Source organism: Bidens hawaiensis, unplaced genomic scaffold (genome assembly GCF_021521415.1).
Source record: "Bidens hawaiensis isolate Kalapana, Puna unplaced genomic scaffold, B.hawaiensis_p1.1 tig00022145_1, whole genome shotgun sequence".
NCBI lineage: Eukaryota > Viridiplantae > Streptophyta > Magnoliopsida > Asterales > Asteraceae > Bidens > Bidens hawaiensis.
Window position 1 is genome coordinate 302,323 of NW_027493427.1, and position 72,089 is coordinate 374,411.

General features: G+C 36.4%; 3 protein-coding genes and 3 pseudogenes across 4 annotated transcripts; 1 reads left to right on the forward strand and 5 right to left on the reverse strand.

Moving 5' to 3' along the window:
• Nucleotides 1-12,208: 12,208 nt before the first annotated feature.
• On the forward strand, nt 12,209-13,661 carry LOC143564667 (F-box/FBD/LRR-repeat protein At1g13570-like). Its single transcript, XM_077051873.1, has 4 exons — nt 12,209-12,843; nt 12,910-13,013; nt 13,095-13,227; nt 13,309-13,661. Exons 1-4 carry the CDS (start codon nt 12,225-12,227, stop codon nt 13,659-13,661), a joined length of 1,209 nt encoding a protein of 402 aa, XP_076907988.1. The 5' UTR covers nt 12,209-12,224.
• Nucleotides 13,662-18,645: 4,984 nt separating this feature from the next.
• LOC143564657 (protein DMR6-LIKE OXYGENASE 2-like) lies at nt 18,646-20,040 on the reverse strand (annotated as a pseudogene).
• Nucleotides 20,041-24,879: 4,839 nt separating this feature from the next.
• On the reverse strand, nt 24,880-26,309 carry LOC143564668 (F-box/FBD/LRR-repeat protein At1g13570-like; annotated as a pseudogene). The gene is made up of 4 exons (XR_013140915.1): nt 25,670-26,309; nt 25,490-25,606; nt 25,268-25,419; nt 24,880-25,187 (listed from the first exon to the last, which is right to left on the reverse strand). The product of XR_013140915.1 is annotated as an F-box/FBD/LRR-repeat protein At1g13570-like (transcript).
• A 16,207-nt stretch (nt 26,310-42,516) lies between these two features.
• On the reverse strand, nt 42,517-43,563 carry LOC143564669 (uncharacterized). Its single transcript, XM_077051874.1, has one exon. The coding sequence runs from the start codon at nt 43,561-43,563 to the stop codon at nt 42,517-42,519; it is 1,047 nt and encodes a 348-aa protein (XP_076907989.1).
• Nucleotides 43,564-45,138: 1,575 nt separating this feature from the next.
• Nucleotides 45,139-46,603, reverse strand: LOC143564670 (F-box/FBD/LRR-repeat protein At1g13570-like). Its single transcript, XM_077051875.1, has 4 exons — nt 46,016-46,603; nt 45,831-45,944; nt 45,611-45,766; nt 45,139-45,476 (listed from the first exon to the last, which is right to left on the reverse strand). Exons 1-4 carry the CDS (start codon nt 46,601-46,603, stop codon nt 45,153-45,155), a joined length of 1,182 nt encoding a protein of 393 aa, XP_076907990.1. The 3' UTR covers nt 45,139-45,152.
• A 5,008-nt stretch (nt 46,604-51,611) lies between these two features.
• On the reverse strand, nt 51,612-59,067 carry LOC143564671 (F-box/FBD/LRR-repeat protein At1g13570-like; annotated as a pseudogene).
• Between the last annotated feature and the right edge of the window lie 13,022 nt (nt 59,068-72,089).

Genomic DNA, 72,089 nt, shown 5'->3' on the forward strand with positions numbered 1-72,089 from the left:
GGCCGAGCATGAGCAACATCTTCGGTTGGTGTTGCAAAAGCTTAGAGCTGAGCAACTCTATGCTAAGCTTTCCAAGTGTGAATTTTGGTCTGATGAAGTATAGTTTCTTGGCCATGTTGTGAACAAGATGGGTATTCATGTCGACCCATCCAAGATTGAAGCAATCAAGAACTGGATCACGCCATCTACTCCTACCGAAATCCGTTCCTTTTTGGGCTTAGCTGGTTACTACCGGCGATTTATTTCGAACTTCTCAAAGATCGCTTTGCCTTTAACAGCTCTAACGCACAAAGGTAAACCGTATATTTGGGGCTCGAAGCAAGAAGAAGCCTTTCTAACGCTCAAGCGTTTGTTGTGTGAAGCTCCTGTCCTTGCGCTACCTGAGGGTAATGATGATTTTGTCGTGTACTGCGATGCCTCCAACCAAGGTCTCGGTTGTGTTCTTATGCAACGAGGCAAGGTTATCGCTTACGCATCGAGGCAACTCAAGGTTCATGAAAAGAATTATACAACTCACGACCTCGAACTAGGCGCAGTTGTTTTTGCCTTGAAGATCTGGAGACACTACCTTTATGGTACTAAGTGTATCCTTTACACTGACCATAAAAGCCTTCAGCATATCTTTGATCAGAAGGAACTTAACATGAGGCAACGCCGATGGAACGAACTCATCAGCGATTACGATTGTGAGATCCGGTATCATCCTGGTAAGGCTAATGTGGTAGCCGATGCGCTCAGCCGAAAACCCTGCCATCTTAACTGTATCTTGCCGCGCACACAGCTTCACTTCGCGCCGATTCAAAGCAACCTTGAATCGCGTATTCGTGACGCGCAGCGCGCATCCATCAGTAATGGTAACCTTCGCGCCGAGTTAGCGTGTGGCGCGGAAGCGCATTTTGTCCCTAATCTGAGTGGAATTCTCTGCTATCTTAATCGCATCTGGATTCCCTTTGATGAGAATCTTCGCGCTGATATCCTGAGTGAAGCGCACAAATCTCGGTATTCTATTCATCCCGGCGCTGATAAGATGTACAAAGATTTGCGCATTACTTATTGGTGGCCCGGTATGAAAAAGGATATTGCTGTGTTCGTAGCTAAATGCCTGACTTGTTCTAAGGTAAAAGCTGAACATCAACGCCCATCTGGTTTGCTCGAACAATCAGAAATTCCTACCTGGAAATGGGAATGTGTAGCGATGGACTTTCTTACCAAGTTACCTTTGACAGCAAGCAAACATGATAGCATTTGGGTAATAGTGGATTGTTTGACTAAGTCTGCTCACTTTCTGCCCATTCGTGAAAACTACCGAGTTGAGCAACTCGCGCACCTTTATGTCAAGGAAATTGTCTGCCGCCATGGTACTCCTTTGAGCATCATAACCGATCGCGATGGCCGTTTTATATCTCGCTTTTGGAAATCTCTCCAATCTGCGCTAGGAACTCGCTTGGACATGAGTACGGCATATCATCCTCAGACTGACGGTCAGTCTGAGCGAACTATTCAAACTCTTGAGGATATGCTCCGATCTTGTGTTCTTGATTTTGGAGGTAATTGGGATTCGCACCTGCCTTTGATCGAGTTCTCTTATAATAACAGCTATCATTCCAGTATCGGTATGGCCCCATTTGAAGCACTTTACGGTCGTAAGTGCCGCTCCCCGATCTGTTGGAGCGAAGTGGGTGAAACTCAAATCACAGGACCCGAACTTGTTCAAGAGACAACCGATAAAATCGCCAAGATCCGTGATCATCTGCTGACTGCCAGAAGCCGACAGAAGAGTTACGCAGATCGTAGACGGAAGCCTCTCGAATTCCAAGTTGGTGATCTTGTTCTCCTCAAAGTGTCGCCCTGGAAGGGTGTTGTCCGCTTTGGGAAGAAGGGTAAGCTTGCTCCTCGATATGTTGGACCATTTAAGATTCTCGCGCGTGTAGGAAAAGTTGCCTACAGACTTGACCTGCCGCCCGCGCTCAGTAATGTACATCCAACGTTCCATGTATCCAATCTCAAGAAGTGTTTAGCTAACGAGAACCTTCACATTCCACTTGATGAAGTTCAAGTTGATGAATCTATGCATTTCGTTGAGAAGCCTGTTGAGATTATGGATCGCGAGGTTAAGCAAACCAAGCGCAGTCGCATCCCTATCGTGAAAGTTCGCTGGGAGTCCAAGCGCGGAGCCGAGTTTACATGGGAAAGGGAAGATCAAATGAAGATCAAGTACCCGCACCTGTTCTCTGCGCAACCTACTTCGAGATAAATTTCGGGACGAAATTTCTTAAAGTAGGGGAGACTGTGACATCTGCCCCGAATCCGACCCGACCCAGGTACCCGTTTCTCTGATCCGATCTCTTTCTGTTATGATTTAATATTTATTTATACTTATATTTTACTTTTAATAATAATAATATGTTTTCCTTCCCGCCTCCTTCTCTTTCTTTCTTTCCGCCGTCCTGTCCCTCTTCCTTCTCTCTTTCCGCCTTCTTTTCCCTCTTGTCGCCGTCCCGCCCTTAAGCCTTGTTTCCCTCTTTGCTGTCCTTTGTTCCTTCCCGCCTAAGGTTGTCTGCGCAGCTCCACGCGCCAGACTCCTTACAAGGAAGCCTGCGTGAAGACCACCTGTTACTGCGATATGCGAGACGAACTGTCCCCGCAGCGCGCTCAGGATTTTAGTTCTTCCCGCGGCGCGCTATGGATACCGTTCTTCCCGCGACGCGCTAAGGATTATAGTTCTTCACGCGACGCGCTTAGAATTAAAGTTCTTCCCGCGGCGCGCTTAGAAATGTAGTTCTTTCCGCGGCGCGCAAAGGTTGGTTCTGTCTGCCTTCGCGCTCGCGCTCTCTTGACCTTCTGTGTCTGCCTTCGCGCTCGAAACTTTCTCGCGCTGTGTTGTGTCCTTTCTTCTGTTTTAACTTGCTTGTTGCTTGTGATATCTTATCTTCTGTGCTGTTGACCTAACCTGTCTTATGTCTGAAAAGCCACTTTTGGCGCAGCATGCGCACCAACCCCATTGGTTGACAGAAAAAGTGACTGACATTATCTTTTGAGATCTGCTTTTTCTATGCTTGACCAGTACCTTTATCTGATCCTCCCATGCTTTTTACTGTTCCCTGTCAGCTTTATCTTGCCCCCTGCAGCTGCCATATCTTTTGATATCTTTTGCTTTTGGAATCTTTTACTTTTTGGAGATCTTTTCCCCTTTTCTAGGGATTGTGTTCCCTAGGGTTTCCCTATAAATAATAATGTTAATTTCCTAACACTACACACACAAAGCACTTAAACTCTCCTGTTCTCTCTTGCTCCTTGCCGTTGTTCTTCCTCTGCCGTCTCCTCTCTCTTTGCCTTCGTCTTCTATCCTGTTCTGCCCTGCTTTTCCGGTAATATATATTATATATAATAATTTACTTATTAATTATGCTAACTTATAATCAAGACTTAAAACAAATCATTAAAACAATAATCTTATTTATAGGTTAACTTGTGCTTGTTTAAAGTTGGTTCTTGCTTTATCTTACACCGCATCGTTTATCAAGTGAGTAATCTCGTACCTAATCCCTTTTTATTTTAATGTTTTGGGATGTTCATGTGTTCGTACAAACTTAGAGTCTTAATCTGTTTATGAACTTTAGTCGCGCAGTATCCCATGTGTTGAGGACGTAGACTTGGCTGTTTATTTGTATGTGTGGATCATTAACCGTCTTGTCGGTCTATTCCGCAGTTCTCATGGTACCATTAGATGAACACGGGAGAACTATCGTTTATGATTTTCTCTTTTGTTTACACTTGCACAGTCTTTCTTGTTTGTGAGCTCAATTGTGAGCACTGGCAGTCTATGAATCTTAGAGTTGGTCCCGATCAGATTACACCCTTGTTGAAAACCAGACATACACATGTTGCGCGCAGATTTATTGTTATCTATGTATTGTATTAAACTTGATTTCTCACCAACACGCAAGTGTTTGACGTTTATTTTAACACATGTTCAGGGTTGCAGTAGCTGTTTTGGAGCTTGTGGACACGTAGGAAGTTCTTTATTTTGGACCTAGATTAAAATGTATCAAGACAAGTTATTGCAGTTCGAATATTATGATTTATAATATATTGATTTATGATGATTTATGTTATCTTATGTCTACTTTGCGCGTGCGCGAATGAATGTATTTATTAAATATTGACACCCAATAGTGTCACGAGTAATGAAACAATATGTGGCGCCCCGATGTATAATCCGCCTTTGGTCGGGGTGTTACACCCTAGGCCTAGCAACCAGTAGGCTAGACACACCTTATACTATAGAACTAGCCAATGGTAGGCAGTTATGCGCGAACGAAAGAACTGAACAATGTGTAATAGTCATGGGAGGTCACGGGTTCAATATTAACTTGTTGCCAATAGACTTGGGAAGTTTTGACATTGTGGTAGGTATGGATTGGTTAGTCGAGAACCACGCGGAGGTTATTTTCCATGAGAAGCAGGTTCGGATCCCACTGTTGAACGGAGAAATCTTGGTGATTCAAGGGGAAAGAAGGGGAGTTGCGACGAAACTGATTTCGTGCCTAAAGGCGCGCAAGTGCCTAAGGAAAGGGTGCTACGCCTTCCTGGCGCATGTAGTAGAGAAGAAAGGAGATGAGCGAAGAATTGAAGACTTACCAGTAGTGCGCGAATTTCCAGAAGTTTTTCCTGAAGATTTGCCCGGATTACCGCCGCCGCGACAAGTCGAATTTCGTATTGATTTAGTCCCAGGAGCTGCGCCAGTAGCTCGAGCGCCTTATCGACTAGCTCCATCTGAGATGCAAGAGCTATCCAATCAGTTACAGGAACTATTGGATAAGGGTTTCATACGCCCAAGCTTTTCACCTTGGGGAGCTCCAGTACTGTTTGTTAAGAAGAAGGATGGTTCGTTCAGAATGTGTATTGACTACAGGGAGCTGAACAAGCTGACAGTCAAGAATCGGTACCCCTTACCGAGGATTGATGACTTATTTGACCAGTTGCAGGGATCCAGTTATTATTCGAAGATAGATCTACGGTCAGGATACCACCAACTTAGGGTCCATGAGGAAGATGTGCCGAAAACAGCCTTCCGAACTAGATACGGCCATTATGAGTTCTTAGTGATGCCTTTCGGGCTAACTAATGCGCCGGCTGTATTCATGGATCTGATGAACCACGTGTGCAAACCATACTTGGACAAGTTTGTGATTGTGTTTATAGATGATATTCTGATTTACTCTCGGACCAAGGTCGAGCATGAGCAACATCTGAGATTGATTTTGGAATTGTTGAGGAAAGAAAAGTTGTATGCGAAGTTTTCCAAGTGTGAGTTTTGGCTTAGAAAAGTTCACTTTCTCGGTCACGTTGTAAACGAGAAAGGAATACACGTTGATCCTTCCAAAGTCAAGGCCATCGAAAACTGGGAAGCGCCAAAAACCCCAACTGAGGTGAGGCAATTCCTAGGACTAGCTGGCTACTATCGACGCTTCATTGAGAACTTCTCCAAGATAGCTCTACCTCTGACCGCGCTAACTCAGAAAGACAAGAAGTTTGTTTGGGGCGAAAATCAGGAAGCGGCGTTTCAAATGTTGAAACAGAAGTTATGTAGTGCGCCAATTTTGTCTCTGCCCGAGGGGACGGATGACATCATCGTTTACTGCGACGCTTCACATCAGGGGCTCGGATGTGTCCTTATGCAGCGAGATAAAGTCTTAGCGTATGCCTCACGCCAACTCAAGACCAATGAAAAGAACTACACAACGCATGATCTGGAACTTGGAGCGGTTGTCTTCGCGCTAAAAATTTGGCGCCATTACCTCTATGGTACAAAGTGTATAATCTTTACAGATCACAAGAGCCTTCAGCATATATTTGATCAAAAGGATTTAAACATGAGGCAACGAAGATGGGTTGAGTTATTGAATGATTATGATTGTGAAATAAAGTATCACCCTGGAAAGGCGAATGTGGTAGCAGACGCGCTAAGTAGGAAGGAGCGAATAAAAACGCTACGAGTCAAGGCTCTAAGGTTGACCATTCACGCAGATCTCTCTACCCGCATCCGAGACGCTCAGCAAGAAGCCTTGAAACCAGAGCTTGTTAAAAACAAATCCCTTGGGGGTATGATTAAGAGTTTGGAACTTAAAGAGAACGGCAATCTATATTTCGCTAACCGCATATGGGTCCCTCTCACGGGAGGGTTGCGCGAGCAAGTATTAAACGAAGCTCACAAGACGCGGTATTCCGTACATCCTGGCGCAGACAAGATGTACCAAGATGTTAAAGCGCTGTATTGGTGGCCCAATCTTAAAGGCGCCATCGCGACGTATGTCAGTAAGTGCCTGACGTGTTCGAAGGTGAAGGCTGAATACCAGAAGCCGTCGGGGTTACTTCAGCAGCCAGAAATTCCCATGTGGAAGTGGGAACAAATCTCTATGGACTTCATCACCAAACTGCCAAGGACACCTGGGGGTTACGACACGATCTGGGTTATTGTAGATCGGCTAACTAAGTCAGCGCACTTCCTGCCGATCAAGGAAACCGATAAGATGGAAAAGTTAGCCCGATTGTATATTCGAGAAGTAGTTTCAAAACATGGAGTCCCAGTATCCATCATTTCTGATAGAGATAGTCGGTTCACCTCAAGGTTTTGGATATCGTTACAAGGGGCTTTAGGTACTCGTCTTGACATGAGTACGGCATATCATCCCCAAACGGATGGACAAAGCGAGCGAACAATCCAGACATTGGAAGATATGCTGCGCGCGTGCGCAATCGATTTCGGAGGTAGCTGGGATACTCATCTCCCATTGGTTGAATTTTCTTACAACAACAGTTATCACACAAGCCTCAAGGCTGCGCCGTTTGAAGCTTTGTATGGGCGCAAGTGTAGATCCCCACTGTGCTGGGCTGAAGTGGGTGACAAGCAAATGACTGGTCCAGAATTGATCCAAGAAACAACAGACAAGATTTTTCAGATACGGGATCGCCTTAAGACAGCGCGCGACAGACAGAAGAGCTACGCAGATGTGCGAAGGAAACCGTTGGAGTTTCAAGTAGGGGATAGAGTACTTTTGAAAGTCTCTCCATGGAAAGGAGTCCCCCGTTTCGGCAAGCGAGGAAAGTTGAATCAGCGCTACATTGGACCATTTGAGATCCTGGAAAGGATCGGTCCGGTTGCTTATAAACTCCGTTTACCCGCCGAACTCAGTGGAGTTCATGATACGTTCCATGTATCCAACCTCAAAAAGTGCTTATCTGATGAAACGTTGATTTTGCCGTTGGACGAGATTCACATCGACAAACAACTGCACTTCGTAGAAGAACCTATAGCAGTAACCGATTGGAAAGAACAAAAGTTACGCAGAAGCAGAATCAAATTAGTAAAGGTTCAATGGAACTCAAGGCGTGGGCCTGAATTCACTTGGGAAAGAGAAGATCAAATACGCAAGAAATACCCACACCTCTTTCAGAACATGGCTTCTGCCAGCGACGTCTCCTAAATTTCGGGACGAAATTCTCTTAACAGGGGGAAAATGTGACACCCGGTAATTTCCCAATCCTATAACTAAGTAATCAACCTAATATTTAGGTGATTGTGAATATTATGCGCGCTATATTAGAATCAGCGCGGGCATGTGTTATGTGCGCCCTGCGCGAGCGCGCTATATTAGAATCAGCGCGGGCATGTGTTATGTGCGCCCTGCGTGAGCGCGCTATGTTATAGTCAGCACGGAGACGTTATGTGCGCCCTGCGCGAACGCGCGATGTAAGAACCAGCGTGGGCATATGTTATATGCGCCATGCGCGAATGTTTTGGCTTTATGTTTTCATGTAACTTAACTTTATGTTGTCTAATGGGTTGACCGTCCCGCATGATGCTAAGGCGGGTGCATCCTAAATCGTTTATGCGCGTGCGGAAGGAAAACTAACCTCCCCGCATGGCGGGAACATTGAGAGTTAGTTTGTCTGAAGCTCCAAGATGGAATTGACTTCAACATAACTGATCACTATGTTGAAATACCAAGACCACCTGGAGAATCTACAAATGAAACTCAATGTCCCTAACTGCGAGAAGGTTACGTACCTACCCGCAGCAAAGAAATGTCCTTCACGCAGAAAGCTATGCGCACAAAGCTATACGCGCAGAACACTTAGCCTAATCTCCAGATATAAGGGGATTATTCCCGCCCAAAAAGGAAACAGTAGCGTGTTTCAGAGATTTCCACTTTTTACTGTACACTGACAAAAGCACCTGAAAAAGCATACTGTAACATGAAAAGTCAACTGTCAGCCACCCTACTCTCACCAACCACAGACCTGCATGTCCTGTCCAAATCAAATCAGAATCTTTTATCCACTCCCTAGGACCAATCACCTCCACTTTTAAATAAATAATAATAATTTCCATACTTTATCATCATTACACCTAGATATGAAAAGATTACAATCCCCTAAAGCAAGGAATTGTGTTCCCTAAATCTTGCCTATAAATATGTAACCCAAATTATCACCCTAACACACTTCAAACTTCTCTCTTAAGAACTGCAAACTTGCACTAATCATCTCCCAAGCATCCGTTGTTTTCATTTCCGATCCTGTTACTAGACCTTCAATTCCGAGGCCAACACCAAGAAAACCCGAATCTCGATTAATCCCTTAACAAGAACCACAGGTGAGTCTCACAGCCCCTATTTTCACTATTTTCACTGTTTTTAAACTGTTTTCGGGGCGAGGGACACGTACTTAAATAACGATTTATCATGGTATACTTACAAGTTATGCAAACGAGTGTGTTTAAATTATGTTTCATAATGAGCAATGCAAACGGTTATCTATGGTTTACGATGTATGTGCGCCAGAATTCGAGTAAGTGATCACTTTACCAGTGGAACTCTAAGGGTAGGGACTGCTGGTTTGATCCACCCACTCGTAGGGGTCGCACCTCTTTGCATGGACGAGTGCCTAGGATGGGGCAGTACTATGGGATTGAGCCCGCTCGTAGGGGTCGCACCTCTTTGCATGGACGAGCGCCTTGTTTTCCGGCACAACGTCCGCGCGTAACCCGCGGGACGGAATTATTGATTAGCTCGTAGGGGCAGCGCCTCTTTGCATAGACGAGCACGGTTTTTCAGAAATGTCCACGCGTAACCCGCGGGACGTTATTACATTATTTTAGCTCGTAGTGGCAGCGCCACTTTGCATGGACGAGCACGTTTTTCAGAGACGTTCGCGCGTAACCCGCGGAACGGTTCTATCAGAAATATGTTGTCAGATCTATGTTTTCATACGGTTTATCAAGCATATGTTTAGACATGAAATCAGAAATGTGTTTCAATATGATTTTTATCAAGACTATGATGCAATACGATTTATCAAGTTACTAAAACTTGTGAACTCACTCAGTTTATACTGATTCAAATGTTTTACGTGTCTTTCAGGAGATAACTAGGTAGCGCATGGAGTCACACTTAGAGCACCTCACGCTGAACATCTAAAATTAGCTTTTTGGAAGATTTTAGTTCTATCCCTTCGATGCGCGCGGTTGTTCCCGCCGCGCAAGGGGATATGGCGTGGAAATCTTCAACAGTTTTTATACTTGGATGTTTTTATGTAATTTTTAAACAATGTAATGTATTTGTATTAAACATTTCATGCGCAATGAAAATTTTACTTTGAATGTTTGCAATGGCCCGTGCTTAATTATCAATCCCCACTCGCGCGCCCGGCTGTTTCCGCCGTTCAGGGCCGGGTGTGACAGAAACCGACCGAATTCGTGTCGACTTACCGTCTCAACACTTAAGACTGACACCGTTTGGGTTTGACTACCGTCCGAATTTTACCGACCTGCCCTGACACAACACGTCGGGTAAAATACTAGTTATTTATAATATTCATTTTGGGTTTGATTGTAGTAAAACCTCTTAACAAAGATAAAAAAAATATCTAGTCCATGCTAAGAACTTTGGTTTACCTGTTAATTAAACCAATAGCAAGTTAACCGAAACCGAACGATTATTGTTCAGTTATAGTTTCAGTTATTGCCATTAATCGAACCGCACACCCCCAAACAGTAAGGTTAAAATGGGTATAAATATTTAAATTCAATATTTAAAGCATTTCACGTCTGTTGTGTGCTCAAACCGAAAGCAAAATAGACGCTTCAGTCACTTGACATGACACCCTAAATCGGATTTATGAAGATGAGTCCAATTTGTCAAATTCTCTGCTGATTCATTTTAACTCTTGCATAAACTAGAGGTAATTAATTTATATTCAGTTTTTTTTATTTATTTATTTTTTTTACACAGCATAATCCACAGGTAATTAACTTAGTCAAAGTATTTGATTAATATATATATATATATATATAGGGAAGGTTCATGTGCATTTTAATGTTAACATGAGAACGTAGGAAATAATACCAATTTATAAAAAAACGAGAACGTAAGAAACAATATTAACTAAAATATCAATCTACATAAACAATTATTTATAATAACAAAGAAAAAACCTAAAAATTACATCAAAAGAATCAAAATCAAGAACAAAATAATAACAGCAAATACCAACAAATACTTATATCAGCAAAAAGAAGAAATCTAATAATAACAACAAAATATAAATAATCAAATATTTATAACGTCTCATAATCGAAAATTAGCAACTACGAACAAAAAATAACAGCAAACACTTATAAAAATAAACCTAATAATAACAGCAAATTGGTTCTCACTGTTTTCATGTTATGAATAAAATGTATTTGATCATGTTTTTCTCTCTCTCTCTCTCTCTTTATATATATATATATATAGGGGTGGGTTCTAGTGAAAACTCCTCTTAAAGAGAAAACTTAAAAACTCATAAAAACTTCTAAAAAACTATTTTTAACTTTTAAAGAAAATTTTTTTTTGAAGTTTCTTTTTTTTCCATTATTCTTATATGTTGTTATTGGTTCAAAAAAAAAAAAAAAACTTGTCGGTAACCTCATCGGTAAAGTGCGCATGTGTAATAGTGTGCATTACATATATGCAAAAGTGTTTGTATTGCATAGAATACAAAACTATTGCACACATTTGATACACACTATTGTATATATGCAATATAAGACTAATACACACATCGAATACACATTAGTACGTATGTGTAATACAACATTAACGCACATGTGCACCACATCGACTTTTATTTTATTATTATTTTTTTCCATATAATACAACACTACTACACATATACAATACACAAATATTGAATATATGCAATAAAACACTATTAAACTCAAAAATAGATAGTAATACACATGTGTAATACAACGGTATCACACAGTAATACGTATGTGCATTACAGCGGTTTTTTTTTGTTTTTTTTTATTTTTCGAGTGAAATATAAGAAAATATAAGAATAAAGGCGAAAACAGAATTTTGAAAATATTTTTTTATTTTTAATTAAAAATAATTCTTTTGAAGTTTTTAGGAGTTTTTTAGTTTCCTCTCTAAAGCTGAGTTTTCTCTTGATCCTCTCCCTATATATATATATATTTATTTGATTTGATTTGAGTAAATATTTGGTTTTATTTAAATCCCCAAATTTTCCATTTTTGCCCTAAATCTGATTTTTTAGAGGGTGTTTGGGATTGCTTAGGCCTGTAAACGACCCGAATGAACACGAATACTTAAATGAACAAATATTTGTGTTCATGTCCGTTTATTTAAAAAATGAACATGTTCGTGTTCATTTGTTTAAAATCGAAACGAACAGTTCACGAAAATAGATGAACATAACTAAACAAAGATAAACGAACATAAATGAAGACACTTATATACTTAAATGAACAAATATTAAACCTCTACATAGATAACTCATCCAGATAATATTTAATTATTTTCTATTAATAAATAAGCGAACTTAAGCGAACATAAACGAATGTTCACGAACATAAATGACCGAATGAAACACGTGTTCTGGTCGTTCGCTTAGTTAAACGAACACAAATATTTTGTTCATGTTCGTTAGTTTATTAAATAAATGAACTTCCTGCCGAACGGTTCCCCGAGCGTTCGGCTCGTTTACAGGCCAAGATTGCTTATTTTACCCTACTTATAATTTTTCCAAAAAGTTAAAAGGTGTTTCGAAAAGCTAGAATTTATGAGGGGATAAGTTATAAGGAGATCGAAATAAGGAATCCCAAACACCCCCCAAGTATAAAATTTTGGATACTTTGCAGCGGTATCGGTTTCGTTATGGAGTATGAAAACCCAACAAGCCGACAATGCCTAAGCCCGGATATCATCAGCAACATTCCTCAAAACATAATTGAGAGTATTCTAAGTCGTATGCCACTCCGAGATGCGGTGAGAACGAGCGTTTTGTCAAAGAAATGGCGGTATAGCTGGCGGGGCATGCCCAGACTTACATTTACACACAAGATGGCCAGATTACTATCAACTTCTGGTTGTTCGGAGTTGAAGTGCGAGCTTGCGAAAGCCATCTATCATGTTTTGTTATTGCACAAGGGTCCACAGATACTAGAGTTCAAATGTTTGGTTAGTTTTCTTCATATGGAATCCGAGTTTGCGCAGATAATAAGTTATCTTGCTATGAGAAACTGTGTGAAAGAACTGAGTTTCACTAATGATAATAGTTCCTACAAGCTTCCGAGTTCGTTCTTTTCGTTGCAAGGACTAGAACGTATGCTTCTCCAAAACTGTACTTTTGAACCACCATTGATAGTTAACGGATTTAGTCAGCTGAAAAGAATGGTATTTTGTAATGTTGAGGTTACTGCTCAGGGGCTTCAGCGGTTCCTCTCCAAATGCCCACTGCTTAAGGATTTCATATTGGTAACCAACGATTTACGAAGTTACTTCAACTATTATATGACGTTGTTTATAAAGGTATTTTAATGCATGCAGATGGGAACTCAAGAAAATGACTTTGCAGCAGAAGGAAGAAACAAGTTTACTTTTGTTGATCTCTTCTCCTATGTGCCTTTGATTAAGACTTTGGCTATCTCAAACTATTATATGAAGGTAACATTTTGGTTTTGGATTGATCACATCTAATATAAGAATATTGTGTTAGCTAATTTTGACTTTCGTATGCGGTTAAAGTACTTGTGTGCAGGTGCCTCACCACACAGTCTTCCAACTTCACTAGTCCATCTCAAATGTGTGTATTTGGATGTGTGCTTGACGGAACAAAACATGATATCTTTCACCCTTTTTATGCTCAGGATCTCCCTATGTTGAAGAAAATCGCTTTTCAGGTAGATAGTTTTTTTTTAATTATTATTGTTGTTGTTGTTGTTGTTGTTATTTATGGTAGTGTTTCTTTACACTTTTATTGACATTTTTAACAAGATTTCTAATTGGATGTCTGATAATGAGAAGTTGCCTGTTCAACAAACTCGCACCAACTTTCTTGATCCGGAGAATCACCCAGACTTGAAGTTGGATCATCTTGAGACATTGGATATAAGACTGTTTAGTGGCTTACCCATTGAGATGGAATTTGTGAAGCTCGTCATGACCAAGTCACATGCGCTTAAGAATGTACGAATTGAGCTTGATGCCGATGTTTCTGTTGATGAGCAGAAGATACTTATGGACATGCTGCTACTACTCCCATTTCCACAGGCATCACCTTCTGCAAAGTTAACCGTTGTACGCCCATATTAAGGATTGCCATAGTGTAATGCTTTTATCGAATATTTTGTATGTGTTTCAGGATTCCCTTTTGTGTTGAAATGTTAGTTTGTCTTGTAACATGTCTAAAACTCGCATTTGATGTATACTAACTATCTTGGTCTTGAACCCAAATGAGTTATTTAGCTTTATTTACATATTAGTTTATGAACTTTTTTTTCATGATCGGGCCTTTTTTTTTTCAGTTCAATCTTAATTTACATGATTTGGGTATATTTAATCTAATAAACAGCTATAGAGAGTAATGTGCCTTGACAACCTTAGAGTTTTTTTTATTTTTTATTTTTTTTTTATTTTGCTCATAGACAAAGTCATCTTGAGTCAACTCTCATGTGTGATGTGGGTTGTTAATAGTCAAGTGAACACTTTATTTTTGACTGGCATAGAGGTCAACTCCAGTAATTATTTGCTAGTACTGCTGGCTTTTGAAGGATGTTATGTTCAAGTAATCATGAACATCTGATCTTAGCTTTGACTTGTGTTCTTAATTATGTGGTGCTAATGGTCCTTTAAGTCAACACAAGTCAATGTATGGACTATGGATAGTTTTACCAATTCGTGTAACTTTTGCTCTGGATTTTGGAGTTGCATTTCAAAGAGGTAGATGATGGAAATGATAACACTGTGATTAACACTTTATGTTTGAAGGAAGGCTGCTCATCATATCCAAAGGTGTACAAACCGGTTCCAAAGTAAACAACCAGTTCAGGTTGAGAACAAACTGGTATTTCGACTGGTTTTTATCAGTTCGATATAGTTTCATCGGTTTGAGAGCAATTTCAATCAATGTTTTAAGAACTAGTTTATACCGACGATAATACTAGTTAAACTGGATGTTGGGCATGTGGACGGTACGTTTTAGCCCATAAATTGGGCGAATAATTTGTAATTTGAACCGTTGATACTACCGATTTATACCATGATACCAGTTTAAGCCCAATGAAAAATTTATTGTTTCGACTTTAAACCAAAGTCTTTTATCGGCTCATATTTATCTCTGATTAAAAGTTTAACCTAACAGCCTTTTCTATATGCCATCAGATCAATATTAACCTAGCTGTCTTTCCTATACCATTCAATCATTTACTTTTGGATTACTTTTTTGAGTTGAAGTTGTATTTTTCATGGAATTATAGGGTTAACTAGTCAACCATGTTGAACCATCCGGTACAACTGGTTGTACCATTTCTAAGCACAACCTAGTAAGGTTCAAAACTAGTTTTTAAAACACTGGTTACAAACCTGTCCGATGTAAATACTACGTTTTTAAAAAGCAGGGGATTGTAATTTAAAAGGGGCTAGCGGTTGTTGCCCTTTTTCTTATGTCTTGATTTTTAAGTATAATCAAGTTTTGATTTTTAAAATTATAATTGAAAAATATATATTAATAATCTATAGACAGTACAAATAATCTCTGAACAGTGAACACCCACCCCACCCCACCCCACCCCACCCCACCCCACCCCAAACCCTAGTCCTTCATCAGGTCGCAACTCCGTTCGTCTACCACCAAGACTGAAACTAAACCCCGCCACCATCAAATATTGATGGTGTGGTGGCCGGTCGGTAACGATTTGAAGATCTGCTTGATCTGTTATATGATTATAGTCAAGGTTATTTTACGGAGGGAAACAAAAATGAGAATGATGAGAAAAATTTGTGGCAAAAAAAATCTTTAAAAGATAAATTAAATAAAAAACCTTTTAAAAAAAAACCTTTAAGGAAAAAAGATAGAGTCAATGACGAAAATTAAATAAAAAATCACAATGATACATAGAAAGACACAATTATCTTTTTTCCTCGACATTGTTTTTTTAGAACGATAAATACGGTGAAAATATTTTTTTTTGTTTTTACTTTTTTTGTTTTTTATTGAATTTTAAGTTATAATTTTTTTATTATTATCTACTACAAATTATTCTTATCCTCTTATTTTTGTCATCCTTTCTAGATTAACATGACCCTTACTTATTAAATACATGCATATCTTCTTTTTATTTAAAAGAAACGTATGTAATGAAATTTAGCAAATCACTAATTAGCATTTATTACAAATATTCAGGAGTTCTTTGTATCTTGATATGTGGGAAAATTCCCAAAATAAGCATTTGTGAAAATAAGTTTCTAGTTTTAGGTATTATTTGCAAAAAATTTCAGAAATAGGTATTATAAAATAGTTGTGATGAGTAGTTGGTAGAACCAATTAAAACTTGTCGCGTGCCTTTAAACTAACCTTAACGAGCACGCTTACTAATCATTTACTCATTACGACTAAATAAGTTTCTTACCTCGTAATCAACGCCCATGAATAATTCATAAGTCTTTTAGTCGCGATGACTAGTTTACCCGATTTACATTCTCTACATGAGTAGTTTATTGGTAGTTAACTCGTCGCGACTATATTATAAGGTTAAACTAGTCGCGACGAGTTAACTACTGATAAACTACTCGTGTAGGGAATGTAAACCGGGTAAACTAGTCGACGCGACTAAAAGACTTATGAATTACTCATAGGCGTTGATCACGAGTCATGAAACTTATTTAGTCGTGACGAGTAAATGATTAGTGAACGAGCTTGTTACGGTTAGTTTTGGACATGTGGCAAGTTTTAATTGTTTCTACAAACTATTTGTCACAACTAGTTTATGATACCTATTTCTAAAATTTTTTTTCAAATAATACCTAAAACTATAAATTTATTTTCATAAATACTTATTTTATGAATTCTCCCTAAACTTTATTATCTGGTCCTGACAAAATATATTTTAAACAATTTGTCATTATTGAAGATATCTACCGAATTAAATGCAAATTAATGCCTAATATATCAAAAGATATCACTAGCATGTATCATGTGTGATATTTTCTTTTGGGCTCATGAAACGTATGCAATCCATCTATTCTAACAAATGACTAAAATTTTTTGCCATTTGTTAATTTCATAACCCTTCTCGTTCTTTCTCAACATATTTCACTATATGGTTCTTATATTTTAAGTAATTTTAATATATCAATTCAAGTTTATTTTTATAAATGTGAATTCTAACCGATTCATTCATTAACATTAATGGTGAAATAAAAAAAATATAAAATTTGAAGTTGCAGGCTTGTGACTTGTTGGAATAAAGTTTTAAAGTCACAGGTAATTGCAAATTAAAGAAAATAAATGTGCATCATTGTCGAATAATTTAGATTTTTATGGTAAACTGCAAATTGTTTTTAAACTGAGGTTCAAGAAGCAATGCATAAATTTTTATATAAGATTTGCTTTAAATTTGGATTTAAAATTTTCTCATATGTATTTGAACTCATGAAAATATGTATTTCTTAATTTTCTCCAAACATTTTGTCTAAATCATGAAAACATGAAGAATATCTATTATATACATCTTGGTGTTTAGCATTAAATTATTGAAGTTGAATATATTAATTAAAGTTAAATTTATCTAGAGTTGTTATGTACTTGAAGAACCTTATTTGTCACACGGACATCCATACGTGGCTATATCAAGAGTTATAGGAGACCTATATGTTACCTTGTCAAGAGTTACAAGCAGACGTAGACTAAAGATTTTAATTTTTCATAAACAATGTATACCAACCAATACAATCACAAATGCAATGTGCAAAGGAAGTTTTACTTATTTATAATACATTTATGTGATCATAGTTATGTAATTTCTGTAATTTTAATATAAATTGTAATTGTATTAACAATATATAATTATTTTGTTAACTATATTTTACTTCATGTTCAAAGTGTTTATCAATTACCCGTGTAACTCAAACTAGTTTACTAATATATATTTAAAACCGTTTATTAAATGTGTGCATTTAAATTGTAATTTTCTTTAGCATTTTTTTGGGTTGCTTTTTTCCTTTTTTTTTTTAGTTTTACTTTCTTTTAATACTTTAACTGTTTGTTTGTTTTTTTTTTCAATTAAGGCACCACTTTTCATAGTTTAAATTTTACGGTTTTCTTTTCTCTTTTGTTGTACCATATCCGAGTATAACATTGGTACCGTAACGATCAAGTTGATAAAGAACGAATTCTTGGCGTAGAGTGAGGATTTTTTTTTAATTTTTTCGAACGGCCAATGAATCCTCTATATGGACTACCGGCTAAATTCACTAAATCGAGATACACTCGTTTTTCAATCAAGAGAAAACTCTCACATAAAGGCAACACCCATAAACACTCGCCCAAAATCATGACAACACCCGGATACAACCAAAGGCAGCGCGTGGATTAATACCACTAGTTTGTTATAAATAAATATATACAATTTGAACAATGATGACTATTAAACTATAATACTATTTTATTCATTTTTATAAATTTAAAATATTTATAATATTAAAAATAATTTTAAGATCATATTATTTTTTGAACTATAACAATATTTTATTCAATATTGTTTTGGAAAATTGGATTTTATTAATTTCACTCTTTTTAAGGTTGTGCGATAATAAACTCACTTCTAAAAATTGCTTTCACTAGTCTCATCTATATTTGTTTTCACTATACCATCGTTAAAATAAACTTAACTCCATTAACTTTTTTCTAAATTCTATACTGATTGGAAAAATAATACGAGTCAATTGATATAAAACTTATCTCGATATATATCTTTACGGTTTTACTTTTCATGCTTTTGGTATGATTATTTTCAAAAGCTTCATGTGCTAATGTGTAAAGTGTGACAAGACTCACGGTTATACGTATATAATTATTATTCAGTTCCGTTTTCCTTAATATTTTTCCTTTTTAGATCGCTTGTTATGATAAAAAGCATTTCAAATATATCACATTCACTTCATTCTTGGTAAACTAAATCCTTGATCAATCATCTCATTTTTAAGTAAGTTTATTCATAAAAGATAATAAAGATAACATCATAAGATCATTAACAAATTCATCTAAGGGTAGGTTTTATGATGTTCATCAGTAATTAAACTAAGCAGCCTTGAACACATCCAAGCAATTCCCAAGCCCTCTCTCCCAAAACTTATCATAGTAATCTGCATAAGCAAACTTCTTGTACACAGCAGGCTCATCATCGGCTACGAGTTCTGGAGCAGGAACCATCACTGCATCAAGTGATGGGCAGTAGAAAGTAGGTATAGATATTCGCTCTTTGTCACAGTTCACCACAGCTCAGTGCATGGCACTCTTGTACTTGTCGTTGCTCATCACCTACATATTGTAATTTAACAAACATTAACTAAGTAATAAAACAAAAACGAAAAAAAGTTGAATGAATGATGAACAAACTAGTGTACCTGAATTTGATCACCAATGTTGATGATGAAAGTGTTTGGAACCGGATCGACTGGAACCCAATGTCCATTTTTCAGAACCTGAAGATACAGTTGCACATTAAACCCAAAAAACCGATCCAAGACCGAAATAACCAAACCCAAACTAAAACTGATAGTTTATTTTATAAGAATTTAATTTAATAAATAGTATTACCAAAGTATCTTAACCCAAACGTGTAATAATCAATTAATTCATTATTTTGAAACATTATTTTTTTTTCAAAAGTTTCAAGCCCAAATAGTAAAACAGAAAAACCAAAATCGAAAAAATCAAAACCAAATAGTTTCAAATCTCAAAAATCAACCCATGCACACCATACCTGAAGACCACTGACATGATCATCTTGAAGAAGGATGGTGATGACATTAGGATCGCTGTGCCCCGGCAGCCCGTAAGTCAAATCTGGTTGTGGGCATGGCGGATAATAATTCAAGGCCATATGTTAACCATGCTTCCCCAATTGCTTGTTAATGTAGTCTTTGTCAAGTCCTAAACTCTCTGAAATAGCCTCAAGTAGTTGGAGTGCTAACCCTCTTGTACTCATGCAATACTCCGCCACGTGATCACGAAACGACGCCAGATTGGTGGGCCATTCGTGGACATAATCCTGGAGCGGGTAGCAATGGAGTCTCAAGTAATCTCTCCAGTTAGCAACCTTTTCGCTATGTATGTTGAAGCTGGTGGACAATCTTGTGGTTTTGGTGGGGTCATCAGAGTAACATTTGAGCCTTTCTTCTTCTGGTAGATTGAAGAATTCTCTAGCGAGTTGCAACATGTTGGATATGATGGATTCGGGTACCCTATGGTTTTTCACCTGAAAAAAGCCATACTGGCTACAAGCTCGACCAATCTGGTCGATCACATGAGAGCGACCGGGACCATAGAGATCGTGAAGGTCAATGAGAGGGATGGAATCATTAACACATTTTGGAGATTGGGACGGATGTAGTTTGATAGGACTTGTTTGATTTTGTCAGATGTAACAAGGTCGCTAACTAGTAATCTTTTTGAGATGGTACCCATTGTTGAAGATATGTATGTGTTACAAATGAGAATGGAACACAGCCATGGAACCTCATAAAAGCCAGATTATGTGCAGTTTTATTTTAGTGTTTTTTTTTTTTTTATAAAATATGTAGTTAATGATCACAAATTAGTGATGTTTTATTACTTTATAAATCCTTTTTGATTTAATAAACAACTTTAGAGAAAATTCTCAAAATAGCCATTTTTAGAGAGATAAGTCTCAAAATAACCTTTTTTCCCTCAAAATCTTTTATAATTTGGACTGTCAAGACGCATTGGGATTAGATAAAAATAAAGACGAAATTTCGAAAGAAAGTTAGGTAAAAGACGAGATTTGGGGAAATAATGTCGTTTCAGGCTTCCATTGGAGGGTTGTTGGGCGAAGTGACTCAATCTTACGCGCTTTTAAACCACATAGACTCAAGTGTATCATTTTAACTGTTAGGGGCTCATTGTGCACCTGCGTTATAGCCATAGGGACGGAAACAAGAAATTTTCTCTTTTCTAAGTGTTTCCGTACCTTGAAAAGCTCGATTACATTATCATTGGTAAATGCTAATGTTACAATTGAAACTATAAGGACCTAAAGTGACAAGTTACCATTCTATAGTTTTGCTACTTTTTTTTTGGTTGTAATAAATGTAAATGTGAGGACTAGTTATCCGAAGTTAGATAGTTAACTCATAACTAGTTAGTCGTTATTCCCTTTGTATATATTAATAACGGGTTCGTCTAATGAATTGAGTAGGTATGAGTTTGTTGAATCTTCCCTCTGTTCTTTCTTTCTGTCTGATTTCGAGTAGCTAAAAGCTAACATTGACAAATTCATTTTTTTTTCTATTGCACAAATTACACAAACGCTCAATAAATTATTACCAAACAAGATATTAACATAAACAAAATACATAATACAAACAAACAATAAATAATTCAATACAAACAAAGAATTTAAAGGTACTACTAAAAAATTAGGTTTATTGGATTTTAATAATCTCAACTTAGTTTATTCCCTCTAGTGTAGAGGTGGACAACAAAACCGGTTCCTGGAACCGGTTCGGTGGAACCGAACCGGTTCCTACCCGTTTTTCGTAGGAACCGGTTCGGTTCCGTTTCAACCCGACGATCCGGGACCGGTTTGACATTTTTGGAGGTGGACCGGGTAGGAACCGGAACCGAACCGGAACCGGTTCTGGAACCGGTTCGACCGGAACCGGTTCTAGCCGTTGGAGTAGTTCTAGCCGTTGGGAAACGGTTTTATGGCCGTTTTTTGACCGTTGTGGTCAAAAATGGCCGTTTTTTTGGCTCCCCAAACACCCCACTACTAGTATAAATAGGTATTTGGTGTAATGGGTTCATCACAACACTCAAAACGCAAACCCGAACGCAAAAAAATACAAAAAAACGCTATTACAACGTTCTGAGTTCTCTAATCTCTTGTTTTCTCTTCTTCTATATTCATATTTGTTGTTATGCCCTCACAATCATCGGTTGGTCAAGGTTCCACCGCCGGACCAAGTTTCGTTCGTATTGTACCTCATAATCGTAATCAAGAGATTTGGTGCAATTGGGATTTGGTTGAATTGAGTGACCATTCATTGAAGGCTCGGTGCAAGTTTTGTGGGATTTATTTAAACCCACTTTCGAATTCAAATTTGAAGAAACACATCGAAAGACCGTATTGCAGGGCGTTGAAACAGAATGTCGAGTCGCAACAAACGCAAATGGATAGTGAAGGCGGAATATTTACATACCAAATTGATCGAGTTCAAGATCGTATGGCGAAGTTTGTGATTCAAGAAGCTTTGCCGTTTAGCCACTTCGACAACCCTCGCTTAACCGCCATGATTCGAGATACGCTTCAACCACAATACACTCACGTAAGTCGTCATACTCTTAAACGTTATTGTTTAAAATTGTGGAAGAAGGCCAAAGAGGTACTAATTGCATATTTTGAAAATATAAATACGAGAATAAACTTAACTAGTGATGTTTGGTCGGCTCCACATGGTCTACCCGAATCTTATCTTTGTGTCACCGCTCATTGGGTAGACCCGTCATCGTGGGAAATGATGAAACGCACCATTGCTTTCGAACTCTTTGAGTATCCACATACGGGAGATAATTTGTTTGAAATTTTAGATTATGTTATAAAAACTTATAAACTAGAAAATAAAATATTTTCAATTGCATTTGATAACGCGTCGAATAATACATCGGCGGTTGATAAATTAAAATTAAAATATACGCCGATTTGCAATGGTGTATTTTTTCACTCAAGGTGTGTTGCACATATCATTAATTTAATCGTGCAAGACGGACTTGCTTCGGATGAGGTTACATCGGTTATAAACGATTTTAGAGTAATGCTACATGAAGTTTTTAAGAAAAGTAAAAAAAGACAAATGGATTATAGAAAATTTTGTAAAGATACGGGAAGAAAAGCTTTGGGAGCTAATTGGGATGTACCTCATCGATGGAATTCCACTTGCATAATGTTTCAAAGTGCTTTGAAACAAAGAGAAACTTTACAAATGTTTCATTCTAGTCTTGCCGAGAATGATTTGGCAATCCCCTTTTCAAATGAGAAATGGGAAATTATCAATGACTTATCGACTTTTTCTTGAAGTTTTTAAAACATCAACTACGAAACTATCGGGAACGTATTATCCGACAAGTCCCTTGGTTCTTTCGGAGTTATTTTTAATCGTTAACAATCTTAAAGAATTTGAAAATAAAAGTCCAATGTTTTCAAACATCATATTACCAATGAAGTTTAAATTAAAAAAATACTTTCTTGAATTGCCACCGATTTTTACTTGCGCCGCCGCTTTAAACCCAATGTTAAATGTTACGGGGTTGAATGTGTGATAGACGAAATTTTTTCAGCCTTAGATATGCATGAAGTTGACCCAAACTTTTCAACAGAGGCACAAAATGATTTTAACTTGAATTTTAAATTTATGTATGACTTTTATATAAATAAATATGGGTCAAACATACACATGCCTACGCCGGGGGGGTCTTCATCAAGTTCAAGTGCTACTAGAGTACGAGACCCCATGATTAGCCTTATGAACACCGTTCGCAACGTAACGGCTAAAAAACAAAGGGGTAACACCCCTTCAAGCGAACTAGGAAGGTATAGTGCATATGATTTCTCTACCGGTTTATCCGAAGAGGAATATGGCACTTTTGATGTTTTGGCTTGGTGGAAGGTAAAGGAAACCGAGTTTCCGATTCTTGCCACCATGGTCCGTGATTTACTAACCGCCCAAGCTTCTACGGTAGCTTCGGAATCTGCTTTTTCTCTTAGTGGCAGGGTAATATCGGTGAGAAGAACAAGACTGAATTCGGAGTCGGTGGAGATGTGCATTTGCTTGAAGGATCACTTGGACTCAATCGATCGTGTTCAACACGTAACCACTCTGGAAGACGAAACACCACTTGATGTTCGAGTGCACGACGAACAAAAAGGCGTTTCTACAAGTAATTCTGATGAATAAGTCGCCACTCAATAATTACGACGAACAAGAAGGCTTTTCTAGAAATAATATGTCACAACTTTATATTTATAAGTTTAATGTTTTGTTAGTTTGTTTTTGAATATTTTAAAACATGTAACCTTTTTTTTTGAACTTCTTAAAGTAAATAAAATGAATTTTATGTTAATTGTTTTTTTTATTTAACATGTTATACAAATACGAATCGTATAACACCGCTCTTGATTATAATTCAGCATTTGACTTGCGTAAGCCAAAAGACTATAATACATAGCAAACTCAACAAATGTAACACGATACAGATTTAAGTTCACCATTACACGATACACGATACAGACTAATCAATTCAAACACGCTGACACTCATAGCATTAAGTTCAATATGTTGTTTACCATTGCTCTGTGGGTGAACAACAAAAGTAGCATGAGCCTCTTCAGAAATCAGAAGAACACAAATCATCACCTACACAAGCAGCGGAAACGAAAAACGAAAAAAAAAATAATATTTTACACTGTAACCGGTTGGAACCGGTTACAGTGTAAGAACCGGTTTAGGAACCGGTCAGAACCGGTTCCACCGGTTCCGGGTCCGAGGGTTGGGGAACCGGTTCGGTTCCCTAACCGGTTCGACCATGGAACCGGTTTAAACAGTGATGTTGACTAATGGAACCGGTTCCGGTTCCTTTGACCAACCCGATTTGATCACCTATACTCTAGTGGTCTCAAATTAAAAAAAATTGGTTCTCATTGGTCCCACGTTAATGACTTTATATTCATTTTTTTTTCTCTATTTCAAACTACTGTTTAGAGCTTTTGATCAGAAGAATGATACGAGCTGATTGATGTAAAACTTAGTTCGAAACGGTACTCCTATAACACCTAGAGAATACGAACCGGTCAGACCAATTATATTACAATAGGGTCGATTCGTGCGTCCGGACCAGGTATCGTGTGTAAGAGTTGTTTGCTCATATAACACCTAGAGGTGCAACTTTAAACTAGTTTAGAAACTGAGCTCGAAGAGCTACATCATGCCAGTATCTTAATAAACAGCGAGCTTTCTCGTAATTTAACTATGAAGGTAATACCATAAGTGTCTATTTAAAGGATTTGGTATATAATTTCACTGTAGATTTTGTAACCAAGTAATGGACTCAATTAGGTTCAAAATCAAGATGATTTACCTTGAAACGAAAGCTCCATACTTGTGAACTTTCATAAATAACATAAAACGAAATCATCAAAATGCATACAAAATAGTCCATTAAAAGCATTTTGCGAAGAAAATCCTTAATCCTAACCAAGAAAATTAACCAGCTTCATCAAAATAACAGACGTTATAATCAAGACTTTAGGCGTTTGACGATTAAGTTAGCTGAAGCTGATACCCGCGGAAATGGTAGTAGCATGTCTCTAAGCATCTTCACTTCTTCATCAGCATATACCCCCCCAAGCCCAACTTGTAGTTTCTTTAGCACATGTGACTTGGCCATGATGAGTTTCACAAATTCCATCACACGAGCTATAAGTTACTACTAATAAGTCGTATGTCCATGATCTCGAGATGATCCAACTTAAATTCCGAGTAGTCTTTGGGATCAAGAAAGGGGGTGGAATTTTGTTTAACAGGCAACTCCTCGAGATCATGCATCTAATTAGAGAACATGTTATAAATGCCAATAAAAGTATAAAGAACCGCAAACATACATAATAATAATAAAAATAATTTACCTGAAAATCACATCTCTCCAACACTGGGGAGCTCCAAATAATACAAAGGACAGAAGAAATTTGTTTGATCATGCACACATCTAAATACAAATATATTTGAGATGAGCTAGTGATGTTGGAAGCTTATGTGGGATGTCACCTGCACACAAGTACTTTAAACGAATGCGAAAGTCAAAATTAGCAAACACTGTATTTTCCATAATGCTTTAACCTAAATATTACCTTCATGTAATACTCTGTGATATACATTGACTGAATCAAAGGCACACAGTGTAAAAGATCAACAAATGTAAACTTGTCTCCTTCGGCTACAAAGTCAACGCTTTCTTGATATCCACTCTGCATTAAAATACCTTTATAATAGCATCACTAGTCAAAGAAACTCGATAAATGGTTGCTTACCAAACAAATATGCTCAAGCAGCGGACAGTTGGAAAGGAATCGTTGAAGCATTTGAGCAGAAACCTCAACGTTCCCAAAAGTCACGCTTTTCAGTCGACAAAACCTATTAAATGTCAATGGTGGTTCAAAAGTACAATGGCTAAGAGTTATAAGTTCTAGTCCATGCAATGAAAAGAAAGAAACTGGAAGCTTGTAGAAGCAATCATCATCATCGTCATCATTAGCGAATTGCAAGATAACTTATTATCTGGGCAAACACGGAATCCATATCAAGATGAGCAACCGACCAATTGAACACTAGAACTTCGGGACCATCGTGTAATAACAAAACATGGAAGACGGCAGTGACAAGCTTAAACTTCTTCAACCGTGCGCCACCAGAATGTAGATTAACCGTAGTGTCTGTAAATTCTAGTTTGGGCATGCTCCGCCAACAGTATCGCCATTTCTTTGACAAAACGCTCGTTCTTAGTGCATCTCGAATTGGCATAAGACTTAGAATGTTTTCGATTATGTTTACAGGAAGGGTGCTGATAATATCCGAATTTAGGCATTGGGTTCTTTTACCACCACCTTTTGGGTTTTCATACTCCATAATGATACTGCTGCAAGGTACAACGCAAATCCAAAATCAAACAGTATAAATCCCAACTTCTTGATAAAACCATTCGCTATGGGCGTTCAAGGGGAGGTTGAAGGGGCGGTTTTGGTTCTGAACACCGCAGAGGGGCGCTAGGAGGGGGGGGGGGGTTCACTTTCTCATACATACATACATACATACATACATACATACATACATACATACATATATATATAATGGGGAGGTAAAGGGACTTTAAACAACAGCGCGGCGTTATGGAGAAGGGCTTCAAAGCTCCGTTTCCTACGTGGCGATGACGTGGAGGGGCTCATAGTGAACAGCCTAATAACACTTTTGATTACCAATCAAGTCTTATAAATAACCCTCACTACCCTCAACCCCCCCCCCCCTCACAAACACCTCCCACACACACACACAAAAGCATTTAGGGATGAGCATTTGGTACCAATACCGTACCGATAGATTCGGTATGGTATACAGTACCAACTTTTCCAGGAATCGGTACCGGTATCATAAAGTATCGAATTTTTGTAATATCATCATTAGTTAACCTAAAAATTTGTAAACACCTACTATTCCACAAAAATATTTTTACCTTCTCTCAAATCAGATTTAGGCAAACAGAAAACTGGGGGCTACAGATATTTACTCAAATCAAATTATTGCTTAGTCAAATATCAAATTTTAAACTGGATTGATTCTTATAACAAACACAGTCACACATTTGAAAGAAAAACTGAATATGAAATACGTACCTCTGGTCTAGGGTTTGACAAAATTGTACTTTCTAGAATAAAGTCAATATTTGAAGCGGCAGACCAACTCTTTTTTTTTGTGGGTCATATATTTATTATCTATTATCCATATCAGTGTCTATAAACTGGTGCTGGAAAAGTCAGCCGGTATTTGGGGAGGTAGTCAACGATTTGATGGAACTCCTTAATAAACTATTCTATTTCAAATACGAAAGAGGGGGGGGGGGGGGAGAAAGATGGATATGGAGTGGAGACGATTCGGGAGTTTTTTCGGTGACTTCAATGAAAAAGCAACTATACATGTTTGGACATTTACCTCGTGAAAACATCTTGGATTGGAATAAATGGGTCCCCATGAAAGTGAATGTTTTAGTATGGTGAGTTCTTCTTAACCGTCTCCCAACTTGTGATAATTTGATAAAGAGAAAGGTGTTAGTTGGACCGAACATTTGTAATTGTTGTTTGATGGCTGGAGAGACGACAGATCATTTATTTTCTAACTGCTATATTGCGACGGTGATTTGGAGGAACATTAGCAGATGGTGTGGCCTAGCCCCTTTCGAAGATAATTCGATAAAAGGTATTTTGAACTCTCTTAATCAGGTTCCGGAGAAAGAACACAAGAGGCAACTGGTGAAGTCAATAATGATGGTGGCGATATGGAGCTTGTGGAGAGCTCGGAACAAACTTATATTCGAGAACGAGCCAATGAAGATTGAAACCATCCTCGGCGAGATAAACGTCCTAAGTTTTTTGTGGATAAAAAATAGAGCAAAGTGTTTGGATATAGATTGGTCTCGTTGGAATAGTTTGATTTTGTAATCTTGAGTTCTGGTTGTTTCCCGGTCCTTTCTAGCTTCTCGGTAGGAGGGGCTCGGGGGTGTTTTTGGTTTTGTTAATGAAAGTTGCTGTTCAAAAAAAAAAATCTATATCAAGTAAAGATGACAGTCGGTGCCACAAAAGTGAAATTGATTCCAAAGATTTTTCATATATATTAAATAGATATTTATGCACAAAACCAAAATTTTGGTTCTGGCTGAATGACTAAGGTGGTTCTGTTAGATGTTTGTTTATCTTTAATTTGCCTGGGCTCAATTCCTTTCCAAGACAATTTTTTCTTCCAACATTGCATCATTGTGGTGGGCCATGAAACCGTTTAAAAACATGATTTAATTAACCAAATATTTAGAATATTGGTGTGGATGATTTTTTTTTCTTGAAAAAATATATAAAACATGTTTATGTAAATCCAATTGTTAAAACGTCCGAGCTTTACCGACCGAATAAACGTCGTTTTTTTAGGATGACGACTTTTTTTTTTGTGATTACGGCACCACCCTATTCAATCTGCCAGACTATGCTATCTTAACCGGGTACATGCTGGCTTCAGAAACCGAGTTCGTGTCGACTTACCGTCGTAACGCTCGGGTTTACCGACCGAATAAATATGTTAATTTTGTTTAGAATACGCTATATGAGTTCCGTTACTTTTTTTTTTATTTCTTATTTTAAATATGTTAATTTGACGAATTAATATTTAGGTTTAGTTCTGGTACCATAACATTCGTAGACAATCCCAACCAAAATTGTCTTAATTCGCCACTGCAATACCTGGGTTTTACATACCGGTTTCCCGCGTAACACGCGGGTAAATCACTAGTTTGTATGAAAACTGAAAAGGATAAAGACATGCTTGAAATTGGGATACTTTAATTTTGAAACGATCATATGTTTTAAATAACTTGTAAATGTGGAATATGGATTTTAAATAATATTTAAGGAGTCGGTTCGATGCACATAACATTCAAAGCAAGGGATGAGGTCTTGTTGAAATGTGGTTTGAATTTGCTTTCGCGAAAGGAAAAAAAAACACATAAGCGGGGAGCAACCTTCGAAAGCAAGTTTTGGGCTTTTGTTGTCCAATAATTAATTTTGCGAAAGCTGACGCCCGCAAAAGGAGAGTATTACGAGATAGATACTATGGGATTTGAACATACACCATGTACCATATGCATGCCAAGGTCAATCCATATGCCTCTTAGCAGTTACACCAGGCGCAAAAATATTAGGGAGACTTTCACACCGTCACAAATGGTGACACAATTAATGTCAAAGTGACGTGCCTATAGTACCCAATAGATAGGATGACACGTCATGTATGTGTATTAATTTATTACAGGCAGTGCATTGTATACAACAAATATTGTTTGTCTCGTTATGGATCTAACAACTAATCCTGGATCAATCCGTAGACTTGGTGAGCGGAAATCACTAAGAATATTCGGATGTCGGATCAAGAAATGCACACAACACACACAATATGAGAGAAAGAAAGAATAGAAGAAGAGAATGATTATTTCCAAAAACTTGCCTAGTGTATGGAGTATAACATAATATTTATACTTCATACCTAGGTTACATAAAATATGGGCCTCTTGGGTCGGCCCAACTTAGGCAATTACATAGTCTTCGGCCGGAGTTGAAAAGAATTAGCAACCAATTTGACAAATTGAATTCGCTAGAATAAAGTGGTCAAGCGGTGGTCAAATTTACTAAATTCAGAACAGAGCGGACCGACTTTTTTTTTGGGTCATATTCTTATGAATTTGGGATACGTTTGAATAGAGATGGGCCAATAAACCGGTTAACCAAACCGGCTCGAAAACCGAACCGAAATTGAACTGGTTTGAAATCGATTATGCAGACCGTAGGTTAGGGACCGGTTTGTAAATTTTCCCACCAAAACCGGTTGCAAACCGGTTAACCGAACCAAAACCGGCCAAAACCGGGTCAAAACCTGAACCGAAACCGATCATAACCCGCACCGAAACCTATCATAACATGGTAAGAAACTGGTTTCAACCCGAACCGAGATTATAAACTGGTTTTGACTTTTGTTGACCAAACTGAACCGGTTTGAAACCCAAACCGGTTTTGAGTTTTAAACCGGTTTGTGCACATCTTTGAAACGATCATATGTTTTAACTAACTTGTAAATATGACATACTTCCCTGTATTACGGGGTTGTTATATATTATTTGTTTATAATATTTAAATATTTTTTAGGATTTACATTTTATTTATTATAAAAAAGTTAATAATATACTTAGGATTTGATGATGAAAGGGTTTTACAAAGAAATGAGATGTTATAACCCTGTTAAAAGTTATCTGGGTGTGGTGAGCCCCATGACCCGCTTATTTTTTATTATAAAATTTTTTATTAATTATGAATAATATATTTTTTAAAAAATGAATATTAATTTTTAGGATATCCTCATTTTATAGGATTTTCATATCAAATTTTTGGTGAGATTAATTTTTAATTTAATAAGATGTTATAACCCGTTTAAGGGCTATTTGGGTTTGGTAAGACTGCATACCCGTAAATTCGGTTAAAATGCATGAGAAACCTATATCTACCTATTCTAATAAAGTAAAACAAATGGAGACACTTGTCATGTTTTGGTTAATTCTTACAATTTTTTCCCTCCAAAACTAATATACCATAATATATGTAATAAATCAATAATTATTCACTTTTCTTTTACACTATATTTATATAATATCTATATATTTTTATAAATATAAATATTAACATATTATTTTACTATATATTTCAAAATACTTGGTGAATTCCAAAAATCAATAACAAATCATGTTTCTCAAATGAAAATTGTGTCATGTTTTTTGTGAAAGTTAATTTTGATTTTATGGGCCAAAAGTTGGCAATTAGATTGTTTGGTACAAGTTAACTATATTTAGGTCAAAATTTGTTACGGGTCAAAAATGAAAATTTTGAGTATTTTTAAAAGTTTGAGAATGCAAAATAGATTCATCGTCAAATTTGTTATGGGTTCAACGTGTTGACTTTAAAATGTCAAAAGTATGAAAGTTAGAATTTTAAACATGATTCGGATTTTAAGTTTATTTTTAAGGGCATTTTTTGAACTAAACAAAAGGTTCGGGATTTAGCAAATTAATTATTTTTCCCACAACTTTTAAAGTTTAAGAAAATATTGCGAACACTTTCGACATGACACCCACATGCCTATCAATGCTTCTAACTTTTATCAAATTTGAAATATTTATTTCAACATTAATTTTTCCTTCAATGGTGATCAGAACATTATATGGGAAGCATGTCATGCAAAACAATGCTCAAATGAAACAAAATATTCACAAAATTGAATTGGTTAACATGTTATTTTTTATGTAATCATTATGACAAAGTCGAGAAGCCATCTGAAACTTATCAAAATCTTTTTTATGGTGTAGCTCAAAAAAACATAGTTTTTGAAGAATATCCATTGCTAAAATTTAATATTATACTTTCCTTTGATGGGTGGTAAATTGATAAATATATCAATAAAGGTAACGCCTCTTTTGTATTTAGGCTAAGTGGTTAGAACTAATATCGTATGAGAAGTCTTGTTTTCGAAATTTGTTCATAACCAAAATTCTTTCAATTATACATATATGACACCGAGAATAAATTTTTCAATAGAAAGAAGCATTCTCGAGTACGATTTTGCACGGCCATTTTTTTATTAAGTTCATTTAAGAAAATCATTTTGTGATATAAATAAAATTAATTTACGTACACATTGTATAGATACAAACATAGATGTAATACATTTTTTTTCTTATACGATATGTAATTATTTGTTTTACTTACAATTTTATAATTTGAATTATCTCGTGTGTAACACGGGCTCTAAAACTAGTTTACAAATAAAGTAATCTAGTGCTTTGAGAGAATGTAGAAAACAACCAAAATTTTTTTAAAAGTTTCGATTATATTTTTTTAAGATGCTATTTTAAATAACTTATAAGTGGTTGGTACGTACTATGCAAATATGCTGAAAACAATTCAAATTACATGTGATCCTAAAATCTAACCACGAAAATTAGCCAACATCGTCAAAATAACAACCTTCGCAAGCAAGTTTTGGCCTTCTGTCCGATAATTAATTTTGCGAAAGTTGGCATAGAAAGGAGAGTATTATTATAAGATAGATACTACGGGATGTGAACATACACACTACCTATTAAAAGAAGATGTCTACAATAATAATATTAAATATTTGAATATGATTTGAATATATATATATTGAGAAATGTTAAAATACAAAGGGAGACAAAAATGAAAATATGAAAAAGATCTGTGGCCACACAAAAAAACCTCTAAAAAAAGTTCAAAAAATTAATAAAAAATATCATAAATCAAAATATAAATAGAAAACGAAAAAATAAAAAAAACATTTCCCTTGTAAATTCTCGTTCCAGAAAAAAAAACGTCGAAAAGACAATGCATAGACAAAATACACAGTGACGAAAATGAACAAAAAACACAATTATAACTAAAAAAAGACACAATAAATCGCAAAATATAACACAATGCCGAACAAAATATAACACAATGTTGAGTAATATAACACAATATCAAGAAAAAATGACACAATGTCAAGGAAAAAAGACAATCAATGACGAAAATAAACACAAAACACAATGATAAACAAAAAGACACAATGATCATTTTTCTCTTAACATTGTGTTTTTTTTTGGTTTTTATTAAGAACAAGGAAGACGATGGAAACATTTTTGTGTTATTTACTTTTTTTGTTTTTTTATTGAATTTAGAGTTATGATTTTTTATTTACTTTTAAAAAAAAAAATTTTAAAGGTTTTTTTTATATGACTATAAATCCTTCTCATTTATGTCTCCATTTATAGAATGTCTCCATTTATAGAATAACTTGACCGTATATATCTTTATTTGTTTAGATTTATCTCATTCCTTATTTAGTGTTTATGAAATCTATGGATTATAAATAGGGATATTGTAATTCCTCTTGAGTTATAATACCGTTAGCACTTTCATGGTATCAAGAGCTTCGGTTCTGTTTAATCCAAAAACTTTTCACCCATCCTATGATTTTCTACCGTGTTTTTAATTTACTTGTTTGTTTTATAACAAGTCCCACCCAAACCAATCTCAACTTAAGTCACCCTCTGTTTATATCTTCCAAAATCATACAACCATCTTCGTCAACATCCATGGCCGGTGACAAAACTGCCAACATACCTTATTTCCTATAACGAATGCACCACCTGAGTTAATTGTGCCGCTTTTCCTGAGTTTGCCAAACAAACCGAAGGTGTACCCAAGAGACGACCCAAGCACCCTTATATATAGTAAAATGTGTATAGCACAATATATTTTATTGCTTATACTATATATATAAAGTCAAAATTCCTCTTTGAGCTAAATTTTGTAATTTGGCAAATACTTGTTTTCAGAGGTAAAATGTCTGCGGTTTGTGGACCATATCTAAAGACATCTGTAGAAAAAGATATGGACCAAACATCTGTAGTCTGCAAGAAAAAGACTGTTTGTTTTTTAATATTTGCATGCTACTAAAATAAACTGGTGGTGGTGTATGAATGGGGGTAGTGGGTGGTGGTGGTGGACGGTGGTGGTGGCGGATGATAATGATAGACGATGGTGGTAGGTGGTGGCGGATGGTGGTGGTAGGTTATGATGGCGGAAGATGGTGGTGGCGGCGAACGGTGGATGGTGGTGGTGGTAGACGGCGATGATGGGTGGTGGTAGACGGTGATGGAGGAAGGTGGGTTGTGCACGGTGGTGGGTAGTGGACGGTGGTTGGTGGCGGACATTGGCGGTGGTGGACGCCGGTGATGGCGTATGGTGGGTGGTGGTGGTGACAGACGGTGGGTGGTGGTGGCGAACGGTGGGGGTGGTGGTGGTGGTGGACAGTGGGTGCTGTTACATGGTGGTGTTTAACCCTCTACTGACCTAGAAGATCTTAAAAGCGGATGAGCCAAGTCTGCACCTAGAAGAGTTCGCGTAGGCGTTTTTTATTTGAACTCTTAAAAAAATAAGCAATCTACCGACGACGATGTATGCGCGTCGCAAATAAAAGAGTTTGCATAGAATTTTTACAGAAAAACAAACAACTACTAAAAGACAAAGGAGAGCCCAAATCAACCCCTTCAGAAGTAAATGGGACACAATCAACAATTCATTGATACTTATGAAACAATCTTCACAGAGCAAACAATGTTACAGACAATGGTGAAGCTTGGGCTTCGCTTCGTCCCTCGGGTGATCGAAGTCACGGACCCAAAAATTTTCGAGTCAATAATTCGGTTCGTGTTGGTGATTCGGTTCGGGTCGGACCAAACAATATGGCATCTATATATCTATTTTTTTCATTCATTCAAACGATTGTTCTTACAAAAAAAAAAAGAAAAAGAAAAAAACTAGATAATATTTTAGCCAACAAAGACCTAAAATATTCATAATAATGCAGGGGGAAGCGTGAGTACCTAGAACAAGAATTACAAAGTAGCTCGACGCCTTTAAGACCTTTGAATTCCTCAATTATGGATTCCGAATCAAATGTTTCAGAAATTTTCATTTATATGTAAACCACCAAGCTATTCGCGAGATACTCTTCTGGCATCTTACCTAATTAAGAAGATTCAATAGGTTGAGTTAAACTAAAATTTCACCATGCGATGACATAATTACAAACCCTAATTTTATAACCTTGAACATTAATCAATATAAATGCAATACAATATTTAATAACAACACAAAGATTAATTATATCTTGCTGCTGAGCGACAGGCGGTAGGTGGCGAACGACAATGGGGTGGTCTCCGGTGGGAACAGGGGCGCATGTGAGGTGAGGTGAGGTAACAGGTTTATTAGTTTCCAAAATCCAAACCCTAATCAATCCTCGTTCTTTTTTTTTTTATGTTTTTGTTTAAACAAGTTTTTATTTTTTACAAATAGCCTCCCTCTAATATTGAGTTTTATAAAAACAAAGTATTTTACTATTCGACTACTGTTTTGTAACTTTTGTTTATAAAAACTGCAAGGTTTAATAAAAAATATCAAACGATGGGATATTTTATATATATAATGTATGCTATCATGCTCGGGTCGAAATTAACACCGACCAGGTACAGGTGTTAAGGGGCCAGTTAGGTGGTGTTCAGTTGTGGATTATTTTGGTTGGGATTGTTTGAGTTGTCCACGCTATAGTTTCCTTTTTAGTCTGAGGTTCTCGGGGGGGGGGGGTCCTTATGTGTTTTCTCTGACCTTGACTTGGCCCGACATGAGATCGTGGTTCGGCTTGTGTTTCCAGCATTTTCTCGTCTTCCTCGGGTTGAGAACCACTCATCATGCTCGGATTTTGGAAATCGCCCATCATGCTCAGATTTTGGAAACTGCCCATCATACTCGGATTTTGAAAACTGCCCATCATGCTCGGGTTTGGAGATTCGGAACCAAGAATTTGCATGTATGCTATCATGCTCGGGTCGAAATTAGCACCGACCAGGGTGTTGAGATGCCAGTTAGGTGGTGTTCGGTTGTGGATTCTTTTGGTCGGGATTGTTTGAGTTGGGTTGTTGGGAGTATTGATCAAAACCGAGCACATGATTCTTGAATCGATTCATATTTGTTTAAGTAATTTGAAAAAAATGAAAGAGGATGAGTAGGTTTTTTAATTGGTTAAAAAGATGGTGAAGATGATTAAAAAAATGAAATAGGGTCAGAATATATAATAAATAATTTTTTTTATTTTGTAACCGTTGGACCAACGGTCCATTTTCTCAAAATTAGAGTCGGATGAACGCTATGGTTAAAACGCATCCCCAAAATTGTTGAAAGAAACATCCCCAAAATTGTTGAAAGAAACGCCGAGAGGCGGTGTTCCCTGGCGTTTTGGGCCAAAACGCTAGGGGAAACCGCCCCATTACTCTTGGTCTAAGAACGTAGGTAAATAGTTTGTGTTGGCATAGCTTAGAGCATTCCCGGTAACTTATCTATCTCTATTTCTATAATTACACAAGAAAGCATTACTTTCTCTCTTATATACAATTAAATAATACTTTTTTATATTTTTATCATTATATTTTATCACCCCCCCATTCTCACTCACAACAACTTTCAAATATATTAAAAAAATAAATAGAGGATGAACAGTGTTCCTACAAATTTACGCAAATTTTACTCATCTTTTTAAAATTTTCTCTCTTCTCCATTTACAACCACTTATAATCATCTAAAAAATGTAGAGATACCGTTCACAGATTAAAGTAAAACAATAAACTTTAAATTTCTATTAATATTGCTTACAATACAAGAGTGAAGGAAACCAAAACAACTTTACATAATATTACATAATTGAATATAGAAAACAGTAGTACAAAAATGAAAGCAACATAAAAAGGGTGTTGGCTGAGGATTTCTGTTTAACAGAGGTCTCTTAAAACAGATTTCGGGCCACCCAGGTGAACCCGTCTGTCTCTCAGGGTACAACAGCCGAAGCAGTGTGTACTGCCGGAATTAACCTAGCACCCGAACTATACCTGGAGCTAGAGTGTGAAGTTGGAAACGAACGAACCGAACTATTTCATGGTGCGAATCCGGGTGATGATTGTGTGTTGTGAGTTGTGTCGGTGTGTTAGTGTTTTTAAAACTACTCACCCGACCTTTCTATATATAGTGAGTTAGGTGATGAGTCAATATGACACGTGTCAGCTCATGGAACACACTTCACCAGGAGGTGACACCTAGCCACTGACTAATCATAGGTTCACGACACATGGCAACACACTAGCTTAGATCATGACACTTGGCAGCCCGTTTCATACACACATGACACATGTCTCATGACGCGGTCCGACCATCCAAAAATACTAAAGCGGCTCTCAAGTGTTCTACCAATGTGGGACAAACCCATTTCCCTTTTTTACTAATATTCAAGTTCTCAACTACACACTTTAAAGTATCGATGTCGCACTCATCTTTACTCTTTGGACGCGTTACTAATTTCTTTATTAGTAACAAATACTAATAAATATTATATACCGTCCAAATTTTCCAACAATCCCCCACATGAATGGAGATTGATTCGTACACTCTAGTGTCAAGTATAATTACAGCGGTTGAGCGTTGCAGGAGAAGTAGGTGTTTCCTTTGAACTTTCCCTTGTGAAACATACTTAGTCTCTTATCGGTTAGTAGACACAATGTCCTTGAACTAACCCTTTTTTACGTAGACGTTATTACATTTCATAAAACACTCTTCGTAGTCTGGTTAACCCCTCATTGTCGTGTCTGTAACATCCGCTTTTCTGAGAATTATAAATAACAGAAGTTCTATAATTAACTGTGTGTCGTTAACTTAACTAGATGTGTTAATGTTTGGATAATAAATGGAATTAGAAGTGTGAGTGTGTTGTGGGGCCCATAGTCCCCTATATAAACCCAACCCCTCCTTCCTTTCACCACTTTCTTCCCTTTCACCACACACAAACATTCAAGAACACACACATTTTCTCTCAAGACCTGAATCCGAATCCGGGCTAAAGCAAGGAAGATCTTGGTGTTCGAGCATCTCAAACATCAAGAAAACGTCCAGATCTTCGGGGTTGTCCAGATCTGAACAGAACTCGGAGCAAAAAGGTAAGCTTCGGCCAAAGGGTTAAGTTTTATGGTTAGAATCGACATGCAAACCGATGTAATGATAGATCGGGTTGTGAAATGTAAGAAAAACATTAACTTGGTGAGTTTTAGCCTCACGGGTGTATTATAGAACAAAAAAAAAAGGGTGACGTCTGGACTATGAGAAATCGGTCCTAAGGAGGAAACAAGGAGAAAAATGGCATTAAAATGGTAAAAACGACGAAAGGCAGGAATTTCGCATCGCACAGCCATGCGAAGCGAAATCAATATTTTCGCATCGCACAGTCATGCGAAGCAAAATCAATATTTTCGCATCGCAAAGTCATGCGAAGCGAAAAACTCATGCGAAGCGAAATTCCATGCGAAGCGAAAAGTCATGCGAAGCGAAATTCCATGCGAAGCGAAAAAGTCATGCGAAGCGAAATTCTTCTATGCGAAATTTCATGAAATTCATTTTCTGATGCATTTTTGTTAAAGGACTGTTAGTGAAAATAAAATTTTTCCAAGCTGATCTGGCAGCTCGACCCCAGCCAGGGGCTCTGCCCCTTGGACCCTGCTAGGGGCTACCGCCCCTAGACCTCGCTACCATGGGCGCTGCCCCCGACCCCCGTTAGTTGAGAGTTTCATTAACTTAGATGTAGGAAGTAGTAGTAATGGATAATTGACACGCGTAATGTATTGTTCAGTTAGCCGTGCACAACTAAGGAAGGGCATTACCATTAACGGCGAGAGAAACCGACTCCAGGTGAGTTCTAGCCCCTTTAACTGTTATGTTTTCGGGGCTGTGTGCATACTCCTATGTGGTAGATAATACACTTACTTGATTTGTAAGTGTATGATACGTGTATGATTGTGTATTGAATGTATTGTTACATAATGATTGTAGGAACGAGTATGTATAAATATTTATAAATAAAAGATATGTAAAGTATGCACGTATGATAAAGGTATGGTTATTCGAGACAGAAGGGACCACACCCTTATAATATCTATGATGTTAGGGACCAGACCCTTATAATATCTGTGATGTTAGGGACCAGACCCTTATAATATCTGTGATGTTTAAGGTAGAATAGCTTATTGTATACCATAGGGTTTTATGAAAGAAAGTATGTAGGTACGTATGTATGTATGTAAAGTATGTATGAAGGAAGCAAGAGTAAGTAAGATATAAATACGTATCTTCGGATGTGTATGGGTGAGAATATGAATGTAATGTATGTTAATTGATTAACTAGAACTCACTCAGCGTAGCTGACTTTTAGTATGCACGCAGGCAAATAGGTTGAGGCAGCTGGCTTGAGGAGGGACACATGGCACGAGCTAAAGAGACTGGCATCTATGAAGAAGTGTCATGACTATTTTATGTTAATGTTTATGAAAAGACAACTTATATGTTAAGACATGGTTTGATGTTTGGTAATGTAATGCATGAAGTTTTAATTATTCTGTGAAAGTTTTTATTAACTCTGATTTTAGAACTGTGTTTATGAGTAAATCCAACGCCAAAGTAGGGTTACCGGGAACGGGGCCTTACAGTGTCCGTTCTGGTCTTGGAACACTAGCCTGGTTCTGCGAGAGCTCTAGGATTTGCGCACCCCACAAATTCATTTGAAGCGACCTCACTTCTCTCTCACATAGGTGATCTGGTCCTCAAATCATTATGGTTACCATGATTCACATATCCTTAACCATCATTTGGGTGATTTGACCCTCAAATCATTAAAAGCATTATGGTTACTATGATCTCCATATCATTAACCATATGTTATGCTTAGCCTCACCTTTGTCACTGGCTTTCTTAGGAATGGACTAGGATGTTTATATAAACACCCTTTATAATTTAGGGGGATATAGATATTACCTTATGTGCCAAGTTATATGTAGCTATGTCCCCACAATGACCACCCTTAGTTCATGCAGTTAGGTTGTCCCATTGAACCTAGATCTTGGGATCTCCAATATCATAGGTTAGGTTTTCCTTTGCACTAACTTTCTCCATGGGCTTTAGTCCCATTCCTCTTGACGACTTATATACGACCTCTCTGCTTAAGCCTTTTGTAAGCAGATCCGCAATGTTATCCTTTGACTTCACGTAGTCAACAGTGATGACCCTCGTTGAGAGAAGTTGTCGTATAGTATTGTGTATACGACGTATATGTCTAGATTTGCCATTATACATTGCACTTTGAACTCTTCCAATAGCCGATTGGCAATCACAATGTATGCAAATAGCCGTAACATGTTTTGACCATCTTGGAATATATTCCAAAAACTGGCGTAACCATTCCGCCTCTTCACCAGCTTTGTCTAATGCAATAAACTCAGATTCCATCGTGGATCTTGCTATAAGTGTTTGTTTGGAGGATTTCCAAGATATAGCAGCTCCTCCCAGGGTAAACACATAACCACTCGTGGACTTGGAATCTTTTATGTCGGATATCCAATTAGCATCACTGTATCCTTCTACAGCAGCTGGATCTTGGCCATAACGCAGTCCATAATTCCTCGTGTATCTCAAATACCTTAGTAATCTTGTCATGCTTTTCCAATGCTCAGAGCTAGGATTACTTGTATATCTACTTAGCCTTCTAACAGCATATGCTAAGTCCGGCCGGGTACATGACATAAGATACATAAGACTGCCAATTATCCTTGAATACTCCAACTGAGCAATTCCCTCACCTCTATTCTTTGATAGATGTTGGGTGGTATCAATCGGAGTTCGAGCTATACTCGTGTCTCCCGCATTGAATTTTTCAAGGATTTTATCAATATAATGAGATTGATTTAACAAAAGACCGTTTTGGGTTCTAATGATCTTTATTCCAAGAATGATGTCGGCTAAGCCCATGTCTTTCATGTCAAATCTCCCCTTCAACATATCTTTAATAGACCCGATCATCTCGTTGTCACTCCTAATGATAAGCATATCATCTACATAAAGACACAAAATCACATAACCTCTAGACGTGTCTTTCACATATACACACTTATCGCACTCATTTATTTTGAACCCACAGTTTAGCATGACTTGGTCAAACTTTTGGTGCCATTGCTTTAGAGCTTGCTTCAAACCATATAGGGACTTGACGAGTTTGCAAACTTTACCCTCCTGGCCAGGAGCAGAAAAACCCTCTGGTTGTTCCATGTATATTTCTTCATCCAATTCCCCATTTAGAAATGCATTTTTTACATCCATTTGATGTATTTCCAAATTTCTCAAAGCTGCAATCGTAAGCACCAACCTTATCGAGGTTATTCAAGTAACAGGTGAATACGTATCAAAATAGTCTAGAGCTTTCTTTTGTCTAAACCCTTTGATTACTAACCTTGCCTTATACTTGTCAATGGAGCCATCAGGTTTTATCTTTCTTTTGAATATCCAACAATATCCAAGTGGTTTACAACCCGGAGGAAGATCCACTAATTCCCAAGTATGATTCTGCAGAATAGAATCAATTTCATTTTTGATGGCTTCTTTCCATTGTGGTCCTTCTAAAGAGTTGATCGCCTCTCGATAGGTTTGAGGTTCTCCCTCCATCATGTAAGTAATAAAATCAGGCCCAAAGGACTTCTCAGTCCTTTGCCTTTTGCTTCTTCTTGGCTCAACTTCTTCAGGCTCGGATTGTTCCTGAGTTTCATCTAAAACCATCTCATCAACCTGTGAACTGGCATGTGTTGATGAACCAACATGTGTGTTTCCCAAGCATGGAAACACATTTTCAAAGAATGATGCATTCCTTGATTCCATTATAGTATTTTTGTGTATTTCGGTATTCTTAGATTCATAAACAAGAAACTGGTATGCACTACTATGATGGGCATAACCTATGAACACGCAATCCACAGTTTTCGGTCCTATCTTTTGAACCTTTGGTGGTGGCACCAACACCTTTGCCAGACACCCCCACACTTTCAGGTATTTATATGATGGTTTTCTTCCTGTCCATAACTCATATGGAGTCACATCTTTTTTCTTGAGGGGTATTTTAAAAGATAGTTAGCTGACAAAACGGCTTCCCCCCACATATCCGGGCTCAATCCGGAACTCAACAACAAGACATTCAACATTTCTTTTGGCTTACGATTCTTCTGTTCTTAAATTCCATTTGATTGTGGGGAGTATGGTGGGGGTACATTCATGTATAATCCCACTTTGTGTGCATGGATCCGAAAATGGCGCAACATACTCACCACCTCTATCACTTCTTACCGTTTTTGTTTTCCGGTTCAGTTGGTTTTCAACCTCATTTTTATACAAGACAAACTTGTCTATGGCTTCATCTTTACTTTTAGTAGGTATACATAACAATACCTTGTACAATCGTCAATAAAAGTGATGAAGTACTTATTTCCTCATCTTGTGGGAATTGATTTAAAATCACATACATAAGTTTGAATCATGTCAAGGGGTTCGGTTATTCGTTCAACCGATTTAAATGACGATCTTGTTTGTTTGGGTTCAACACATGTTTTACATTTAGTTTTTGAGTCAAAAGTGATAGACGGTATGTAATTTAACTTAACTAATCGATGCATTGAATCAAAATTAATATGACCAAGACGACCATGCCACATATTTTGAGACTCAATCATATAAGCAGAAGTCGTAGCATTTTTATTCATATCTTTGGTCACAGCCATTACAGTTAGTTTAAACATACCATTAAGGGCATAACCCTTTCCAACTAACAAACCACGCTTGGTTAACACAAACTTATCACTTTCAAAAACTAAACGAAACCCATTCTTGTTAAGCAACCATCCTGACACAAGGCTCTTGCGCAACTCGGGAACATACAGTACATTGCTTAGTGTCACCTTCTTTCCTGAAGTCCACTTTAGGATCACTTCACCTCCTCCCTTGACATCAGCTGTAGTCGAATTTCCCATGTACAACTTTTCATCTCCCACAACCTCTTTAAACTTATTAAAGAGGGTCTTGTCTGGACACACGTGACGAGTAGCTCCAGTGTCCACCCACTATCCTTTTGAGTGGTCAGATATCACATTGACCACATTCATCATAGCCGTAAGGTCAGAGATCATTGCCACAAGGTTCTCATCTTCATCAATCATGTTTGCCCTCTCCTTTTTGGGCTTGCTGCATTCTCCAGCACGGTGACCAGATTCACCACAGTTGTAGCATTTGCCTTTAAAAACGGCAACCTTTTTCTTCACACCACCCTTTCTAGGTCCAAGATTGAACTTAGCCTTACCATTGCCTTTCAGTTTGCCTTTGTATCTCTTTGAAGATTGACCATGTTCAATCATGTTGGCCTTTGCATATATATCAACTTGAGATCCATTTAGCTTTGCCCGATTGTCTTCCTCAATTTGAAGACGGACCACTAAGTCCTCCATGTTCATTGCCTTTTGTTTGAGCTTAAGGCAGTTCTTAAACACTACCCAACTTGGAGGCAACTTTTCAATCATAGCTATTACTTGGAAAGCCTCACCAAGAGCTATTCCTTCAAAGAGTATATCTGCAATCAAGATTTGCAATTCTTCAACTTGACTCATCACAGTTTTAGAGTCAACCATTTTGAAGTCCAAGAATTGGGCCACAAAAAACTTCTTTGTTCCCGCATCTTCTGTCTTGTACTTGCATTCTAACGACTCCCAAAGTTCTGTGGCCGTCGTCATTTTGCAGTACACATTGTACAGTTCATTAGCAAGGCCACTTAACACATAGTTACGACACATGTACTCACAATGCTTCCAAGCATCAAGAGCAGCCAATGCTTGAGTGTCGGCATCCTCACCAAGTTGAGGGGGAGACTCTTTTAGAAACCTCGCAAGATTCAAAGTGGTAAGGTAGAACATCATCTTTTGTTGCCATGCTTTAAAGTGTAAACCAGAAAACTTTTCCGGTTTTTCAGCATGGTTTGCAATTGTTTGGTTTGCTTGGGTACCAACTAATGGTCCCATAGCGGTGGAAACCGTAGATCCCATAGTGGTGGAAATCGTAGATCCCATAGTCGTGGATCCCATACTAACTGTGGTGAAGGCTGCAGTGGTGTCGACCATTTCTGGAACGAGATCAAAATAGAAAATAAGTATTGGTTTACTAAAAACCAGAAAGTTTAAAAGTTTGGTTTACATAAAACCAAAAAACAACTTTATAAAAAATTGCATATAAAAGTAATCAATAAAATTTTTAAAAACAAAACATGAACGGATGGTTGTTTTTAAAATCTGTTTTAAGATTGTAGAGATACCGTTCACAGATTAAAGTAAAACAATAAACTTTAAATTTCTATTAATATTGCTTACAATACAAGAGTGAAGGAAACCAAAACAACTTTACATAATATTACATAATTGAATATAGAAAACAGTAGTACAAAAATGAAAGCAACATAAAAAGGGTGTTGGCTGAGGATTTCTGTTTAACAGAGGTCTCTTAAAACAGATTTCGGGCCACCCAGGTGAACCCGTCTGTCTCTCAGGGTACAACAGCCGAAGCAGTGTGTACTGCCGGAATTAACCTAGCACCCGAACTATACCTAGAGCTAGAGTGTGAAGTTGGAAACGAACGAACCGAACTATTTCATGGTGCGAATCCGGGTGATGATTGTGTGTTGTGAGTTGTGTCGGTGTGTTAGTGTTTTTAAAACTACTCACCCGACCTTTCTATATATAGTGAGTTAGGTGATGAGTCAATATGACACGTGTCAGCCATGGAACACACTTCACCAGGAGGTGACACCTAGCCGCTGACTAATCACAGGTTCACGACACATGGCAGCACACTAGCTTAGATCATGACACTTGGCAGCCCGTTTCATACACACATGACACATGTCTCATGACGCGGTCCGACCATCCAAAAATACTAAGGCGGCTCTCAAGTGTTCTACCAATGTGGGACAAACCCATTTCCCTTTTTTACTAATGTTTAAGTTCTCAACTACACACTTTAGAGTATCGATGTCGCATTCATGTTTACTCTTTGGACACGTTACTAATTTCTTCATTAGTAACAAATACTAATAAATATTATATATTGTCCAAATTTTTCAACAAAAAATTTGGAGAACTCCCTCACATAATTACATAAATTATAGAGGAACTGTCGGAAAATCCCCTTATAGTAGTAAACAAAGAAGTCTGTTGCCTTTAAGGCCTTCATAATTCAAATTCAAAATGAATTAGTGATAAACCTTAAATGAAAGCTTCAGGCTTGTTAACAAAGCATAAACTCATGTTCAAAAAAAACTTAACAAAATCATCAAAACGCATACATAACAGCCCTTGAAAGAACTATGCGATGACAATCTTTAATCCTAACCAAATAATTAACCAATATAATCAAAATTATATTTAGCAGATAGGGATGCCCACAGAAATGGAAGCAGTAGCATGTCTTATAGAAGTATAAAGCTTGTAGGTAAATAGCTGTTGGTGTTGGCATAATTTATAGAAGTAAACAAGGAAGTTATGTCTGCTCCCCTTTAGGTCTTCATGATTCAAAACCAAGATGATTTAGTGATTTACCTTTAAATGAAAGCTTAGACTTGTAACAAAGCATGAACACATTTTTCAAAAACATGAAACAAAATCATCAAAACACGCACACACAAGAACCTTTGTAAAGCACTATACAATGACAGTCCCTAATCATCAGAATCAGAAGGTTCCGGGCGTTCAACGGTTAACTTTGCAGAAAGTGAAGTCCGCGGGAATGGGAGTAGTCGCAACATGTCTCTTAGTATCTTCAGTTCTTCATCAACAGAAACAGTACAACGAAGGTAAATTTGTACTTTCTTTAGCACGGGTGACTTAGCCATGATGAGTTTCACAAATTCCATCTCAAGAGGTAAGTTGCTAAATACATCTATCACCAATGTCTCAAGATGATCCAACTTCAAATCTGGGTGGTTTTCTAGATCAAGAAAGTTGGTGGGAGTTTGTCGAACATGCGACTTCTTATCACACATCTACTTAATAAACATGCTAAAAAAAGTCAATAAAAGTACAAAGAACCACTAACAACAACAACAACAACAACATAATAATAATAATAATAATAATAATAATAATAATAATAATAATAATAATAAAAACAATCTACCATAAAATAAATTTTCACCAACACAGGGGAGCTCCTGATGACACAAAGGGCAGAAGAAATCTCATTTTGTTCCATCAAGCACACTTCCAAATACAGTTCGCTGAGATGGACTAGTGAAGTTGGAAGCATACGCGGCATGCCATCTACACACAAGTACTTAAACCGAAAACGAAAGTTAAAATTAGCAAACCCAATAATTTTTAACATAAATAATACCAACCTTCATATAATAGTTTGAAATATCAAGAGACTCAATCAAAGGCACACAGTGTAAAAGATCAACAAATGTCAACTTGTTTCCTCCTGCTGCAAAGTCAGATTCTGGCCGTCCGGTCTGCATTATAATATCTTTATATATAATAACATGAATCATTAACTGAGGGAAATTCATAGACGGTTGCTTACCAACTCGACATAGACAAGCAGCGGGCACTTGGACAAGAACCGTTTAAGCATTTGAGCAGAAACTTCAACATTCCAAAAACTCACGCTATCCAGCCGACGAAATCCATTAAATGTCAAAGGTAGTTCAAAAGTACAGTTTTGGAGATCTATAAGTTCCAATCCTTCCAAAGAAAAGATAGAAACGGGAAGCTTGTATAAGATATTATAATCATTAATAAAGATAAGGTCTTTCACCTTATTTTCCCTTGCAAGATAACTTATTATCTGGGCAAACTCAAAATCCATATGAAGATAACCAATCGAACAGTTGAACTCTATTATAATAGGACCCTTGTGTAAAAATAAAACATGGATAATGGCACTGACAAGCGTATCTTTCTTTAACCGTTTGGAATCAGAATCTGATGGTAACTTGACCATATCGTCTGTAAATACAAGTTTGGGCATGTTCCGCCAACAATGTTGCCACGTCTTTGACAAGATGCTCGTTCTCAATGCATCTTGGATTGGCATACAACTCAGAATAGTTTCAATTATGTGGTGAGGAAGTGTGCTGATTATATCTACACTTGGGCATTGAGTATTCATCTTTTTACAGACTCCACAAGGCTGTAAAGTAGAATACAGCATACCAAAAATAAAACAATTATTGCTTGTGTAACATACTTTGCCGAAAGTAACCATGCATACATATATATAAAGATATATGGACTCTTGCTTTGAATATTTATAGATCAATACATATCCAACAATTATTTTAGTGAAGATACAAAATTGTATCCTGTTACAACTTTGTCTTTATATACCAAAGTGCAAAAGTAACTTACCAAAGCAACACCTAAAGGAAAATGTTGAACGTTTACACTATGCTCAAGATTAATTTAAATTACTCAGTCTTAGTTCCTACATTAGATTAGAAAATGCTGCATTATTTTAGTCCAAAACTACCATTAGAATGCTTATCTATACAGTCCAAATGCCATATCTAGCATGAACCCATCACACCAAGTAAAGGCCAAAAACATAGCCCCGTAAATGGAATCAAACATTTTAAAACAAGTATTTCCATCGACACGTTAAATGTATTACATGTTCGAAAGCTACTGCCTAGGGCTGACAATTCGTGTCTTAACAGGTATGAAGCGACGCGCTGAACACAAGTATCAAACATGAATACAACTTGTTTAACTACTTTATATGTCATGACTATAAGGGAATATGATGGGTCTAGCCTACTAATTTCAATTATTTAAAGAAATTAAAAAATCAAATACAGCACTTTTTTGCTTAACATGTCTTATCGTGTTTTTAACAGTTACCCAACTGTCCGTTGCAACGGGAACTCGGTTGGTATCGTTCAATTCATCACAAGTAGAGAATCTAGAAGTTTCAAAAAGATTAGTGGCAAAAGTTGAAAGTCTAAAAGTATAACATTTATGTTGCCAAAATTGAAAGGCTAAACATTTTATGGGAAAAGTTTATATAACTAAAGTTGAGTGGCTGGCCAACAGGTAAATGCGTAAAAAGTTTGGTGAGAATAGTTCAAAGAATACCAGAATTAGAGAGGCTAACATGTAAAGTTATGAAACTTTGGTGATCAAAGTCCAAAGAACACAACTTTACGAGTTTGATTCTAAAGACTGAAACAAAAAACATACTTTGATATTACTTTTCAGAAAAAGAAAACCAAACATGATAACAGTGAATCTGGAGTATTAAAAGATTGAAACCAAAATCATACCTCCTGGCTATGTAAGAATCGGCAGGAAAATTGAAGGTTACCAGGGCTTGAGGTCGTGATAGCTGCTAACCGACTCTTAGAATTAGTTAAAGATAACATAAGTGTATTATTTATTTAAGTTGGAGTTTAGATTTTCAACCCTATGATTTTCCCTGGCCCACAAACAAGACTGACTGAGCCCAATGTTTAGCAAAAATATAAAATGATAAAAAACTCAATTGGTTATGTCAATTTTAAAGTTTAATTATAAATCTTTACAAACGTTAAAACTCAGAAATTTTAGATAATTTTTAGAAATTTTATAAATTGAGATATTGTTTATATCGGAATTAATCCTTAAACGAGACTTCAAGAAAGTTAATGAGTCGGTTTCGAACGAAAGTGAAAGATGAGAGGGTAATTCAAAGAGTTTAATTAATTAGGATTTAATCTAGTATGAATATTAAGATTTATCTGGTTAGTGGTAGGAGGCTTGGGTTCTCCAGTGAATACTCAAATTCGAATCCCACTTGTGTCATATTTGGGTGGATATTGGCAATGATGGATTTGAGTTAGGCTTTGTGCAAAGGTTGTCAGTTCGAATCCTGAGCCCACCCGGGTTTTCGTCCCACTGTGTGTTATGCCAGAGAGCTCTACCCTTGTGGTGGCACAACGCCTGTTAAGTGGTAGTCGGCGTTATGGTTTCCCGGGGAACGTCCAAGCCAAACTCTGTAGCCAGCGTGAGCCCGGTTAAGACTACATAGTCTGGCCAGAGTTGGGCATCGGGGCTCTTCAAATTTGGAGGGTATGGTAGCCTAAATACAAGAAAGTCGTCGTTCTAAAAAAAGTTTATTTTAATGTTTTGCAAGTTTATATAGTCTGGATTTAGGAGTTTGAGTTTGAGTATGCTAAGTTTGAGAAAGATTAGTATGGTTTATTTTGATATAAATAGATGGTTAGGAGTATGCAATTGGTGTGTCAAAAAATTTAATAAATAGTAATAGTCGATCTTAGTTGAGATCAGATTTCTTTTTCATGTTATTATGATTTCCAACAATTTACGTAGACTTAAATAAATAAAATGCTGGGTTATTTGTATGACAAGATACTATTTTTTTTTTCTTTTTGGTAAACTTAAAGATAAACCTGATGAAGGATGCTTTTTTTGGGAGGGGAATAACGTCCCGGTAAAGAATTTATAAATTTAAACAATTAATCAGTCTACTAACAAAAAGTTGAAACCTAATGGCATACATTTTATTACGATAATAACACAATTTTGGAGATCTCCAAATAACCCGGGGTGATGGCACTGACAAGCGTATCCTTCTTTAACCGTTTGGAACCAGACTCTAATGGTAACTTGACCATATCGTCCGTAAATACAAGTTCGGGCATGTTCCGCCAACAATGTTGCCACGTCTTTGACAAGATGCTCGTTCTCAATGCATCTTGGATTGGCTAACAACTCAGAATAGCTTCAATTATGTGCTGAGGAAGTGTGCTTATTATATCTACACTTGCATTGAGTGTTCATCTTTTTAACGACTCCGCAAGGCTGTAAAGTAGAATACAACATACCGAAAAAAAAAAAACTAATTATCGCCGAAAGTAATCTATAACATTATATATATGGATTCAATAATTATAGATCAATACATATCCAACATTTTCTGTGTCTAAACAGTGAGCATACAAAACAAAACATGATAACAGCAAAATTGTACCTCCTGGCTATGTAACAATCGAAGGTCTAACTTTAAAACTAGAGCTAGCTAGGGATCGGTGATAACATAACATAACCTGCGTGTGCTATTTAAGTATTTCACTTTGAAGTTTGGATTTAATTCGACTTGATGATTTGCCTCGGCCCACATACAAGACTGCCATAGCCCAATGTTTAGTTAAAATAAAATAATAAAAAGCTCATTTGGTCATGTCAATTTATATTTTTTATTTCATTAAAAACAAATTAATAAAATTTGTGAATTTTTTTTAAATAGTTTTTAGGAATTTTTTATGAATTGAGATATTGTTTATATTGGAAGTTAATCCTGAAACAAGTATTCATGAAAGTTAACGGGTGGGTTCAATTGAAAGAAAGTGAAAGATGAAGGGGTTGCTCGAAAGAGTTTAATTAGTTATGATTTCGTTAATAGTTTGAATGTTTAGAATTATTTGGTTAGTTTATTTGAATGTTTTGTAAGTTTATCTGGTCTAGAAAATTAAGAGTTTGAATTGGAGTTTGTTTAGAAATTCTCTTGGGATAATTCCCCATGTTTCTAACCCGTCTAGTAGCAATAAGTTGAAATTTTTACTAAACGAAAACACAATTTGATAATTCCAAATAACCAAACACTTGTCAAAACCTTGAAGTCCAGAACCATGTAAATCCCATTCACAAATCCATATATAGTGTTTATAAGGCCCAAGTGTAGGAAACCCGATTTGTGTAACATTTTCCCTACACGCATTATTTTTATACACATTCAATTTAGAAAAAAATATGAATCCCGAACGATCTAAAAGGTTAGAAGAAATCAAGAGCCGATAGCAAGGGCTTGTTGCTCCATAGTGGAGGACTCGAAGACCAGAAATCATGACACGACTCTTTTTGAAAGCCAATCCTTGACCACCGACCGCGCCATCTACCAAGTTAACTCGAAATGGAAAGATATGCATCAAAAAATAAAAAAAATATTCAATTGCATCAACAACCGACGGATGTCGGCTCCAACGAGCTGTCAAGACGAACAAAAATATTTTCACGGCGTCGCTTGTCGAATATAGGAAAACTGAAGGCAAAAAGGGTTTTTCTCATGTAAAGGCTTGGGAAGATGTGAAATGACACATGAAAAGGAGTCTCGTTCCGGAAATGGGAGCCGACATGTCGATACCTAGCCAATCGTCTAATCGAAGGACGACTTCCAACAGGTACACAAACTCTTCCAACACCAACTATCCATACAACGACGGCAATTTGGATGAATCATTTACTCAAGATGAGCCGTCACGGCAAGACCCTTTCGGCCTTTCCAACGCAAGCCTGAAAGACCAACTCAAAGGTAAACAAGCCATGTCGTCAAGCGATCCTGACTTGTTAGAAGTGATTACTGACTTCATGGTTTATCACAAGGAAAGGTCCACCAAGCTCAATGAAAGTAAAACCACGAAAAACAAAGCACATCGAGTTGCGATGGAAGAACATCAACGAACGTAGGTAGCCCGACAAAGGAAAGTGGATTTGGATTTCGTGTGTAATATACTCGTCGATATAACTTCATCTTGAGTATGAGAGACATGGTTTTAGAAGAAAAAAAATATAAATGTGTAGACATTGAGGATGGGCAAACGACCTTTAGATTTTTTTTGTTTTTTATTTTTTATCTTTAGGATTTTTTTAATTTAATTTTAATTTTTTGTACTTTTTAATTAATAATTTTATTTTTAACTATATTATATTTATGTTTTTAATTTGAAAATAGTTTAGTTAATTGAGATGGTTTTTAGATAGAATGTTATGGCAAGAGGAGGAGCTGTGAAAAATGGTGAATGAAGAAAGATGGCGAGGAATGGGTTGCCACTTGCCACCACCCTAAAAATATAGATAAATAAATAACTCAGTTCAGAGATGATATGGATCTTTGGTTGATCAAGACACGTGATGCAAACACAATAACTTTAAAGGTGGAAGTGACTTATAACAAAACACCACTTCAAAAACAAACAAACAAACAAACAACTCGGTTTATAGAATTATATAGATCTTTGGTTCAAAACAACATGCAGCAAACACATTAAGTTTAAACGCGAAAAGCAAACAACCCAAACTAAATCAAACAAACATAACATGTTCCGACCATGATGAATCCAAAGTTAGGATCGCCCAAACTTGATTTCCGCTCCAGCAGATGCACATCGATTACATAGCAAGTCTCTTAGCATCTTTACTTCATCACTAACCAATATTTGGCTGTGAATCACCACTCTTACTTTCTTTAGCATAGATGACTTCGCCAAAATAAGCTTCAAAAAGTCCATTCCAGGCTTTGTCTTACTGAATTTTGTAATCTCTAATTCATGGAGATGATCCAACTTAGCATACGAATAGTCTTGCAAGTCAAAAAGGTTCATGGCAGTTTGTGATATTGCTTCAGCCGGATTGTGGTTCATCTATAGAAAACAAATTGCTTAGAGAAAAACAGAAACACGAGAAAATCGTAATTAGTTAAGACCTACAAAACAGACCGTCGAGTCCAGTAAAAAATAAAAACAGATTCTGACCATATTGAGTTCGGCTCAAAGCGATATTCCCTGATACATGTCATTCTAGAAAATAAAAAGGACATAAAATCGGATCACGAATCACCATATATGTAGGGCCAATATTATATATTGTTATTAGGATTGTGTATGTCTTTACGTTTTGCTTTTAGTCGGTGTATTACGTACTCGGTACGTTTATTTTGTAAGTCTATTATGTAAACTTTGGAGAAATGAGGACCCTATATAAAGGCCACTTAATCATTTCTCCAAACAACTTTCACAATTCAAGAGAAACAACTTAAGAAAATAAAGTCTTTCTCTCTCCACTTCTCCATTTTCTCACTTTTGCGATAACAAACTAAGATCCGAGATCCGGGTGTCGTTGGTGATTTCCGCTAACCAACAACACGGATTGATCCGAGTCAAGTTGCGAGATCCATATAGAGGACTACAAGTGGTATCAGAGCTTTCGGCTCAACTTTTTGTGGTTTTCGGGTCAAACTTTTCGGATTTTGGTCTTAGTTTTTGTTGGATTTGAGGTTGATTTCGTGTTATTTATGTCTTTTGGAGTCCCTTTCACCTTAGAAATACACGAGAAATTACTAAATCTAAGTTTTTAATATTTAAAATTTTTGTGTCTGAGCTCAGATTCGGCTTAAAAACTCAGATCTAGGCCGATTTATTGATTTTTAGACTAAAGTCTTTTTAACTTTTTGGAAGTTTGGGTGTTATATTAAAAAAAAAATCGCATCGAGTACTGTAGCAATCGCTTCGCACGGGTACTGTAGCAGATCGTTTCGCTTTGCACGGGGGGTATTGTAGCAATCGTTTCGCTTCGCACGGGTACTGTAGCAATCGCTTCGCACAGGGGGTACTGTAGCAAATCGTTTCGCTTCGCAAGGGGGGGGGGGGTACTGTAGCAATTGTTTCGCTTCGCACGGGTACTGTAGCAATCGCTTCGCATCGGGTACTGTAGCAACTCATGCGAAACACTGTAGCGACTCGACACTGTAGCAAATCGGTACTGTAGCAAAAAAAAAAAATCTAACCGAGTTAAAAATAAATATCTTACGAACCTGAGCTTGAAGGAAATCTGGATATGGGAGAAAGCCTAAAGAAAATATTAAAAGGAGAATTCGACATGTTTACACATATTAAAGGAGAATCGGTTACCTCTCTCATCAACAGATTTGAGTCACTCGTCTCCAAAATGAGTAGTGCCGGTATCATCAATGGTTTGTTTGAGATCAACATGAAGTTGTTGAATTCACTGCCTTATACATGGAATATCAATGTGGTTACCATCAAGAGAACCACAAACCTGTATACCATGATACTCTCAGAGTTGGCTTCTACCATCAAGTCTTTTGAAATAATGGAAGATAAGCTCCAAATGAACAATCAGTCCAAAGAAAATAAAATTGGGTCAAGTAATAAGTTTGGACAAGTGCTGCAGGTGAAAGCAGTTATGCATGTCCTATCATTCCCGACACATCACCTTGCGATGAGGTAAACCACAACTTATGCACGCAGGCTTGCATAAACAAGGTTACATATTATAGATATAATCAAAACGGAGTTTTGAAAGAAAATGCAAAACTTCGACAATTGAATGCTGAATATGTAAAGGCTGACAAGATTTACGTTGAGAAGATTGAGACTCATCATGATGATGTGGCAAATCTTAAACTTAAAATTTTTCAAAAGGAGCATGACGTTATATATTATAAAAACATAGTTAATGAATTAAAAGATGAAATTGAAAAGTTGAAATTCGATGCTTCTGATAAAAAGAAAAAAGAAAAACAAGTTGAAAGATTTGAAGCATCATCTGAGAAATTAGATGATCTTATTGGAGCCCAGAGAAGTACTAAAGTGAAAGCGGGGCTGGGGTACGATTACACTGCCGTACCACCAAACTACACCAGTTTGCCCCACTTTAGCTATAACACTTCTCCCGAGGAAAAAATGGCATATGGGGTTGGTAGAATACTAAAACCAGTGAAGTTTGTTCCTTCGGTGTCAGAAACTGCTGCTCCAGTCCCATCATTAGATAAATCTAACATCAATGTATCTTTTGAAGCTGGTTGTATAGAATAAAGTGGGTCGTTGGAAACGGACACGAGTTGTGATTATGAAACCGTTTGTGATGAAACTTTTGTTGAAAAATGTGTCAACGAAAGTAGGCCTGTTGAGGTAAACATATCAAGTTGTTCATCATCAAGTTGTGAGACTAAGGATAATTCAAGTAGAAGCAAAGTTTTTGAAAATGAAAAGGCAAGTACTTCTTGTAAATACGTTCCACCAAATAAACGATCATTTTCTCAAACAACCAATCAATCAAGAAATCCTCAGCCATACAACTTCTATGATAACTACTATGGTCATTATCAACAAAATTTTGTTGATCCTTATTACCCAAACATGTTTTATAATCATGTTCTTTTCCAAGGATCACCTTTCCCACCGCACCAACCACATTATAGTTCAGATGAGTTCTATGACACTTTTAAGAGAAAGTGTTGTTTTGTGTGTGGTCACTCTACTCACCTTGCAAGACATTGCAAGCATTGGTTCAAGCAACAGCTTGATATTCAAAGGAGGCTTAGTCAGTCCCTAAAAGGAGCTTTTAGTAGCCCTGATTCAAGGACTGATCAAGCTGATAGTGAATCCAGTGAAATGGATGTGAGATCCAAAGTAAATAAATTAAAACACAAAAAGAAACCTTTTTGGAAAACCAAGAAGGATAAAATCAAAAAGGATCCAAAGACTGTAAAGTCTAAGGATTTACCAAAAATAGTTTCAAAAGCAAGAAAAGAGAAGTCCAAAATTGCCAAAACCAAGGAACAAGTTTTTGCTTGGATTCCTAAGGACTGCTCTTCATCAAGTGAGGCCCCAACAAGAAATAAATGGTTTTCAGGAAATAAAATCAAGTTTGGTCGGTTTACGGTCAACCTTTTCGGGATAAAAGTATCCCGGGAACCCATGCCTATTTGAACGCTTAGTGTATGCAGGGTCAATCAAGGAGGACTATCAATAGTATTAGGTACTTAGATAGTGATTGCACCCAGCATATGATGGGAGACGAACCCTTGCTATTTGATGCTAAACCATTTGATGGCGGATTCGAGTATTTCATAAGCGACATGGGAGGACAAACTTCATGGAAGGGAAGCATTGTTTAAATGGTTCAACAACAACTTTTCGAGCGTTTCTCAAACCAACCTCGTCCAACTACTTCTCTCAAGTGATGGATCCAGCATCAGCTGTTGGATCTTGGTTTGAATCTCTTTAACTTTGTTATACAATGTGATAATGCATGCTTAAGATAGTCCATCTGACAACAACTTTGCTGACCTTTTCACTATAGCCATCGATCATACTCGATTTGAATTTCTGGTCGAATCGTTCGGCATGATCAATTTTGATTAAAACAACCTATCTATCTTTTTGTATATAAATTTGTAAATATTTTTCAAATATGTCACAATTTTAGAGGGAGAAAATGAGTTAAGTTTAACTTACCAAAAAGATTTTCAATTCATCTTAAGAAAAGCAAAAACAAATCATTTGATTTACCAAAAAGATTTTATATTACTTTTAAGAAAATCTTAAAGGAATTGTCCCATTTAGAGGGAGCTCCTGCTTAGAGAGAGTCGGATAATTAAAATTTTCAAATTTTGAGAAATTGATCCAACCATTGGAAAATGATAGTACATTGATATGCAATGATCCTAGCACATGAAAAGAGTAGATCAAAAGTCTACAAAATCACTTGTAGATGTGTAGATACGCTTGACAAACAAGTAAGTGTTGGGTGATATAAACCTAAATTCCTGCCGGTACTAGTGGATATACGATTATGAAGCAGTTGCATGATTCCGTGAAGTCATATTCATGAAGGCATAAATGTAATTATACATGTCATGCCCAAGCCTCTCTTTACCTGATCACAGTCGTCTTATGAAATATGTGTCAATTTTTAATTTTCTAATTGAGTCAAGAAAAGCTTCAAAGAAAAGCAAGAAAAAGAAAAACAAAATAGTCAGAAAAGAAAAATAAAAATCAAGAAAAAGAGTAAAAAAAAGTCAATCTTAGGGATTTTAATTCTGCTTTATTTCTTCATTTATTTTGATTCAAGCTTTGGACTTTCTCTGTGTGTAGTCATACAAGATCTGATTGTTAAGGCTCTGAATCTTCTGCTTTATTTTATTCTTTCTAGATCGAGTCAAGTGTGCAAAAATAAAGAATAAAGTGTCAAGTATGTTAATAAGTATACTGTGATCAAATAAGAAAGGTTTAAGTCAAGTTGAGGTGATGTGTTAACACAAAGTAAGCCCGAGATATGATGGAATAAGTAACATGTCTGATTAAGTGGGGACCACATAAGCACCATGCCTAATTGTACTTTAAACGTATCACTTTGGCATCAAAACACTTGTCAAGTTAAACAAACGGACAATATCTACAGTCGTGATAAAATTGTGACATAATAATATCAAAATGGAAACGCGATCTAGGGCTTTGTAAATTAATATGATTCCATGTTGTGATCTTTCTCACAAAAATATTAAAATCATTAGAAAATTTTGTAAATATTATTGATATATAATATTAATTTCATCTTTACTCCTATCTTTTATTGTTTATTTTGATTTTGTTTTATTTTAGTTTCAACTTCAAAATGTTATGTATATATTTTCGTTATTTTTAAAATATATGAAAATGGCAAAAAGATTTTAAGTTTTTATTATGTTCGTACATATTTTGTTAAACTTTGTTTCATTCAAAATCATGTGTTTTGTTGTCAAGGTCGTTCATGCAAAGTTCGTTGGAAATCTGGGACTTAAACAAATCATTTAAAAGTTGAGGGACTGAAATTGGGAGGGCCTATGAACAATTTCTTCTTGACCCTCGAGAGGGTCTGTGAACGAATCTTATCGTTCTAAGTTGTCTGAAGCTATACATGGACAGGTAGATCAACATCAAATCTGTTTGGAGTTGCAGATGCTGAAGCGAAAAGAAAATGAGAACGTGAAAGCTGGTGGTTGAAGCTAAAAATGAACTGATTGCATTCAAAGACAAGGAAAGAAACCAGTCGGCACAAGAAAGTCAACAAAAGAAATTAGATGTCGAGCCTCCCGCATCTGATGTTTCTAAAATTTGCTGTTGCCGATCCTTCCCTGAAAATAAGATTGAAGTTCAAGTCTACAAGATCGGAAAATAAAGAACTGTTCAAGATGCAATCTGGTTCAAGATCCTGGATCAAGACAAGTACTAAGTTTCAAGAAATAAAGACATGAAGCAAAGAACTTGACGAAGGTTCCTCGACATACTCAATCCTAGAGGGAGATTGTAGGACCAATATTAGATATTGTTATTAGGATTTTGTATGTCTTTATGTTTTGCTTTTAGTCGGTGTATACGCACTCGGTACGTTTATTTTGTAAGTTTATTATGTAAACTTTGGAGAAATGAGGACCCTATATAAAGGCCACTTAACCATTTCTCCAAACAACTTTCACAATTCAAGAGAAACAACTTAAGGAAATAAAGTCTCTCTCTCCACTTCTCCATTTTCTCTCTTTTGTAATAACAAACTAAGATCTAAGATCCGGGTGTCGTTGGTGATTTCCGCTAACCAACAACACGGATTGATCCGAATCAAGTTGTGAGATCCATCTAGAGGACCTACAATATATATTGTATAGTTTTACCTCCATTTTTAATTTCTTCATATTTGGAGAGCTTGTAACCAAAAGAAGAACAAAACGTAGCTCATCGATCTTCTTTCCCATATGAGAGTCCATGTAATGTAACAATTTTGAGATGGACTAGCATGTCCGCGAGGCTCTGTGGGATCACACCTGAAGCAAAACACTTTAACCAAAAAACTAAGATCAACAAGAACAATAATATTTTGGTCTATTACAAAAGCATAGTCAGGAATTATGCTATCAACAACAAATCAGGCCTATTTCAAAGACAATTGTCGTCGCTATATCCCCTGTTTGTCGTCGATATAAGTTTCGTCGTTGTAGGTTATTTTTTTAGAAAAGATTTAAATCTTATTAAATACTTTATATCGAGGACTTTTCGTCGGTATGGGCTATTTAAAAAAATTGTTTTCTTATATCAACGAAATGTCGATATATATAGGCTATTTATTTAGAAAAAAGTTTAAATTTTATTAAATACTCTATATTGACGAAAAGTTGTTGATATAGGTTATCTTAAAAAACAAAAACCGTTTTTTTAAATAGTTTATATCGACAAAAAGTCGTCAATATAGGAATTATGCTATCTTAACCGGACAACAATTCATTTCCAAATCCTCAATCAAAGGCAGCAACTGGAACAGCTTAACAAGATCAGAATACTCGCTTCCCGTAAAATGATTGTCCTCTGCAATCTGCAAAAAGTGGTACAATAAATCTAATTTTTTGATAAAAAAAACATAGCATGTATCAACAATGTTAATCTTACCAAAGTAAAGCTCTTGATTATAGGACAACAGCTTATTAAAGACAAGCATTTTGGTGGTGATGCGGGCATTATGAAAGCATAAGCTTGTGAGCCTTTCAAATCTAAAAATGGTTGGTTGAAGCTCAACAACACAGTTCTTGAGGGTTATATGTGTCAATCTCTTCAGCAAAAAGATAGAATTGGGTAACTTTTGGGCAGAATAACCTAGCGAAATGCTAAGATTAAACTTCTCAACAGTGGCATCCTTTGCAAGATGTAGTATTATCTGGTCCATCTCACAACAGCCTGGCAGTCGAGAGACACAAAGAGAGAATTCTAACACGGGACCATGGTGTAGTAACAACACAGTGTAGATAGCATGCAAAATTTTACACTTTATGGTTAATTGGCTATATGTTGATCCTTGCAGCAGCCGGTCATCAAACTCAAGTTTCGGTAAGTTTACGCAGCGACGCCTCCAGTTCCGAGACAGAATGGTGGTTCTAAACGCATCTCGTATAGGCATTAGAGTGAGGATTGTTTGTACTAGGCTTGAAGGCAGATTGCTGATTCTATCCGGATGTAAATATTTGGGTTCCATCCTACAACATACAGTTGATTAAAAAATGATATGCAAAATCTATAAAATCATGCCAATCAAAGAGTCCTTAAGTCAAATCAACAGAAGGAAGAATTGTGATAAGTGTAGTAGTTTACCTTGGATCTTCTCTGGGCAATGAAAACTAAATGTTTATGGCGGGTTATTATAGAACTAAGAGCATTCTCATCTCACCCTCTATCTTCAAACCAAAAATTACACTAAAACTCATTTTATTTTCTCTTTCCATTTCAATTAAATAATACTTTTTATATCTTCTATCTTTACCTTTTCTCTTTCCTTCACTCACAACCGCTTTCAAAATATATTAAAAAATTATAGGGGATGAACAGTAACTTTTCAAATATACAGAAAAATCACTACTTTTTCTAAAATATAAAAACTCTCCACTCACGACATCCTGAATCACTCTCTAAATTATAAAAACACCCCTCACATAATATAAGGGGTTGGATGAGAATGCTCTAGAGGGGTGTTTCGGATTGCTTATTTTCACCAATTTATAACTTATTAACTTTTTAAAAAGTAATAAGGTGTTTGCGATTGCTTATATTGTGAGAGGAAAAGTTTAATAAGTTACACTTTTGTAACTTATTAACTTAATGAAAAGTTATAAAAAGGTAAAATAAGGAATCCCAAAATGAAAACTAAAGGGTCATGCGTTTTGAAATAAGTGCCACTTGGGCTGGCCTTTCAGTTTCTCGTTTTTACAAAGAGAATTGAACTTATAAATTATAATATCATCATCAGAATTGAACTTCCCCTAACATGTGAGCGTATAACACTTATACGCCGTATATGTTATACGGCGTGTAGCTTACACGCCGCATATACACGTCGTATAACATATGCGTCGAATATGTGCTGTCTATATATATAGTTTCTTGTTTTTATCTTTTGTAATTTTTTTTCTAAGATAATAAAATTTTTTTCCCTTCTTCATTTTCTTTTATAATTTTTTCTGAGATAATAAAATTTTCTACCTTTCTTTATTTCTTCTTTTATTCCTGTGCTATTGTTTTTAACGATTACATAACAACATAAGGGATTTGTCTATGAGATTTCAGGTGCCACGACTTGTAAAAATAGACACTTATATAAAATAAAAACCCTAAAATGAGTTTTTTTTAATACAACATAACAAGACACGGTGGTGAAAATCAAAAAGCAAACCAGATTGGATATTGGCTACCTATCCGAAGCAATAAGAAAAATGTGTTATCATTAAGCAACTGTGACTCTGTGAGAATATATGTAAATAGTTGATTTTTTTTAAATGGAAAAATTGAGTGGCATAAAATGGCTTTTAGGAGAGAGAAAGGTTGGTGATGGTATATAGGAGATCCGCAATTTGAAATGACGGTCATATTAAATATAGGCCTTGTCTGTTTTTGTCTAGTAATGTGGATGAGACACACGTGTTCCGCCATTTGAAATGGCGGCTCTAGAATATTTTATTCGTGTTCCGCCATTTCAAATGGCAGATTTCAGTGTACAGCTAACCAGCGGCGACCTAGCTTATCCCTATATGTCAAAAATATTTTTGATTAACATCCGCCATTTGAATTGGCAGATATCTCTTGACATCTACCATTTCAAATGACAGATGTGAACAGTGCTCGTACTTTCCTATAACCCACATTCTATGTATTTTATTATACTTCACAGACATCCGCCATTTCAAATGGCGGATATGAATAGTGATTTCGTACTTGACATGACAACTCCCCTTTATCTTTTTATATATTTTTTAAAGTTTATTTTACATTCAAAAAATATGTTTTTTTTTTGAAAACTAATGCCAAGAGTTATTTTAAAAACAATCAATCTAGTAATTTATACCCAACTCGTGACATCCATGATATAGCTAGCTTGGTAAAATATTCGTTAGTAATATACTAATATTAATTGTTTAAAAGACCATATACGTTTTTACTTTTATTATTAAAAATTCTAATAGTTAGTATTGTTAATAAATATTAATTAGTACACCTAGCTTAAAATATTTTCAATAGACATCCGTCATTTAAAATGGCAGATTTCCTCTTGACATCTGCCATTTCAAATGACAGATGCGAACATTGCATGTACCTTTCTCTAACCACCGATTTACAAGGAACTTGTATTTTTTATATTTGCTAGACATCCGATGTTTCAAATGACGGATGTGAATAGTGATTTTCTACTTGATTTGACAACTCCTCTTTATCTATTTTATATATACTTCTAATTTTATTTCACTAATATTAATTGTTTAAAAGACTAAATTAGTAAAAGTATAATAATAGATAAAAAATTAAAAGTATATATAAAATAGATAAAGATGAGTTGTCAAATCAAGTACAAAAATGACGGATGTGAATAGTGATTTTCTACTTGATTTGACAACTCCTCTTTATCTATTTTATATATACTTCTAATTTTATTTCACTAATATTAATTGTTTAAAAGACTAAATTAGTAAAAGTATCATAATAGATAAAAAATTAAAAGTATATATAAAATAGATAAAGATGAGTTGTCAAATCAAGTACAAAATCACTATTTACATCCGTCATTTGAAATGACGGATGTCCGGCAAATATAATAAAATACAAGGTCCTTGTCAATCGGTGCTCAGAGGAAGGCACAGACACTGTTCACATCTGCCATTCGAAATGACGGATGTCAAGAGTATATATGCCATTTCAAATGACGGATATCTATAAAAAATACTTTAAGCTAGGTGTACTAATTAATATTTATTAACAATACTAATTATCAGAATTTTTAATAATAAAAGTAAAAACATATATAGTATTTTAAACAATTAATATTAGTATATTACTAATGAATATTTTACCAAGCTAGCTATATCATGGATGTCACGAGTTGGGGTATAAATTACTAGATTGATTGTTTTTAAAAATTACTCTTGGCATTAGTTTTCAAAAAAACGTATTTTTTAAAATAAAAAATAAACTTTAAAAAATATGTAAAAAGATAAAGGGGAGTTATCAAATCAAGTACAAAGGGTAAGCTAGGTGTACTAATTAATATTTATTAACAATACTAATTATTAGAATTTATAATAATAAAAGTAAAAACATATAGTCTTTTAAACAATTAATATTAGTATATTACTAATAAGTATTTTACCAAGCATGTCATGGATGTCACCAGTTGGGGTATAAATTACTAGATTGATTGTTTTTAAAAATTACTTTTGGCATTAGTTTTCAAAACACGTATTTTTTAAAATATAAAATAAACTTAAAAAAATATGTAAAAATATGGGGGTTGTCAAATCAAGTACAAAGGGTAAGTTAGGTGTACTAATTAATACTTATTAATAATACTAGTTATTAGAATTTTTAATAATGAAAGTAAAAACATATATAGTCTTTTAAACAATTAATATTAGTATATTAGTAATGAATATTTTACCAAGCTAGCTATATCATGGATGCCACGAGTTGGGGTAAAAATTACTAGATTGATTGTTTTTAAAAATTATTATTGGCATTAGTTTAAAAAAAACGTATTTTTAAAAATGTAAAATAAACTTAAAAATATATATAAAAAGATAAAGGGGAGTTGTCAAATCTAGTACAAAATCACTATTTACATCCGCCATTTGAAATGGCTGATGTCTGTGAAATATAATAAAACACGAAGACTGTGGGTCAGAGGAAAGTACAGACACTGTTCACATCTGTCATTTGATAATACTAAGTTCTGCCATTTGTAATGGGTATGTTTTTTTTTAAATGTTAACATCTGTTCAGTAATTGGGTATATTTTTTTTATAATACTGAGTTATGCCATTTTTAATGGCAAGTGTTGTCTGTATATCCGTCATTTCAAATGGCAAGTGTGAATAGTAACCGTACTATCAAATCTGATCTAGATTTCACAACCCAACTTTTATTCACGGGTGAATAATTCTTATTTCTTCGAATTACTAGAGTCAAAATCAAGAAGACATACCACAACTATAACCCGCAATGCTTCCCCATTCTTGCTCGGTTTCGTGTAGTGATTTCAATCTCCTTTCATTGTTAGAATAGGTGGAGACAGAAAGGGACAGCTGACCCTACGGGTTATATCCCTGAGAACCATTACCGTTGGGATGTCAGCTCTTTTTAGCCGCCGAGGTTGTCATAGCAAATCATTACTGATGGGGTATGGTTTTTGCTAGAGTTCGGCTGTAATTATCATGTAATTTGCTAGAGGTTGTCTTAGAAAACCACTATCGTGTATTATATTTGTATTAAAGTGTAATTATCATGTAATTTGGAGAAGTCAACTTTGTTCCCAAAGATTAGATAAATGTAATAGTTTAAAATTTTATTAATAATTAAGTTACCAGCTTAATTTTTATGAACTTTTTTGCACTATTTTATTTATGAATTTAATATATACAATTTACTATACTTACATAATTATAAAATGATACAACCAATAACCGTAGCTATAAAATTCTATCGCAAATTTCCATTTACATATGAACTTTAACGTTAACATGTAAACAACACTATTGGTATAATTTGTATTATTAAAGACACTAATATGTTTTTTATTTTAATTTTAATTTTAATTTTAATTATTAAAAAAATACTTTTGACATATAAAGGTAAGCTAGGTGTACTAATTAATATTTATTAATAATACTAATTATTAGAATTTTTAATAATAAAAGTAAAAACATCTAGTCTTTTCAACAATTAATATTAGTATATTTGTAATGAATATTTTACCAAGCTAGCTATATCATGAATGTCACGAGTTGGGGTATAAATTACTAGATTGATTGTTTCTAAAAATTATTCTGGCATTAGTTTTTTAAAAAACATATTTTTTTAAATGTAAAATAATCTTAAAATGTCACAATTTCATACTAATAAAAGCTCAACTAAAATGTCACAATTTCATACTAATAAAAGTTTTGGACAACAACATGATGTAATAATATAAGAAAAAGTGACATTACTTTCTTAAATTTAACAATTAAGTAAAGGGGATAAATCCATATTTACAGCATCTTACAAAGAAAATGAAAAGACAAAAAGTTGCAAAACACCATTAAAGAAATGTATGTTAGATTTTTCACATGTTTATGTAAAGATTTAAAGTACTCTTGACATTAGTTTTGTAAAAAAACATATTTTTTTAAAATGTAAAATAAACTTATAAAAATATATAAAAAGATAAAGGAGAGTTGTCAAATCAAGTACAAAATCACTCTTCACATCCGTCATTTGAAATGACGGATGTCTGTGAAATATAATAAAATACATAGAATGTGGGTCATAGGAAAGTACGGGCACTATCTACATCCGTCATTTGAAATGGCAGATGTCTTGACATCCGCCATTTCAAATGACGGATGCCAATCAAAAATATTTTTGACATATAGGGGTAAGCTAGGTGGTCGCCGGTCAGCTGTAAACTGACATCCGTCATTTGAAATAACGGAACACGAATAAAATATTCAAGATCCGCCATTTCAAACGGCGGAACACATGTGTCTCGTCCACATCACCAAACAAAAACTGACAAGGCCTATATTTAATATGACATCCGCCATTTCAAATGGCTGATCTCCTATATACCATCGCTAACCTTCCTCTCTCCTAAAATCCATTTTATGCCTTTCAATTTTGCCGTTTAAAAAAAAAATCGTAAATAGTTGGTGTTGGCATAACTATTGCCTTTTAGGCCTTCATGATTCAAACCAAGAATCCAAGATGATAAGTAATTTACCTTAAATGAAAGACTCAGACTTGTTACATAGCATAAACGCATATTTCATAAACAAGAAACTAAAACATCATAGCACATACATAGAAGTTCTAAAAAGTACTATAGAGAGCATGCAATCCTTAATCTTGATGAGCATAATCAAGATTAGAAGTTTTCGGGCGAACAATGGTTAAGTTTGCAGAAGGTGATGCACGCAGAAATGAGGAGAATCTTCGGTTCTTCATCAACAGAAAGATTGGAATTAAGCTCGATCTGTACATTGCCATAATGAGTTTCACAAACTCCATCTCAAGAGGTAAGCTGCTAAAATATCTTGTCTCCAATATCTCAAGATAATCCAACTTAAAATCTGGGCGGTTTTCTAGATCAAAAAACTTGGTAGATGTTTGCCGAACAGGTAGCTTCTTGTTATCATACATCTAACTACAAAGCATGTCATAAAAAATATAACTATTCACTGTAAATTTAGTTCTCTCCAACTCAGGGGCGCTTCTGCTGATACAAAAGGCAGAAGATATCTCGTTTTGTTCCATCAAGCACACATCCAAAACAAGAAATTCAAGATCATCAAGTGAAGTTGGAAGCTTATGTGCATAGTGCATTACACCTGCAATACATTATCAATTAGCATCAACTGTGAGATCGAAGGTGAATAGTTGTTGGTGTTTAATTAAGAAACCATGACAAGGAATATGGTAATAGTGGTTTAATAGGTAATACGGATTTATTTAATAATACAGAAAGTTTATGAACACTCGAAATTCTGAATTATTAGTTTTTTATGAATGTTAAAATAACACTTTTCAGCCTAAAGGCCTTTTACCCAATGGCATTTGGTGAAAGGTAGCTGCAGAACTGTGGCATTCCACAATCCACAGCGGTGGTGGTGGCGAAGGTGATGCCTATGTTAAGAAAGGATAAGCTTTTTCGGTTTATATAGATCATCATAGATTCACAACTCACAAACATAGAAATCAGAATGATTGTTTTTATTGATTATGCATAAAGAAACAGCTAGCCATACAAAACTTTAAATACTTAAAAGATAACAAAACTACTTGACATGCAAGAAAGCAGGAACGGTTGGCAACTAGGGGAAATGATACTTGTTATGAAACTTGTCTATATGTAATGGTTTGACGTGCCACTATAAGTGGGTTCGGGAACTGGTCAACACAGGGTCCGGATGAAACATGCCACTTTTAATAAGGCAATAAACAGTCCGGGTTGGGTTCTTAAAACTCTTTTTTGGCCCATTTTTTAATACTGTGGAAACAGTCCAGCCCATTTGGCACATTTCCCTTGGAACTAAATTTTGTAATTTGACAAACATGAGAGAAAAAATAACCCGAATCGACCTTAAAGTCTAGAGATTGATTCTTATAAAACAATCTTAACACAACCAATAATGTTCCACGCACTATTTTTTCTTCCGGTGAACCACTTGATTATAGTGATTGCGTTCCTCTTTTACCACAACCGAAGAAATTAGGTGTATTGCCTTTTAGACCTTCATAATTCAAAACCAAGATGAGAATTTTAGTGATTTACCTTAAATGGAAGCTTTAGACTTGCTACGAAGCATAAACTCAAATTTCATAAAAACAACACAAAACAAAATCATCAAGCTTAACAGTCCTTAAAAACGTTATAGGATGACATTCCCAAATCCTAATTACCAAGATAATTAACTAGCGCGCATCATCAAAATCAGAAACTTTTGGGCGTACAATGCCTGTGAAAATGGGAGTCTTACCAACTTTTAAGCATCTTCAGTTCTTCATCAACAAAAACATTTGGACCAATCTTAATAATCCGTGCCTTTTTTTAGCACAGGTGACTTGGCCATTATAAGTTTCTTCACAAATTTCATCAGAACAGGTGAGTTTTTAAACTTTTCTACTACCGATGTTTTAAGATGATCTAACTTCAAATTTGGGTAGATTTCTGAATTAAGAAAGCTGGCTCGGATTCGTTGAACAGGCAAGGTCACATAATTATACATGATCTAATAACAAAACACACAAAAATTACCAATAGAAGTATAAACAGCCACTGCCATAAATAATAACAACAATAATAAAACTATTTACCTTAAAAGTAATTCTCTCCAACGAAGGGCAGCTCCTGATGATAAAAAGGACATAATTTATCCGGTCTTGTACCGTTAAGCACACTTCCGAAGACATATATCTGATATGGACTAGTGGGTTCAATTCATGTATGGTTGGTTAAACTGATATGCTCAAGCTCAGCGCTTAGAGATTGTATAAATGGTTTGGGCAACTTGTCAATGTACACTAGGTCCGTAGGAAACATGTCACTATTAATACCGGTAAAAACCTTCTTTCGGTGGGGTTGACACACAAACATTTAATTTTTGTTCATTTTGTGATACAAATAGTCACTTTCAAACAGTTTGGCACATTTGGCTCATTTCTCTTTGAGCTAAATTTTGTAATTTGATAAACATGAGACAAATTAAGGACCCATTCACTAGTAAATGGTCAACGTTGATTCCTTAAGGTCTATACGCTGCTTCCACACATGTACTCTTTCTTCTTAGGGGCTGTTTGGTAGCCTCTTCTGTCACACCCCGACTAGCACAATGCGGAAGCGTAAAACGGGAATGTAACAGACACCTCTGGTATCAACACATTGTTTATAAAGAAACATTACAAACTAATTTACAATACATTACATTTCTTTGTTCTATCATTGTTTTACCGTCTAGGTGATACAAACAAAACTAGTTCGTTAACTATACATCCTTACTACTATCGCCCTTGCTTCTATTCACATAGCATCAACCACCCATCTCAGGCAAGTAACAGATCACCAAATCATTCCGATTTAGGTACACCTGAAAAGCAGTTTAAAACGGGTCAACTACTAGAGTTGGTGAGTTTCACGAGTTTCAAGAAAACAGTAATGAGTGTTCACAAGTCAACACTTGTAATCATGAAATAAGTATGTATGTATGTAAATGATGTATGTGATGTAATTATGCCAAGCTATAGTGAATCCTGGACTGTTCGTGCTGCGTGCATCCATTTCCCACGCTCAATCAACCACTGTGGCTCCCCTTCCGCCCACAATATGCCCCGGTAGCTATGTCTAACACTACATAGCCTGTTTGTTTAAATACGGTCATGTGCAAACGGCGCTATGTGACACGGCAACCTGGCCGATTCCGTTTGGGTTTGTCAAACCAATAGTACTATTCACAAGCCACCGGCTCGAAGTTAATCACTGTGATCGTGGGGACTTTCGTGTGTTAGCACTTAGATAATTCACATCAGTACATGTTTCAGGTATGTATATGTAATCAAACATGCTTTTCACCCCAAAAGTTCGTAAAACAGTTTAAAAGTGGGGTCATGAAACTCACGGTTTAGTAGATATTCAGTACTGTATCAACTCGTGGTTTGTTCAGTCCGCTATCAGTAGTTCCTATAATCAATATTATAATAATATTAATATTTTAATATTATTATAATCTCAATACTAAACTGGGCTGTATAACTAATCTGGGTGTAGCTGGAACGCCCAGAAAGTGGCAATAGGCTTAGGTTGTGATGTTGTTCAATGTCTAATACTTAAAATCGAACTTGGCTCAGACTCCCGTTTTCCCAGCTGGGCCAAGTTGCTCGTTTACGCGTTCAGAAAACAGTTGTGGGAAAATAAGCTTGGGTAAATGTATTGGTTAATAAAATGATTAAGTTATAAAGAAAGATCACATACTGGGTCCCGGATTAGCCACGGGGCCCGTTTCCGTTTCCGGATTGTCCAGGTTTCTCATAGAAAAGTTTATTTTTACTTAATTAGTCCAAAAATATGATTTTTGATCACTCTTGGTGTTTTGATTTTCCCGCAGGTTCACTAGTCGCGAACTTGCCGGTTGTTATAAAAACTGAATTTGTTTAATATTCAGATTAGCATAATTAATTAACCGTTAATCATTAAACTATGAAAATTTGACCACTTATCAATTAAAATATGTAGATTTTTATAAAAATATTTCTGGAATTTATTTACTGATTTATTAATTTATAAAAATTCATTTTATCAGCTATATTTTGCCTGAAAATCGTCCGTTTACCCCAAACAATTTCCAAAAATTCACCAAAAATTCCTGAATACTCAAATCATGTCCCAAAAAAAAACTGTATCAATTCCAGAATGTAAAAAGCTCGTGCAATATTCTTTTCGGCCCAAATTCGGCTGTAAAAATTCACACGAACGCAAATAAACAAAGCACTTTTAAACTTCTCCAAATGATCCCAAAATTCATATATGATCAAAATATATCAAACCTGAGTTCCCAGAAAAATTTCATAATTTTTGAAGTATTTTAGCTATTTTTCCCAAATAAACGTCCCAATTCGGTAATAAATTCGCCAAATATTCTCGGATGGCGAAAAATTACCAAATTTGAACAGGGACTTATTGACATGGTCCCTGATGTTTCTGCAAAATTTCAAGTCCTAACAATATGCACATCACAATCTTAACCTAAATAGCCCGTAAGCGAGTGTGTCGGCATTACTTTAGCGGGTTTGGCTCGCTCCGACCTTTTAATCAAGTTTTCAGGTTCTTGTGCTTCTAAGAAAGCTAGGTACAAGTCCTATATCACAAACCAAGCAATATTTCATCAACATAACAGCCCTTAACTTAGGGTTTCGGCTAGTGCACAAAAACGAACTTTTGAACCGTAAAAACGCCGTTTCAACCCTTTAATCTGTGTTTATGGCCAAAAAAAACTATCAAAACAGGTTCCTTACCATGTGTATGATCAAAACATGTTTATGGACCATTTTTAGGATTTTTACACGGTTAGGAATGATTTTTAGTAACCAAGACATGTTTTTATGGTATTAAACAAGTTTAAACAAGTAAAAAAGCTACTTATTTAAGTTGTTTACCTTAGGGTTTCTTGAGTTTTTTTGGCTGGAAAAGTTGTGTCCGGAATTTTCAAGAAATGACGTTAAAAATGGATTGAATCTAGTTTAAATGTGAAAGAATAACAAAGGGGGGGTGGCGGCGGCAGGGATTCCTTATGGGCCCCCTATGGGCTGTTTTGGCCCAATGATCTGGTTTCTCCAGCCCAAGATTTGTTGGATAAGGGTTTTATCCGACCTAGCTCATCGCCATGGGGAGCCCCTGTCTTATTTGTCAGAAAGAAGGACGGGACTTTCCGAATGTGTATCGACTACCGGGAGTTGAACAAGGTGACGGTCAAGAACCGTTCTCCTTTACCCCGAATTGATGATTTGTTTGACCAGCTTCAAGGATAGAGTTACTACTCGAAAATCGATCTGCGGTCTGGTTACCATCAATTAAGAGTGCGCGAGGAAAATATTTCAAAGACGGCTTTCAGAACACGGTATGGTCACTTTGAGTTTTCGGTTATGCCTTTTGGTCTAACCAATGCACCAGCCGTATTTATGGATCTCATGAATCGAGTATGCAGGGCGTACCTCGACAAGTTTGTGATTGTGTTTATTGATGATATTCTCGTCTACTCCAAGGACAAGGCTGACCATGAGGAACACTTAAGGGTAATTCTGGAATTATTGAAGAAGGAACAACTGTACGCAAAACTCTCGAAATGTGAGTTTTGGCTTCGCGAGGTTCACTTTTTAGGACATGTAATCAACGATAATGGTATCCATGTCGATCCCGGTAAGGTAGAGGCCAACCAAAATTGGGAAGCGCCTAAGACTCCGACTGAGGTGCGGCAATTCCTAGGACTGGCCGGCTACTACCGGTGTTTAATCGAGGGATTTTCAAAGATTGCTCAACCCCTCACCGCTTTGACTCACAAAGGTACTAAGTACAATTGGGGTGATGCGCAAGAATCTGCTTTTCAACTGTTGAAAACCAAACTCTGTAGCGCCCCTATCCTAGCCCTACCCGAGGGAACGGAGAATTTTGAGGTACACTGTGACGCATCGATACAAGGTCTCGGTTGTGTGCTGATGCAACTCGAGAAGGTTATAGCTTATGCCTCTCGACAACTACGGGTTCACGAGAAGAACTACACGACCCATGATTTGGAACTCGGAGCTGTGGTGTTTGCCCTTAAGATATGGAGACATTACTTGTACGGTACCAAGTTTACCATTTACACCGACCACAAGAGTCTCCAACATATCTACGATCAGAAGGAGCTGAACATGCGACAGCGTCGTTGGGTCGAGCTGCTTAAGGATTATGATTGTGCCATCAAGTACCACCCTGGCAAGGCCAATGTAGTGGCCGACGCTCTCAGCAGGAAAGAAACTGATAAACCCAGGCGAGTGCGAGCATTGCAACTCACGATTCATGCCAACTTACCCGATCAAATTCGCGAGGCGCAACTCGAAGCTTTGAAAGATGATAATCTTCCATCAGAACTCATGCGGGGCATGAACAAGCAACTTGAAACCAAATCGGACGGGGTCCGACATTTTGAGAACCGGATTTGGGTTCCACGATACGGAGAGTTGAGAACTCTAGTGATGGACGAAGCACACAAGTCCCGATATTCTATCCACCCTGGCTCAGATAAGATGTACCATGACTTAAAGGCACTTTACTGGTGGCCGAACATGAAAGCCGACAGTGCCACCTACGTGAGCAAATGCTTGACTTGCGCCCGAGTCAAAATAGAATACCAGAAACCATCTGGCCTACTACAACAACTGGAACTTCCAATGTGGAAATGGGAACACATTTCAATGGACTTCATCACGGGATTACCTAAGACACCGACGGGATGCGATACCATATGGGTGATCGTTGACCGGTTGACTAAGTCGGCACACTTCTTAGCGATTAAGGAATCGGACAAAATGGAAAGACTGACTCGCGTTTACATGAAAGAAGTGGTGTCTAGACACGGAGTGCCTGTCCCAATTATTTCCGATCGAGATTCCCGTTTCACTTCACACTTTTGGAAGTCACTATAGAGCGCACTAGGCACCCGTCTTGATATGAGCACAGCATACCATCCTCAGACGGATGGGCAAAGTGAACGAACTATTCAGACCTTAGAGGATATGCTGCGTGTCTGTGTGTTGGATTTCGGAAAAAGTTGGGAACCTCACTTACCTTTGGTAGAGTTTTCGTATAATAACAGCTACCACGCAAGTATTAAAGCAGCGCCGTTTGAAGCACTTTACGGACGGAAGTGTCGATCACCTCTCTACTGGGCAGAGGTGGGTGACAGCCAAATCACTGGTCCAGAACTGGTACTCGAAACTTCGGAAAAGATT

Excerpts from the sequence above, each read along its gene's own strand:
- LOC143564670 (XM_077051875.1), bottom strand. The coding sequence starts at position 46,603 with ATGAATACTCAATGCCCAAGTGTAGATATAATCAGCACACTTCCTCAC. Across the intron at positions 45,767-45,830 it reads TTTCAAACTATTATATGAAG|TACTTGTGTGTAGATGGCAT; the intron begins GTTGGTATTATT and ends TTTCGGTTTAAG. Across the intron at positions 45,477-45,610 it reads TGGTGAAAATTTATTTTATG|ATGTGTGATAAGAAGTCGCA; the intron begins GTAGATTGTTTT and ends TTTATTAAGTAG.
- LOC143564669 (XM_077051874.1), bottom strand. The coding sequence starts at position 43,563 with ATGGTCGACACCACTGCAGCCTTCACCACAGTTAGTATGGGATCCACG.
- LOC143564667 (XM_077051873.1), top strand. The coding sequence starts at position 12,225 with ATGGAGTATGAAAACCCAACAAGCCGACAATGCCTAAGCCCGGATATC. Across the intron at positions 13,014-13,094 it reads TCTCAAACTATTATATGAAG|TACTTGTGTGCAGGTGCCTC; the intron begins GTAACATTTTGG and ends ATGCGGTTAAAG. Across the intron at positions 13,228-13,308 it reads TATGCTCAGGATCTCCCTAT|TGTTTCTTTACACTTTTATT; the intron begins GTTGAAGAAAAT and ends TATTTATGGTAG.